General features: G+C 48.8%; 3 protein-coding genes across 7 annotated transcripts in view; 1 reads left to right on the top strand and 2 right to left on the bottom strand.

Annotated features, from left to right (window-relative positions):
- Positions 1-6802, bottom strand: part of GUCD1 (guanylyl cyclase domain containing 1) — an 8630-nt gene extending 1828 nt beyond the window's left edge. Inside the window, exons 1-4 of one of the 3 annotated variants that reach the window (XM_044990336.1) lie at positions 6596-6802; positions 3782-3866; positions 2107-2272; positions 1242-1333 (exon numbers count right to left, since the gene is read on the bottom strand). In XM_044990336.1, coding sequence (XP_044846271.1) covers positions 1242-1333; positions 2107-2272; positions 3782-3866; positions 6596-6638 — 386 coding nt within the window. In that variant the 5' untranslated portion in view covers positions 6639-6802. Of the gene's footprint in view, positions 1-1241; positions 1334-2106; positions 2273-3047; positions 3169-3781; positions 3867-5870; positions 5992-6595 lie in introns of those variants that run through there. The other 2 variants (XM_044990338.1, XM_044990337.1) reach the window with 2 other exon arrangements.
- SNRPD3 (small nuclear ribonucleoprotein D3 polypeptide) lies at positions 5902-13040 on the top strand. Of its 3 annotated transcripts, none has more exons than XM_044990340.1 (4): positions 5902-6027; positions 10085-10234; positions 11568-11760; positions 12860-13040. In XM_044990340.1, exons 2-4 carry the CDS (start codon positions 10109-10111, stop codon positions 12919-12921), a joined length of 381 nt encoding a protein of 126 aa, XP_044846275.1. In that variant the 5' UTR covers positions 5902-6027; positions 10085-10108; the 3' UTR covers positions 12922-13040. The 3 variants fall into 3 exon arrangements, with proteins under 3 accessions (XP_044846275.1, XP_044846274.1, XP_044846276.1); XM_044990339.1 differs by lacking the exon at positions 5902-6027 and adding an exon at positions 7111-7404 and having other exon boundaries at positions 12860-13038; XM_044990341.1 differs by lacking the exon at positions 5902-6027 and adding an exon at positions 7608-7779.
- An 18337-nt stretch (positions 13041-31377) lies between these two features.
- On the bottom strand, positions 31378-64685 carry LRRC75B (leucine rich repeat containing 75B). Its single transcript, XM_044989464.1, has 4 exons — positions 64126-64685; positions 57144-57272; positions 48418-48530; positions 31378-32962 (listed from the first exon to the last, which is right to left on the bottom strand). The coding sequence occupies exons 1-4, from the start codon at positions 64411-64413 to the stop codon at positions 32431-32433; spliced, it is 1062 nt and encodes a 353-aa protein (XP_044845399.1). The 5' UTR covers positions 64414-64685; the 3' UTR covers positions 31378-32430.
- Positions 64686-65024: the final 339 nt, after the last annotated feature.

Genomic DNA, 65024 nt, shown 5'->3' with positions numbered 1-65024 from the left:
AGCATGAAAATCACCCATGCCCACCTGGTAATCCCATTTATTTGAGCTGAAGTTCTTCATTCAGAGACACAGACAGATGGTGTGTTCCATACCAGTCTGCACTCATCCCCTGGATCAGATCCAAACATTCAGGCTGTGTGCATGCCTCACTGAACTGATGTCCTTTTTAATCTCTTCCAGCACTGCTCTTCCCCTTTGCCTTCTCAATCCTAGTATTGCACAGGCGCATATACAACCGCCTCCCCCTCCCTGATGTGAGCCAAATCTAAAGCTTTGTTACTGTACTAGATATGGCCTAGATTTTTGCTGCCGCCTCCTCCTCCTCCCAGGTCACAGCACTAGGTGGATAGATGCTGCCATGCAAACTCTGAGTACATTAACAGGACACTAAAGATTCTGGCAAATGCAGGTTTAAAAAAGCATGTAAAAGCACAATAAGGCCATTGTTTCCAGGCACAAATAGTACCTTCTCTTTCTTCTCTTGCTACTACTCATCCACCCCAGTAAACAATATACAGAATCAAATGCAGCCCTGGTGGAAGTGGATGCAATTCTTGACTTCAGTTTATACCCATTTATAGTCAGATTGAATATGACCCAGAGTCTTTTCTCCTCTTCTGAATTTTGCTGTCAACAATAAGGTTTTAGCCCGTGTGTGTGATTTTCTCTCTCCCATGTTTGAGTCAGTCTCCAGGGAGGTTCCTTCTCCTATGATGTCATCCTTCATTTGGCAAATTGTAAATTACAGGGTTTCCAAGGGAGCAAAAGCATGCATGCCTGATTTTGGTTTATTTCTCTAAGTACAGAGCTCAGCAGTGTTAGCACAGCTCTAGGAACAATGGGTTTTGTGCCACTGCAACATTCACTTCAGCACTGATGGCAACTTTATTTAATAAAAGCTATTTAGAAGACAGAAGACATTCCCCACTCATTTATCTTAATGGAAGACCAAATTTTCAGCCTAAATAAATAGCCAGTTTCCCATCAGCAAATCCAAAATGCTGCTTTTCCCCCTTCGGGGCTCCATTTTTCTGTTCTTCTTCCCAGTCACCATTTTGCTTCCTCCCTCTGTCTCAATGGAAGTGAAAAGATATAGGAAATAAAGAGGGGGGTGGAGCCTGAATTCAATCTGACTTACACCAGCACAGTCAGAAGTAACTCAGTGGAATTACACAAGTGTGAAGGGAGACTCGGGCCCCTAAAGTCTCCAAAGGGAAAAGGAGATGAAATGACATGCTCACCACTTCTCCACCAGCACCTTGCTGGCTTTGGCCTGGGCGAACAGCTGGTTCACTCTGTTCTCTTCCGTGTCAAAGTGTTTCCTGTAGAATGACTGAGGGATAAAGAATGATTTATGAACAATTCATCAGAATGAAATTCAGCCTAGTAAAGTGAATCTTCAATTAAAAACTGGTTAGAGAGGGACTGGGTGGTTTAGGGGATTGATAATGGGTTAAGGTGTCATTCTCCCTCAGGTCACTGGAAACAGAATAAGAACCTCTCCTCTAGTTCATCATTTCAAATTCAGTCCAGGTCTGTAGTTATTGCAGTCTCCAGCTGATGGCTATTCAGCTGCCTATGTGAAATTAATCTGGTTTTATCAATTTAGTTCCTAGATTTCAGGACTCCACATAAGAAAAAACATAACCACTACTGGACTGAATTGGCCCTTTCGTTGGCAATATCAACAGAGGCCAAGGATTGAATGGACATGGAGACTGAATTCCCCTCTCACCTCTAGAGGTGGTTCCTCCAGGTCAGGGTTGAGGCACGTTGGCGGGGGAACTGTAGTGGAAGCTAGCACTGCTGCTGCCCCGGCTGTACCTGTTCTGTAGATAAATAGAGGGCTTCAGTGTCCAAGGCTGTTAAATAGGCTGGAACCTTTCATGAACACTGAATTTGTACTGTTTTTTTAAAACGCAAGCTGGAAAATATCTGGGACCACATCTAACCTGGGTCTGGAATTGTTTCATGGACAGTTTGGCAATAGGCAATCCTTGCTTACAGAAATGGTGGTTAACCACATCAATAACAGCTCCACCAGCATGGCTCTGATGGATTGTGATGGAAAGTGCCTGATATTTCCCAGTGAATGAAGATGCTCACCTGATTTTTATAGCCCTTGTCGACTCCAAGTGTTTGTGTGCAGAACCTATGCTTAACACCAAAGTGCCGCATTAGGTAGGCCAAGTCAATGGTCCAGATACTCTTTGTTAACCGGAGTTCCTGGATGGCTTTCTGAAATTCCTCATCATTCAAATGATTCAGGTACCTAGGGTATTAGAGGAAGTGGGGAAGCAAAGACATTAGCAGAAAGTGTGTCTAACAGTCCAAAACCTCTTAGTATCACAAAAGGGAAAACCTGAAACATTAGGGTTTGGTTGAGAAACAACCAAAATACAACCCACAAATGAACCACAAATTCCAAAGCAAGGGAAATGGGGTAGGGAGCTTTTCACTGGATTTATCACAGGTGACGGTTTCCCTTTTGGAAATTTAGTGCTGTCTTAATTATTTTACAGTTCTAAAGATATACAGGATGCTGTATAAGAGGTGAGCTGTGCTAAACAAATAATGGGACTCTATCCTGAAGAGTTTACAATCTAAAAGACGAATTCAACAGAGCAAATGCAGGAAGGGGTATGGCAATTATAGCTGGATTGATTCATGGAATAGGTACGTTTCAGAAGGAGTTTTTTGAAGGAGGAAAGGAACTTGGTAAATATTCAAAGGAAGGTTGCCTCAGGCACCAAGGGTGGTGTGAATGAAGAACAGTTGAGGAAAGGCATGGGTGAGGGGGAAGGTGATGTGGGAGGACAGAGATTTATTCAGAGACAAAGTTATGGAGAGCTTTGGAAGTGAGAAAAAAACAATGCAGAAAAAAAGGACGCCATTGGAATTCAAGAGGCAAAGACACAAGGTCAGATTGGCAGGGTAAGAAGATCAATCTTGGCAACTGAGGTTTTGAATGAAGTGGAAAGGAAAAGAGGTGAGGGGGGACGGAGAGGCTAGAGGCAGAGGTTACAGTAGTCAAGATGGGAAATTACCAGCGCATGGACTAACGTCTTGGCAGAAGGGATGGAGAGAAATGAAAATCTTCTGCTTCATATCTACTAAGTGGACATCTAAATAGGTATTTCACTCTCCTGCACCTAAGCTCGTGTTCCTCTGTGGAAGGAAAGACTAGTTCAGCAGGACTGCTAGTAGGTTAAAGAAAATGGGCAACACAGAGAATAGCTTTGAAACGCTCATATTCCTGGAATGGAAAACATTAACCCCACAGAACAGATGCCCAACAGGACAGTGGCAAGATACTAACTCTTATAAATACAGAAGAAACCTGCTGGTCATTTGAAGACACACAGAAAGGAATTCAAGTGAATTGCTGTGATAAGTAACAGTTCCAATAAGAAGCAGAGAGAACATTCTATCAGACAAAACATGCTAATCTGCAGGGATAACATTCTATTGGGTTAAACATGCTAATCTACAAAGTTCTTAAAGTTAATCAGATATTTTGTATATATCAAGAAACTTGGTTAATTATCCTTCATCTGTGTTTTCTTCTCCTTCTGCTGGAATACTGGTGCTATGCCCAGCGAGGCAACAGTAATCCTTAGCGGGGCACTGGGGAAAATATGGGCTGATGAAGTTGTGAGGTTAGTCACAGATGCCCCACCCAACTTTTTAGAAAGTTTTAGAAAGGGTCCCACAGTGGGGATAACATTCCCAACTCCCTATGCTCAAAACCCACCCCTCTGAACCAAAATCAGTTACTTACTGCAGTGCCATCCTGGAGCAGGCTAGCCCACAGTCCCAATGGTACAACTGCTGAATAACTGGCACTTGCAACTGGACATAGTCAGCTGTAGTAAAGACAACGCATCATTAGAAGAGCATGATAGGTGAGTTAGCTCAGATATGTGTATCCTTCCACACATTAGTATTAGCAGTCCTCTTGCTATCACAGTTAGTGCTGTCCTGGGGCACCTGAGAAACACGTCTTATTTTGTCTCATTAGCAGGTTATGCTTCTCAGCATAAATTAATTTTTTATTTTTAAAAAAGGTCTTTTTCCAAATTGTAAAAGTAAGTGAACCATCAAGCGTCTGTTTTAACCTGACACTCCCACTTTGCTATAGGTCTGGCCAATTCTGCAGCAAATTCATCCTCTTCCTCCCCAACTTCTTTCCAGTCAGATCTACCTATACCTGGTCATGGTCCCTGTATGATCATGAAGCGGTAATCACACCCTCAGAGATACCAGAACAACAGACTTTCATCTTTTATTGTGGTGTGTCCAAAACTGAGTCTCTGGGCTTAAACAGATTTTGTGATTGTTGCAACCTTCTGTGCAGTCTGACCATCAAATATGTGCCAAGCGTTCATTCAGCAAAAAAAACATACCATGCCATAAGAAAGTGCTAACTGAGCCTGTGATCAACAGGAACAATAGGAGGACTTGTTTCCTCAAGAACACTACACTGAGCTACAGCAAGACTGTGAGAAGTTGTGTTAACGCAATGTCAACTGTGTCTTTGCAGTCAGTGTAAAGACAGGGACAAGGTGTGTTCAACATTATGTGGGCTAGTCATGGTCAACATTAGCTCCTCAAGGTTGTGCTCTAACTTGATGTAATTTTCTAGGGAAGATATGCCCAAAATGCTTTTAGCAGAGACAGGCCATCATGGATTTTGTGGCCTCCTTCCAAAATTTCTCACATTCCTATGTATTACATTCTTTCTAGCCTTTCCCATCTGGCTTTGAAAACTAGTGTACCTGCTGAGGTCATCAAGTCTTTAGTTGGTCTATGTCTGGCCAGTATAGATCAATGTACTAACTCAAACTAAAGGAAATGCTAATCTCCAAAGCCTTCTCACATTAGGAATTATAAATCATTTGTCATAAATTCCTGTTGGTGGATTATACTAACCTAATTTTCTTGGGACCCCATTAGGTCCCAAGAAAAGAACACATTTTCTACATTATAATCTCAAACAGTAATAACTGAAGCCTAACATGTCAACTAATTTCCTTTGATTTATTGAGTTGTCAGCCATCCTGCCTTGCCTTATACACCCTTTGCTGCAACAACTTCATATTATTTTTCAAGCTCCCTAGATGAGGACGATTGCCAGCAGTCCTGGAATAAATTAAGTGGAAAAAGTATGTTCCAGCAATAAACTGAACTGCATGATCATCGCCAGTTTGGTAAATACAGTACTCAGTGTGACAGGTTTACAAAAAGCAGCCACTAATTCAAAAACCCTAGGGGACAACACTACCCTCCTCCTCAACATGGATCTTAGGCAGGTTGGCACAATCAGTATCCCTGATCTGATAGACTTGGAAGTGCAGGGAAGACAGATCCTTGAAGGACCTGCTGGTAGCTTGCGCAGACACCGTATCTTCCTGGAACAGTGGTATCTTCCGAAACTGAGTGCTCTAGTTCTATCCTATGTCCAGAGTGATAAAAATTCAGTCCCAGGGCTCTTTTCTTTTCACTATACACTCAAAAGCCCAGAATGTTCTGTTGGAAAATAACAATCTGGTATTTAAATTATACCCAAATCCTCACACTGAGCCCAGTTCAACATGAAAAGCTTCAGCACAAGGTATTGGTTACAGAAGCCACTGCAGAACGGTGCTGAGGGAAGCAGGCATAGACCCCATTTTAGCTGTTTAATTCTAGCCCCCAATGCCAATCATGCAGTTATATTCATTGGCAGCATCTGATTTCAAAATCCTATCCATGCGTCTCTGCAGAATCAGAGTCTTAATATCCCTGGGGTGATATCTCTTATAGGGACTGGTAATTTTTTCTGGATTTCCTCAGGCCTTTAAAATACTGCTTTAGCTCTAAATCTTCACCTGTGGTATTAGTGATCAGTGTGTGCACAACAGCACGTGTGCAGAGGACTACTGCTGATAAGGGCTGCAGACCAGCCAGGGCCTGTGAATGCCTCAAACTTCTCATGAGAGAGTCAACGTCGGCATCTTTTATTGGACCAACCTCTGTTGGTGGAAGGTACAAGCTTTCAAGCTAGGCAGAGATCTTTCCTCTGGTCTGGGGAAGGACACAGAGATGCTGAGCCAAATACAATTTGGGACAGATTGTCAAGCAGAAGGGGTAACGCATGTTGGAGGCAGTCGCTTGAAATGAAGTGGCCAATTGGGGGTTAGTGTGTTATGCAGAAAGGGTCTGAAGTGGGCAATACGGAGTAGCGGCAGGCAGCGTGTTCTCATGACACCCAGGCAATAGAGGGTGCCCAAAGCAGCGTGACAAACACAACCTGGCAATGGCAACCAGCGTTCTGCTGTGGAACGGAAGGGGGTTCAGATTAGAGGCAGCTCAGATCCCTGGGGCGGGGGGCGAGGCGGCTCGGATCCCCCCTGGCAGGGCGCCGTGAAGGTGGGGGGGAGGTCCGAGGCGACTCCGATTTCTCCCCCGCCCCCTCCAGGCAGGGATCCGAGGTATCGGGGTGGACTGGCTGCCCGGGCAGGGGCTGGCGAGGGTGCCCTGGGGGCGTCACTCGGAAGCGGCTCGTTTGCTGGGCCCCAAAACCCGTCCCGGCCGCGCCCGGGGACACACTGACCTGAGGGCGGCTCCGAGTCCGCGGCCTCCTTGGGGCTTTTCATGGCGGCGAAGAGGGGACCAGGCCGCTCAGTGGGCGACCGCCGGGCCCGGGCCGGGGTGCAGGGTTTGGCGGGGCCGGGCCCCCCTCATGTCTCGGAGCGGCGCCGCTCCTGCCGGCCCCGGCGCTGCGCCTGGCAGGGGCGGGGCGGGGCCCGGCGGCGGGAGCTGATGATGCGGCGGGCGGGGGGAGCTGCGGCTCCGGGCCCAGCCCCGCACAGAGGGGACCGGGGGAAGGTGGAGAGAGGGGACCCGGCCGCGCTCAGGACGGCATCGGCTGCCCGCCCCAGGGCAAGGCTCCCTGGGGACTGTTCCCGTCTCCCCCTTCCCCGGGGCGGGGGGTGTCAGCGGGGCAGTCCCCACAGGGCTGGCGGTATGGGGGGTATCTGCACCCCCGGTCAGAGGCCCCAGGGATACACGGCGGGCGGGGCTGGCTTTTCACTCCTGCCTCGGGCCCGTGTGTGTCAAAACTCGCAGCGCAGAGCCGGGCCGCATTGTCGTTTCGCTCCCCGGCTCGTGGGCCGGGGAAGCAGGCGGAACCCTTGTTCCGGGCTGGTGTTTCTCCGCGGGACGCCCTCTCCAGAGGCCTGTGGGGCTCACGAACCATAGAGTTGGAAGGAGAGAGGCGCTCGGGCTGCTCGGAAAGAGCGTTCTCTCTCTGGGCAGCGAGGCCTTTCCAGATCCGGTGCGCGGTGCATGGTGGGATACCGGTGGCGGCCATTCGAGCGCTAAAGCTGAGCCCACGCTGAGCAGAGACGTGCCTCGCGGAGCGTAAGTGGCGGGCGGGAGCGCGGCCCCTCACCGGCGGGTGGGTGAGCTCGGGCCGCCCTGTGTGCGGGGAGCTGGGCTGGAGGCTCCCGGACGGTCTCGTCTCCTCAGCGCGCTCCCCTCCCCCACAGAGACCTGCGGGCCCGGGCCCCCGCCGGCGCCCCCCGCCCGTCCCCAGGGGCGCGGACATTGTCGGGGCCTGTGTGTTGCGGTGGTCAAGTAACGTGGGTGCCGTGAGCCTTGTGGAGCGTCCGGGGTTAGCGGCTCCGGACGCCGGTTTGTCTTTATTCCGCTCCGTGGAGCGCTGGTTCGCTTGGATGCTTTGCCTTTTCCGGCCCAGGGGATTGGCAGGGTGTCGCTGAGCACAGCGCTCGAAGGGTTTGTATGTCTGACTAGCCTGCTCCTTTTCAGGTGTCGTCTTTGACCCTTTTTGTTTTATTAAAAAAAATCAAAGTTTAGAGCTGCCTTCAACTGAGTATTGAAACATCCCACTTCCCCCTCCCCCACATTTCCCACCATCTTTCTTATCCTTTATCGCAGCAGCCCTAGTTACAATGGGGGAAGGGATAGGGTGAGACGAGACCAAAACAGTGAGGTGTAGGTGCCAGGTGAGTCCTTCGTCTATTCAATTAGACAGGAGTGGGTTTTTTACATAATTCAAAACATACCCTCTAGCTCAGGGGTTCTCAAACTAGGGGTCAGGACCTGTCAGGGGGTTGGGACAAGTATCAGGGGGTAGCCATGTCAGTCTGTATCCACAAAAACAACAAGGAGTCCGGTGGCACCTTAAAGACTAACAGATTAATTTGAGCATAAGTTTTTGTGGGTGATAAACCTCACTTCTTCAGATGCATGGAGTGAAAGTTACAGATGTAAGCATTATATAATGGGGGTCATGAGGTCAACCTCCACCCCAAACCCCGCTTTGCCTCCAGCATTTATAATGGTGTTAAATATATAAAAAAGTGTTTTTAATTTATATGGGGGGGGGGTCACACTTAGAGACTTCCTGTGTGAAAGGGGTCACCAGTTAAAAAAAAAAAAAGTTTGAGAGCCACTGCTCTAGATGTTTAGTAAGAATTACTTAATGATTTTTATTTTTTTTTAACTCACATAAATAGTTTTTTTGAAGTCTGTGAATGCATAAGTAAGGATTTGCAGTATCAGGCCATAATGCACATCAATGGCCTTGACATTTCCTTTTAATAGGCTGCTTAGCCATTTCTTTCCAATTCAAAAGAAGTAATATCTCTTGTTGTACCAAATTCTGTTAGTGAAGGAGACAAGGGTTTGAGCTACACAGAGCTCTTCTTCCGTTAATAAAGAGATTACTTCACCCACTTTTTCTCTCTAATGTCCTGGGACCAATGTGGCTATAACAACTCTTTCCCGTATGGTAAGGTAATTCTTCTAGTGGAGGCCAAGTATATTCTCAACCTCAAGCATTTCTCAAAGGAAATAACTCTTGTATCAGAATGTCACTTTAAGTCACATTGCTTCTGTGTCACTTTAACAGAAAATGTATGTACTATACAGTGCTCCCAAAGCTTGAGGAAATCCCCTACATGGTACAGATGCCTCCATCATAAGCTTGTAAAACTTTACACTAACGTCTATATCTTGGGGAGTATCCAGCATGTTGTATGTTTTTAATATGATGCTCAAAAATACAGCAATGTAATATGGAATACTCTTTTTGTAGTTCCTAGCTCTTTGTAAATATCACTTCCATTGAGAAATGAGATTGTGAATACACTGTGTGAGAGTCAGCATCTCTAACTGAAAGGAAAGTAGTACTTTCTTTCGCTAGTAGCAAGCTAGTGTTTTGGCACTGCTGATTCTTCTGCTTTGATATTCTTACTCTGGTTTCATTTTGCTAGTATGGTCCATCACAAAGTTAGTTATGTCTACTTAACTCTTCTAAAATTATTATAAAAGAGCCTCTCACTCCTCTTTCTTGACTAACCCATCAAATTCCTCAGTAATTCTTCTGAAAATGTAGAAAATTTGAAGCTTTTTTTCCCCCATCCTCCATGACTCTGAGTTCCCCATTTCTTTCCCTGCTACCAAGATTTTGAGACCAACATGATCTTTAAAATAAAACTCTTTGGCATTTACATAGTAGTTCAATGTGCACAGAAGACTTAATCCTGATTACTCTGATTACCTGTTCTGGGAATAGCCATGGTGACAGAAGTCCTGTTTATCAAGTTGACAGTTTTTAAGGGCACTGCATTTGTGTGTGGGGGGGGGGGGGAAACAGGAGTAAGTAGTTCTGTATTCTCTTGACTAGAAAAGTTTGTTAAAGGCTTCTAAGGCCTGGTCTACACTAGGAGGGGTTCGAACTAAGGTACGCAAGTTCAGCTACGCGAATAGCGTAGCTGAACTCAAACTACCTTAGTTCGAACTACTTACCCGTCGTGACGGTGCGGGATCGAAGTCCGCAGCTCCCCCGTCGACTCTGCCATCGCCGTTCGCGGTGGTGGAGTTCCGGAGTCGACGGGAGCGCATTCGGAGTTCGATATATCGAACTCCGAGAAGTCGATCGCTACCTGCCGACCCGGGCGGGTAGTATGGATGTACCCTAAAAGAAAATCTGTATTATGTAGGCAGAGCTTGTGGGCAAAGAAACTTACCACACTATTCTTCTTTTTCTTTTCTTTTCTTTTTTTTTGGATCCTAGGTTTAGAGCTGTACTGCTGCAAAGATGTCCATCGGAGTGCCAATTAAAGTGCTGCATGAGGCAGAGGGCCACATTGTGACATGTGAGACCAATACAGGGGAAGTCTACCGTGGCAAACTCATTGAGGCAGAGGACAACATGAACTGCCAGGTATGTCTGGGGAAAGGGGGTGTGAATGGTGTATTTTTGGAAAGTTCCATCTTAAACATTGACATTTCTACTCAGAGATAAAGAAAGATGAGTTATCCTGCTTCATAGCTTTGGCAAAATGACATAGTCTCACTTGTGATATTGTAGAGAGGGGACAGCTTAAACTTTTTGGTTTATAGGCAGGAGCGCCTGTTCCTATCAGATATTCTTATGCATTTTTCAGAGCTCTGTTCTGAGACAAGTTTGAGATAATGGCATTTCTGCTAAAACCATTTGTTATATCAACAGCTAGCTTCGACTCTTGACTCATTAGCTCAGGATATGTTTTCTCCACTTCAGTGTTTTGAAAAGCTTTTTCTTAAATACTTTTTTTAAAAGCACAGACAAAGCCAGGTACTTGAATACGGTGTAATTCTAATTGATTTTTAAGACTAGGGTTTAATGTTTAAATTGCATATCATTCTCGTCTCATGAGAAATTACTTTTGTTAGAATAAACTAATATAAAATATATGTGATACTACGAAGGGAAGATATTTCCCCTTGTCAGTGAGTTCTCAAAGCTTATTTTGGGTTAATGTGAACAACTTTAGGAATTTGTTACTAGAAATACAACTCTGGGAGTGATCAAAATAGCCTACGAAATCACCAGGATTAGTAAAAATTCAAATAGGGTAAACTGCTGTTGTCTCTCATAAGCAACTGCAATTGACAAAGGGTGTCAGAGTTAACAGACCTTCTGAGTACTGATTAAATAGTCCTTGGTGGTATTGTTTTTTTGTGTACCAGGCTCCATGGCTTATTCTCTTTTCTTGCCCTCTTCCCCTCCCCGCCCCGCCCCCTCCAATCATGTTCCACACCCACCCACCAGTCTAATTTAATCTGCTGTGTACTTGTATGCTGATCTGATCTTGAATATTGAATCTGATTTTTGCTGGCTAGATTACTCTAACAAACACTATGCACACAAGTAAAAGACACAACTTATGTAAGGCTATGATGTCTTTGAAAGATTCTTGGTGATCTTGCTGTGCTGTTTCAGTGTATTCTCTTAATTGGGATTCTATTTACATCAGTCATCTTGCTGCAGCTTCTGAAAAATACCAGTCCATGTTAGCACAAAACAGATGAAAACTTCTCTCAGAAATCAGTTTCAAACCAGTTCTGGAAAGCTATTCTGTTGAACACACGCATTCATGCTATTATTTGGTCAGACAGCTTTCTGTGTTAGAAAGAAGACTCCTTTGAATCGGGATTCAGTAGCCAAAACAAACTGGAACACTTCACTATTTAAGAGGCCGTTATAAGGCACTGATCAGTTTTATGACTTCCAGATGTCCAACATCACAGTGACATACAGAGATGGGCGAGTGGCACAGCTGGAGCAGGTGTACATCAGGGGTAGCAAGATACGGTTCCTCATTTTACCAGATATGTTGAAAAATGCTCCTATGTTAAAGAGCATGAAGAATAAAAACCAGGGTTCTGGGGCCGGACGAGGCAAAGCAGCTATTCTCAAAGCCCAAGGTGGGTACCTCTGTGTTTGGTCATTACGTTCCCTGTCAATTTTGTTAGGAAACTGAAGCAGGTGTCGTCATCAAGAGTTCTGTAGTACAAAGAGTTTGGTTTATTACATCACTTAAATGTGAACATTACAAGGAGAAAGAGGAGTTTATTTGGTAGACAGAGGGAAGAGTTAAATAATTGCAAAGTTTGCACTTTATTTTCCTTTTTTTTTCTTACCTTGATTTTATTGTCAAACTCAAATTTCTAGTGCTTTAGAAAATTTAAAAATAGTAATATTTATTCAGAAATAACTAGACACTTAGCCTGGTAAAATCTCAACTCAGCCTTCCCACATAAATATCAAGATCTTAGTGCTTCCCATGTATATGTGTGCAGATTCTGGAGCAGCTATTTGCATCACTTGGATCTTATATGCAGTGATCTTTTTCTGAGCATTGGGTTAGTCAAATCTACTTCAGTTATCACTAAAGAGTTAATTTAAATATAAAAATGGCACTTAAATATACAAAGATTTGAACTTAAAAGCCAGAAAAGTCAGACTTCCTTTATCTTTGTCTAGGCCTAAATTATGCGGCTTGGTGCATAATGATTAAGAACAAATATTTTGAGTCTGTTTATGCTTATATAAATTACTTTGAAAGGTTTTTGCTCATAGGGATTAAGATGTTTGTAGAGCACTTTGAAATCTGTTCAAGCATGGTATGTAATAATGGTGATGGTAAAATGTTATTAAATGTCTCTGGCATGGCACTGACTTCTTAATACAGATCCCCTGGGCTGCAGGTTTGTGCCGCCAAATGGAATGAATACAAATGTTTCATTTTGTTTTACTTTCAATCCAATATTAGTTGCATCTGTTTCATGACCAGAAGCATGTAAACATTAGCTTCTGCTCCCCATCACAGAGCACTCTGGGAATTAGAGCAATACATCACCTTCTGAACTATACAGGGTAACCTTGTTTCCACACTGCTAACCCAGCTCAAGAGGCTAGATACTATAGTGATTGGCACCACAAAAATACCTTTGATACATTGTATGTAGATTCTTACAAACATGCACTTATGTCAGATCCACATGATCTATTTTTTTTCTTCAGTGGCTGCAAGAGGAAGAGGTCGTGGAATGGGCCGTGGCAACATTTTCCAGAAGCGAAGATAATTTTGGACTTAACTTACTCTCTTTTTTTTTTTTTCTTGAAGGGTTTAATTTACTACTGGTGCAGCAGTTAGGGTTCTGTTTAAATAAAATCTGTTTCTGACAAAATAGAGAGTTTGTGTGCTGTTGTGTGTTGACAGGTCTTGCCTGGGACACAGCTGATGAGGTGATGGCTTTTTGTAGTTGGAAGAGTATTGCATATTGATAATAGAGCAGATTATTTCTAAATCCATCTTGAAATAGAGAGACTGGTACCTGGATTTGTGTTCTCAGTATTTTTTGTTAAATCTTGAATTTCAAGAATGTCTTTGTGTCCCTCACTTTTCTCACTAAATCCTGTTGCCATCCACTCTGCAAAAACGAGTTAAGTCACTATCCAAATCAGGAGTGGGCAAGCATTTTGGCCCGAGGGCCTCATCTTGGTGGGGAAATTTTATGCAGGGTCATGAATGTAGGGCTGGGGCAGGGGGTTGGGGTGCAGGAGGGGTGTGGGAAGCGACTCAGGGCAGAGGGTGTGGGGTGCAGGAGGGGGGTCAGGGCAGGGAGTTGGGGTGCAGCAGGGGGCTCAGGGCAGGAGGCTGGGGTGTGGGCTCCGGCCCGGTGCCACTTACCTCAAGTGGCTCCAGGGTGTCAGTGGCGTGCAGCGGGGCTAAGGCGGGCTCCCTGCCTGCTCTGGCCCTGCACCACTCCCGGAAGTGGCCAGCGTGTTCAGCAGTGGCTCCTGGGGCGGGGGGCAGGCGGCAGGCAGCTCTGCTGCGTGCTGCCCTTGCCTGTGGGTACCACCTCCGAAGCTCCCATTGGTCATGGTTCCCTGTTCCCGGCTAATGGGAGCTGTGGGATGTGGTGTCTGCAGGTGAGGGCAGTGCACGGAGCCCTCTGCCCCCCCCATCCCCGGGGCCACAGGGACGTGATGCCGGCTACTTCCAGGAGTGGTGGGGGAGGCAGGGCAGGCAGGGAGCCTGCCTTAGCCCCACTGCTCCACTGGGCTGGCAATCCTGTGGGCCGCATCCGGCCCATGGGCCGTAGTTTGCCCTCCCCTGATCTAAATGCATATTTTTAGGTAAGAGAGGATTCATTCTCAACTGGCAGAGCGCTTGGTCCTATGTGGAGTCTTTCAGGGGGTTGCTGTGGCCTTAAGTCTCGCTGTGACCCAATACAGGATCTTGGTGAGGATGACGGATTCGTTGCAGACAGTTCTGTAAGCACCATCTCTTGACTTTTGCTGTAAATCACCAAGTGAGCTGTTGAAGAAGCTGCTGTCTCATTTTGCAGTGCTATTAGCAGTAGGGAGGGAGTGAAGGAAAGGCATGCAACAGATCCTGGGGAGGACAAGAGAATTTGGGGACTGGCTACCTTATTGGGTCATAATAATATGATTGAATAAACAGCTGGATGGCTGAGGATTTGCTGCCAAAACTATTACGCTACATTCAGAGAAAGGGCCAAACTAAAAATAGATCCTTGCATCTTACATATTGCAATGAGAATGCATCTCGAATCTGAGTTGAGATTTTCTCTCTTGAAAGATGCAGATAGCATAAGCATAGTCTCTGACTTTGCAAATATGAAAGGTTTGTCAGTCTGCATAGTTTTATAGTTCCCTCCAATCAATATTTCAGTAAAGTGAATTGGTGTATCTGGAGAGTTTAAAATGAAAGACGGTCATTGCTTAGTTTCACAGCTGCTACCACCTGACCTGTAATCGTAAGAGGTTAAAAGAATCATTTTGATTTGCTGTCAACATAATTTTTAGCGGTTTACCAGATTGAACTCGCATTCAGTTCTGAACCCATAAGTATAGGTGAAGAATCTCCTTAATTTGCAGTCGTATTTTGCATCTTGCTGACTTATTTCCATTAATCTTGTGATAACATTCGCAATTTTGTGTGTGCCCTTCCCATTAGCAGGAGACTATGACTTTAGTTTACAGTTGCGTTTTTGTAACTGGACGCGTGTCATTCCGGCTGTCTGTGGGAAGCCTGCGGGGAAAGCAGCATCTTTTAGGGACAGGCTTGCCAGCAGGGGAGACTGGGACACAGAGTAGTAGGAACAGGAGGTTATCTGTAATCCTGGAAAGGGCAGCACCCAAGCACAGGCTCCGGCCCCAGGGACTCAAAGCACTCTCCAGAAAGACCTCCAAGCCCTGCTGAATCTCACTGAGACTGTCTCCCCAGAGAGACCCAACCCTTCAATCTCACTGAACCTCATTGGACCCCCTACCCCAGCTGTGGCTCCAGGATGCGGTAGACAGACTTCCACTAGCTCGTCTTGAGCTAGCACACTACAAATAGAGGATGTCATGGCTCTGGCCAAGACTCAGACTAGCCAACCTAGCTCAGAGCCAGGGGTCGGGTGCACTTGAGAACCTGAGCTGACGCCCAAGCTGCACTATCCACACTACTGTTTTTAGCATGCTAGCTCGAGCTGATAGACCCAGGGTCATAGGTTCACTTCCACGTGCGGTGTAGACGTACCCAGAGAGAGCCCCAACCCCACTGACTCTCATTGCACCCCAGTGATGACAAGGCCAATGAACAATTCATTTGCAAACTTAACACCATTAATTTGGGCTTGAATATGGACTGGGATTGGCTGGCTCACTACAAAAGCCATTTTCCCTCTCTTGGTATTGACACTTCCTCATCAAGTATTGGGAGTGTACCACATCCACCCTGACTGAATTGGCCTTGTCATCACTGGTTCTCCACTTGTAAGGTAACTCCCTTCTCTTCATGTGCCAGTATATTTGTGCTTGTATCTGTAATTTTCACGTCATGCATCTGAAGAAGTGAGGTTTTTACCCACAAAAACTTATACCCAAATAAATCAGTTAGTCTTTAAGGTGCCACTGGACTCCTTGTTTTTGTGGATACCGATGAATATGGCTACCCCTCTGATAATAAAATATAATTTACTCTCTGAAAGCAGTATTTTTTTAAAAGGGCATTTAAAGGAATTTGCCAACTGCCTCAATCAGTTTCACGTCACAGACTGGAGTGGTGTAAATATAGCCCCCACAGTCAAAGTAAAGAATCTTAATTTGCATACAATCTTATTGCCCTCAAAATTCACCACCAATTGGTTGGAACACACTCCCTTTTGATTTTTGAAAGTTCTGCTTAAAGCTCTGTAGGGTAAAACTGCACCAGTGTGCTCACTGGGGGGTGGCCTTCCTGATCAGAGGTGGATGATGCAGCTATTTTGCCTTTTTTTAAAAGCTGTTTAGTAATCAGCCTCAGCGATAACGGTTTTATTGTGGAGGACAGGCCATCTGCTGTCTTCATGGCTTCCCTTAGCAACAAAGACCTGAGTTTCACAGAGACAATCCTCACAGGAAGATTGTAAATTTTAAAAAATGCAATTTAATTCAGGTTCATGTTTTTTCTGAGAGGGCAGCCATGCTGCATATTTAACAGCATGTTCACTTTGGGGCTTTAATAAAGGGAAGAATCCTATGCCTTGGATAGTGAAGTTTATTCACAGGTAAAAGCTAGGTGGTGTTTGAGCCATCACACCTCGCTAATACACACCTTGGATGGATTCAGCCAGGCTGGCGTTACATGTGGCTGTTGAATGGCTACAGCCGAGAATGAAGCTGATTTGTAAGTATGTATTTGTATTACTGTAGCACCTAAAGGCTGTAGTCATAGACCAGGACCCCATTGTGCCAGGTACTGTACAAACAGAATGAAAAGATGGCGCCTGCCCCAACGGGCTTATGATGGACATGGGACAGACATTGTCACAGAGCAGGCTCATTTTCTCCTTTCGTTTTAGTCTCTTAGCTGACTCTGGATCCTGTGAACCCTTCAGACCTGTGTCTGGGAGGCTGGACCAGTCAGAGCCCTTGCACCGTGGAGCTGGAAAACCATGGTGTGACATATGCTATTGTCAATGGATGAAACAAGACATCAGGAGCCTCAGTAGCCTGTCCCACCTAACCCGCGTGACAGGTACTCCTCTTGACTTCTGGAACTGCCTTTCTCTGTTCTAAGGTAAACAGCTCCTGAAAGCCTTAGTGCTGAATCAGCAGGGTGCCTTATAACGAAATAATTTCATACAGGCTGCAGTGCCGAGCTAAGGCCTGAATTGAGTCAGTAGGAATTCATCTTTTCTTTTAACTGAAAGAATGGCAGCTTCCCTGGTGCAGCTAAGGAAGGGTGTGCCGTCGAGGAGGTGACAACTGGCTGTATCACAGAGGGGTGTCCGTTGCTTCATTTGGTCTCAGATGAGACAAGATGGCTGGTATCAAGTAGTTTCAAGGTAAATGTTCCTCTTCACATATAAAGCCCTTTTAAGTAATCTTGGTCCAGCCTCTTTATAGTTTCCCTCTGATCTCCAGGAGAAGTGAAGGCTACTGTCAACTTACTAGCAGTCAGGCTAACCAAGACATAATTTTACAAAGAATCTCAAAGGCCTGTACGTTTTCTCTGCCAATCAAAATTTTGCTCCCCTTCCTTTCTGATGAATTTAGCACTTTTAAATGGTGCCAGAGTGACAGCCTTAGAAAAGGGAAGTCAGTTGGAGGGTGGGCACTGACTGACTGGTTTTTTTGAAAGCAGGCTCAGCATGTTGGGTGCTGAGTGACCCTTGGAATGAAAGATGGAGTTAGAGGTGAAAGGGCCTCTCGCTTTACATTTTGTTTTTAAATAGTTCAGCTGAGGTTGAAGCATCTTAAGGAAAGGAGAGGGGAATATCAAGGACAGCTTTGTGACAACAGCTAAGTTTCCATTGGGGCTCCCAGCCTTTATGACTTGCAGCAGCTCCTTTAGGCAAAAATATTTGGGACTCTGGTAGATATCCCCAACGGTCTGGCCTGACATGCTCAAAATGCAACTTCTCAGGATTGCCTTGTAACAAGTTTCTTGGTTTTAAGTTGTCTGAAGAAAGTTTTGTGCTGTGATTCTAGGAAGAGCTCAAGTTGGGGGGCAGATCATGGGTGGCGAAGTTGATGATTTGCAGGAGGTTGTTGGGGAACAGCAACAACATAAAAGGCCAAAAGGAAAATCCAATAAAGGTATTAAAGAGTAGGGACAGATTGGGACCTTCCTGAGCCCTCATCCAAGCCTAGAGTATGTTTCATTGATCAGCAGAGATGTTAAAGTCACTGATAGGAAATCAGAGGGTTAATTAGGCACTGAAGTCTTTCGTAGATAAAGGTGTGATGATGTACGTGCTACTGCGTATCTTGTTAATGGCAATGTAGTTCATCATTGGCCATCCACTAGGTGGCTCTGTGGTCAAAAAAGCCAAACAAGCGAGGAATCCAGCGCAGTGTGTGTATCTATCTCTCCTAATCTAATCTACATTTAAAAAAAAAAAAAAAAGAAAAGCAAGGAATGGATTTTTCTGAGCTCAAATCTATAAACACGATAGAGTCTCCATCCAGAAAACAAGGTTGAATTTCAGAAATTCCATCTCAGCATCAGGTGAACCGAAGAACCCCTGTATGTGAGTCAGGAGCCTCAGACCTCTGCAGGGCTAGTGAGTGGGTGCAGGTATCTTCTCTTGAGACTTCACCCAGTAATTCAGTTTCACCTGTTCTTTTCCCTCTGGTCTTGCATCTAGACCTCATCTTCACTGGCCACAGAGCTGTTTAAATGCATATAATTACAGCAGAACCTGTTTATAAAAACAGCTTGGCTGGCCTGTGTGGAAAGAGTTTAAACTAGAGCTGGTTGGAAAATGGTGAAACTTTTTTTGTGGGACAAATGTTGACCGGCTCTACAACTTTAATTGAAAACTTGAAAACATCTACCAGATCTAGTTTGCATGCTAACCTAGTGCTTTTGAAAAGCATGCTTGGACGGGAGGTTAACATACATGTCTAACAAAGATGTCTTCTTATAAGTGTGTGACGTTGTAGGTAAAGTAGTGGAGTGGAGCAGCTTTAACCACATCCAATAAGTATGGTTTGGTGTATTAAACTTTTCTAGAGTAATAAAAAAAAATATTTTGGTTTCTGCTTGAACAAATTGCGAAGTATTCTAGGACACTAACCCAGGATAAGCTCTCTGGATTGCCAGAATAAATGTGTTCTCAGGTCAAACCATTTTTTAAGTAATAATTTAAAAAATACAGGTTGGTACTTTTTCCCCCAACTGTGAATGTGGCAGCTTGTACTATTTACTAAAAGCCATCCTAAAAAGTAAGGTCATCAATAATGGATTATAGCAGGATTGAGATCTCTGTTAAACTTCGTAGCCCTCTCCCCTTAAAGAAATACAAGTACACTCCCATTCTTACTTTCTGTGTTCTCCTTCCACCTCACCGTATGCACAGAAAGAGAAAATATTTTCCCATAAAAACTTAGCAAACCTTATCCTAAATAAGGATTAAGCTTGCTCCTCCAAAGCCCGTGAAGTCCATTAGAAACTCGAGCATGCTAACCACTTGGCTTTCCAGAAGAGCGCTAGAGGGAGTGAGCCCTGGACATCCCTAAGCACAGCTTGTCTCTGAAGCTGCTGTTTGTTTGACCTCCAGATGCTGTGTTACCTGACTCATGGGCAGGCTCTCTTCCCCAGGCATGTGTGCTCTGGCATTTAGTGCATGTTTTTCTGGTTCAGTAACTTGACAGAATTAAATGATGAGATTCACATGAGGGTTTTATGCTATAGGTAGGATTGCTGAGCAGTATTTTAGTCTCCCTTGCTTTCATCTCAGGCTTTTGTATTTCTTTTCATTCTTACAGTTGTCAGTGGCTTTTCATCAGTGCTGGCTGATGGAAGTTTTCCTGTTCCATAGGCTCCGAGTAAATTCCCCACATAATTGCTGATGACAGGAATAGGCCATATTATTGGTATGAAGTTTCAACATGGCTGGTACTAAAAGGATGAGCCCATATGGATTATACTGACGTATCAATCTGTGGGCCATAGAGGCTGCAACATTGGCAGCTGCAGCTGGATATGAGGTGGTGTGGGGAGGAAGCTTGAGCAGAAACTCATCCAGGCTTCTAGAATCAAATAGGGGGCTCTGCCCTGGGGCAGAAATGATGCAGGTTTTGAACAACAAAGAGCATGGTGGGGGATTTTCAATGCAACTTTTGCAAAGAACTTGATGTTTCTTCCTCATTGACCCAGATGTGGGCCAGCTGCAAGTCAACCTCAAAGCAGCACTGCTGAGGCTGATTGCTCTGAAGGGAATTTTCACTCTCTTCTGGCCATTTTACAGCCTAGTGCTCTCAAAACTGTGCATGTCTCATTCCTTTCCCACTCCCTTCCATACACACAGCCCTCCTCTCAACGTGCACACCCCCGCCTGAAAGTCATAGTCTCTGTATGATCCTGAATCTTACAACACCCTGCCGCACTTGTACTCAGTCCTGCTCCACAAATGTACTTCTCTCCACTGTGTGTGTTCTTCACTGGGCACAATGAGAAGCATTTTGCTATGTCTGGGAGGAGGCAGCAGGGAATGGGTGGCAAGCTACCACATCTGTTTTGTTAGTCTAATGATACACCCCAGTGTAAAAACTACTTCCCGGTTGGTGGTAGCCTCTGGCTTACATACAGACTTGGATGGCTGTGGGACAATGCACAGCGTCTTTAAACCTCTCCCCGCTCCTGTAATATCCTTGATAGCACAGGGATGTGGCTCCAAAACCTCCGGTGCTTTCTTTAGGAATCCATCCTGGTCCCTACCCCTGCTATGCATAGCTACTGTATCATGGGATCGGTCACAACATGCTAGTAGATGGCACCGCCAAAATATCAGTGGGTCTTGCCTACTCAGCCAGACCAAACTGTATTTTAACTGTCTCAGTTATCTTGTCATCTGGTCCTGCAACACAAGAGCGTTTGGTAGCGTAGATGGCCTCAATCAGCTGCATTTAACTCGACTTGGTTTTCTTTATTAAAAGGAAAATCCAATCCCAGCCTTTTACTGATGGCTAGAATTAGCAGAGAAGACTAGAGCGTCTCTGACATGGAAGCTGAGGAGGGTATGTTGTGCGTGACGTTCAGGGTTTTTTGTCTACCTGCTTTTTACATTCTAATGAGAGAAGTCTTTATTTTTGTGTATTAATTGGCTGTTCCTGCTGCAGACCGATTATTAGCCCTGGCTCATGGCCAAATCCTTGCACAAGCTGGTATTGTGCAGCCTTCTGCTCAGCAGAAGTGTTCTCAAATAGGACTCCATGAAGAGTGGAGGTTTCCAGCATCAGTAATCAGATGGCGAATTTTGCAGCCCTGGCTGATAAAGGGGTTTTGTAAGTTGTATGTGTGTGTTGAGGGAAGCGAAGAGAATCACAGGAGAGCACTTTGCTGCTGCTGCTCCTGCTGCTGTTATTGGATTGCTTGCCCTGAGCATTTAATTACCGTTTTTTTCACTTTACCTTGCCTTGGGGCTCAAAACATTGTCTGCAGTGATGATTTCGCCTGGTTTCAGCTCAGTAGCCAGACTCTGGTGTAGCTGCACCAATGCAAACCTCCAGTGTCAACAGATAAACCACTATAAGCTGTGATTTGCACGGGTCCTGATGGTTTTGTCTGTCTATACCAATGCCTGCTACAGCAATGAGTTAAGTTGGCGCAGATCAAGCCTTTATTTATTATTTGTATTTTAGTAGCACCCGCAATGTGCTACATGCTGTCTACAAATGGAAAAAGACAGTCCCTGCTCAGAAGTTTTGCAATCTTCAGTAAAGATTTATTTGATTCCACCTAACCCCAGTGAAAGTGAGGGTCAGAGAGGCTGTATGGTGGCATGGCAAAGGGCACGTTATAGGAAAGTCAGTGTTTCCTGAGGAGATACAAGCACGCATTTTTAATATCGGTCTGTGTCCAGACTGGTTGTGTAGGCCAATTTGATGGTGGTGTTATAACGTCTAACAGATTATTTTGTGTCATACTCTTATGGCCCCATTATGCCATCTCACCACCTTTTACAGATTCTCTCTCAAAGCCCCTGTGAGGCAGAGAAATACTATGATCCTCTTCTTAGACATGGAGAACTGAGGCACAGAGAGATGAGATGACTTGCCCGAGGTGTCACAGGAAGACAGTGGCAGAGCAGGGAATTGAACTCCAGTCTCATGAGTCCCAGGCTAGTGCCCTAACCACTGGATCAACACTATAACACTACTTAGCACCAAGACCCTGACTTCGCAGCCGTGGTCATTTACAGCATTGAGCATTCGTTGCTAGCATCGTGGTTGGAATGAAGGCCCCCATTCTAGAGTAGGCTGCCTGTCAGAGGCCTGTTAGGGCTGACACCTTGCTGGATGTCTATGATTAGTCTCTCTAAAGCTCAGTTTTTTAAAGGGGTCTGTTGCTTCTCTTGTAGCTTTACTTACCTCTTCTTGCCACTTGGTCTGATTAGTCAAGTTCCCTGGGAACAGACATTAATCTTCCTTGTTGGTCAGTTTTGTTAATATACATCAGATCTGCTCTTCCTTTGATTTATTGCCTTACCTCTTTTGGCCTTTATCTCCCTTAGTTTTGAAAATTGTTAGTAAGTGAAAAAAGGAAAGAGTAAATGTTGTGAAAGAGATTCCAGGGGTAGCTGGATATGAACTAGGTGCTGGCTACTGTTTGATCCAGTCCTGTTCTGCTAGTGAAGGATTTCTGTCTCTTACCTGGGAGAGGCTGGAAAGGGGGTAAATAGAAGGATAGTCTTGTGGGAAAGATGCAAGACTAGAAATCAGGAGATCGGCGTTCTAGCCCTGCCTCTGTCATAGACTTCTTGTGTGACCTTAGGTGAGTCACGTGTCACTGTACTTCATTCCCCATCTGTGAAATGGGGATGACAGCACTGCCCTCCCTCCTGAGGCTGTTGAGGATAAATACACCAAAGATTGCAAGCTGCTCAGATACCATGGTGATGAGCACTATGAACATTACTCTAACCAGATGAAATTGAAGACTGATCAGAGGATTAGTTGATTTATAGCCTTTCATTCAAGAGGTCTGCTGGTTCCTAGGCATAAACTACTCACACGACCGGCCAGCATTGTAGCAGAAGCAGGCAGTCTTCCAGAAAGGGAACTTAGGCCACTTCTTGCACCAATACTTTTCTGATTTGAAGTGTGTTGAATGCTTTAAAGCATTCAAAAGAGAAGAGGTGTCCTGGCAGAGAGTGAGCACTGGCCGCTTCCTAGAGATTTAGGTGCCTGCTGCATTTCCTGGCACCTTGTCCTTTGCTGCTAGGGACGTAGATGGGGGTTGAGTGCCCTTCCAGGGGTCGTGGTGGCCAGTAGATGTTAGAATATCTGAGTTCAATCCAGCTTCGATCAAGGCCACCTTACTAGCAATTTACACCTAGTGGCCCCCAAAACGTTTGAGCCCCTTAGATGATGATGCAGAGATACTCGGAGGCTTCTCCAGACCTTTTGAGGTTTGCTCATTGTGAAATTAACTTAGCATTTCAGAATCCAATATAACCTGCAGGCCAACCAGCTGTTGTTTCTTTTCCTTACACATCAGTCCAAGGGAGGGGTGTGGGAACTGTGTTTTGGTTTCTTTTGTTTGTTTGCCATAACTTGCTTTTCAGCTGCATCACAGGTACACAGGCCCCTTCTTCGGGGGGTCTCGTGCTCTTAGAAGAGCTGTGCAGTTAACCAAGTTCTCTCTGCCAGGTCCAGCCATCAGCTCACAGTCAGCTAATGTCTGAAGGATACCATATAAAAGAAACTGAACAACAGTTAACTATCTAACTAATCCTCCTACGATGCCCCTGTGACATAACCAGGTACAATTATCCCCCTTTTACAGAGAAGGCAACTGAGGCAGAAGGGGCCTCGGAGGGAGTCGGGGATAGGACTGATTTGTCCCTTCTGGGTTGTCTGGAACAGAGCTCCCTTCTAGTTCACGTACTGCAGCTGTAGCTCACTTAGTGTTGTTACAGCCAAAGGCCCCTGAGCTCTGGTTCAAGCCCCAGTTGCAGAAATGTGTAGGGGGGGGATATGGCAAACACAACAGCCTCCTCAGTGCTGGGATCTTCCCCACGCATCTGGTTTTCTGCCCTGACACATCCTGCTTATGCCTCCTTCGAGGAGCTGTACTGACTAGCCATGAAAATGTGAAGTTGCTTTAGAGGGTAGGTGCTGCTAGTGCCAATATTGTAACTAGCCAGGAGCCCCGGTGCTGCAAAGTAGCACCCTGTCCATGCATGCTTTGGCATCTGCTATATACCTGTAGGGCTGAGTAAAGCACAATAGCAATGGGCAGGTGCAACACGGCCTGAAATGATTTGCGCAGTTGCATATGCCAAGTCTAAAGTCCCTTTAGTCTTTAGAAAGCTTGGTTTCAATCACTGACGTTCAGGCTCCAAACTTTCGCAGCACCCTCCTTTTTGAGGTAAAACACTTGGAGCCAGGCCTTCCCCTGGTGTTCTGGCTTCCACTGAGCAGAGACATGGGGGCTTCCCCAAAAGAAGCAGCTGCTCTGCAGTTGATACCCTGGCTAGCAGTTCTCTGAACGTACAGGTGTGTTTCCATTGGAAGGCCAGGTGGCTGGGAGGGAATGTGGTGGTCTCAGAGTGTGTGTGTGTTTAATGTAACACAGTGAGGGCTACAATTGAGTCTCTGAACAGATGGAATTAAATGACTCCTTCAGTGTTGTTTGGCTCATGCAAAAAGGAGCTTGTTTAGGCTGTTTCCCGTCATGCTTTTTAATAGTTGATTCACAAAGCATGAGAGTGAGAGATGAAAATGCCAGCAGTTCCAGTGGGTAAAGAAGAACGGTTGGAGAGAGATGAGTAGGTTCTTCGTAGAGATGGGTGCAAACCAATTACCTTCCTTCCCCTTCCCGCCTAGCTGAGCACTCCTGAAACTTTGGCTAACTTAGTTAGGTCTTTGGTTTGGAGGTGAGGGCAGAGGAAATAGCACCTGTAAGACTAGCAATGGTCCTGATTATAACTGAATCCAGCAGCTCACTAGAATGAGGAAGGACTAGCCAGTGGTTAGGGCACTAACCTGGGACTTGGGAGACCTGCATTCAAGACTCTCCTTGGCCCCAGGCTTCCTGTGGGACCTTAGGCAAGTCACTGTGGATGCACTGAAAAACGGGGCTAATAGCACCGCCCCGTCCCACAAGGGTGTTGTGAGGCTAAATACATTAACAACCACATGTCTTCCAGTGCTACCATAGCAAGGGTCAGAGAAGTATCTCAGGCTACGTTTATACTACAGTTTATGCCAGCATAATTTATGTCGCTCAGGGTGTGTGTGAATAAACCACCCCTCTGAACGACTTAAGTTACGCCAACATAAGAGCTCATGTGCACGGTGCTGTCGGTGGGAGAGCTTCTGCCGCTCGCAGAGGTGGTTTTGCTGTGCCAACGGGAGAGCTCTCTCTTGTCTGCATAGAGCATCTCCACCACACGCTGCAGCGCGGTACATGTAGACATGGCCTAAGGTAGATAGGACTCAGTCCAGTCCAGTTTAGGATGTAGCGGTGTCACTCAGAGCTGAGTTTTGTTTATTTGCATCTTGCTAGTGAATGGATTTGGGCGTGCTGGAAGGACGTAGGCGTTTGGAAAGAAAGGCAATAGATGTGTGGGGAGGTGGGGCCTTTTCTAGGTATCTGTTGGAATGTGTTGCTTTATTTTTCTTATGCATATAATTAGTTAATGGACTAAATTTGCCATGGTTCTACTCCAATGCACTCAGGAGATTCACAAAGTCTGAATATGCAATACAATGGAAAAGCGGAAGCATAGCAGCGGTGAAGAGCAGGAAATTGAAGCATATAGAAATATTGGGATGGTGTAAACATGAATCATTGAGAGAGTTATGCCTGCATGTTCCACCCTAAATAATCTAAGGGTGAAAGGGAAACGTAGGGTAAATAGCAGGAAAAAAGCCTAGATTGTGCAATGTATTTAGGCTGTGGCTTAGGCTTCCAGGGGAATCGGTGAAAGCCTATTTGCATGGCTTGCAAGTGCTGGAGGCCTTCATTGCTCTCTGGACTAGACACAGCACTGGCAAATGTCATGGCAGGGGAAGAGTTCTGCCCTGGCAGAAGGATGGACTGGATGTTTTTTCTGTCTCTTCCATCCTTAACTTATTATGAGTGACTCTCTGCCTCCCTCCTCAGTTACTATATATAATGGCAGGCTGCCCTGTCACATTTCTTCTCCCCTCTGTATGTTTCCCAATAGACAGAGGAGTCAGTTGGTAGCATGGATCTGACCCCTACATGTTAAATGTCTTTGTTCTGTTGGAGACAGGATAATAGATCCCTTCATCCCATATTGCTATTGCACTGGTACACAGACAAATGGGGGAAAATACCAATGAAGCCTGGATATCTGATTACTTAAGAGATTGAAATGTTGCCGACTAGATTTTGTTCCAGTTACCAACGGTTAAATTAAGAAGCTCAGTTTTCAAATTCTCTGTCTAGTTTAGGACTCAAGCTCCCAAATTCCTATTTTCGGCATCCACTGCAAGTGCTAGTTTGAGGCTTCCAGTGTCACACTGTGATGCTGTGAAGGAGAAGCTTGTGCCTGAGCTGGGGCTTGGAAAGATTCCCCCTTCCAAACCCTGAACCATTCTTTGGCAATTATCCTTTAAACGGTGATGTATCTTTGGAATATATTCTGCCTCAGGCAAACAGATCATTCACAGCATTAATTAGAGGACTGAAATACCAGGGGAAAATCAGATCTGATCGTCTTGGAGTATGTGTCACTGTGGATTCCACACTAGATGTGCAAGACCGGAGACTTTTGAATAGCAATGCCCAGTTGGGGCCACACATTTGCCCTTTGCCTCTTGAGGCTCCTAGACAAGGGCGTAAAGGATGGAGCAGTTACACCCCTCCCTGAGGCCTAGTCTACACCTAAAAATTAGACCAACCTAGCTACCTCACTCATGGTTGTGAGAAATTCTGCACTCTGTGCAGGATAGTTAGGTCAGCCTAATCCCCACTGTCAACCTAATCCTAATCTTCTGTCAACCTAGCTACTGCCTTTTGGAGAGGTGGATTAACTACAATGTCATAACCCCTTCCATGGACGCAGGACACATCTTTGCTGCTGTAGCGTAGACATATCCTCAATTCCTTTGCAATTTGATGTCTGTGGTAGCTAAGGGCTCTGAGAAGTGGGAATGGAGGGTACGTGCTGGCATCTGCCTGGACTGCATCATCTTGAAGAACCACAGGGTAGGTAACCATGCTTTACTTCAGCCCAATTGCTGGCACTCTGGGACTTTATAAAACCTGTGGAAAACCATATACTAATTCTAGACTGTGCTCACAGCCCTACTTTACAGTCAGTGGAATCTATTTAAATCATGTCATTGTTTCACAATTGGCTACATTTTGTCCCTTGGTAATATTTTTTTGTATTGTGGCTATAAATATCTATTACACAGAAAGTGTGCCACAGTCTATGAACTGTGCATTACTAGTGATGAGAGCCATGGACCGATTATTTTATTTGTATTACAGTAGAGCCAAGAGGGCTTCCTGAGATCAGAATCCTGTTGTGTTAAGCACTGAACAGACATATAGCATGAGACAGGTCCTGCCCCAAAGCGAGTATAGTCTACACAGGCAGGATAATGGTGGAAGGGGAACGGAGACACAGAGAGGGAAAGTGACTTGCCCCAGATGACATAGCAGGTCAAAGGCAGAGCTTGGAACGGAAGCCACCCAGACAAAGTCCATGTTTTGGTGGGTGTGAAGGGGTCATCTGTCTTCAAGGAGCAGCAGCCATCCAGATTCCAGCTGAACTCCACCAAGTACTCAGATGTGCTCTCCTCCACTCCTATTATCCCCTCCCCTCTCAAGGCCTGGTACGTGCTGTGATGTCCTCTGTGAATTCTTGACAGCCCTTGGGCTGAATCTCCAGCCGCTGCAATGCACAAAAAAGGAGGCAACTGGTGTAGGACAAAGGGCATCACTGCCCTTCCCAAAATGGAAGGGATGGTGAAGTGTAGAACTAGAATTGCTTCAGAAATGGCAGCAAACTGGCACTGGCCTCTGTGAAAACAGGTGGGGTTTCAGAGAGAACAGTCATGCATGGCAAGGAAGTAGGGTTAGCATGGCTCCCATATTCCTGCCAGGAAGCCGATCTGTTGGGCCAGAAAAGGGAGATGAAGCTGGTTTGTCTCTTCCCTGCCTCTCCCATCTGTGTGTGACTCCATGGACTTTAGTGGAGTTACGCCAGGCATGAATTTGGCCCATGTGGTTTCAATCAATCTAGGGTCTCATATGCCTCCCATCACTGCAGTATCCACCCCCCTGTTTAGTTGGCAGCAGGACACTGAAACTAGGCATGGGCAAAGCAATAGAAAGGGATTGGAAGGAACAATGCTGTCTAAACGGAGAAGTGACTGGGTGGATTACTGGCTGCAACAGGCCTCTTCCCTCTCTGTGGGCCACAAGGCACTTTTTCTCCACTAGCCCCATGACACATACAAGAGCTGGGTGTCATGTGAACATACAATGCCATAGTGAGGATTTACACAAGCATAACTGAGATCAGAATCTGATCCAGTTTCATAGACTCATGGAAATGTAGGGCTAGAAGGGTCTGTGAGAGATCATCTAGTCCAGACTGTGTGCTGAGGACCAAGCATACCTGGAGGGGTTTGTCTAGCCTCTTCTTAAAAACGTCCAAATGCTGGGGAATCCACGACCTCCCTAGGTAACCTGGTCAAGCCCTTAGCTATCCTTTATAATTAGGTTAGATATTAGGAGACACGTTCTAAGTCTCTCTTGTTGCAAGTTTCCCTTTCTGAGTTTCCTGAAGGAGAACAAAATAGTTCACTAAAATATCCCTCAGTGACTCACACTTCAGTCAGGATGTTTGATGCATTTCTGATTTTCCAAAGGGCTGGCCTGGCTAATAAAGCACAGAGTGTATTTTTAATAGCTACCTAGCTCCATGCAGCATCAGCCTGGCCTATCAGTTCTCTCCCAAGGAGCAAATATTTGGTTTTATCACAGAGAAAAACAAATTCCATTTGTCTGTTAAGAATCATCCCTTACTCCCTAGACAGAGCTCAGATTGCTGGGGTCCCAAGCAGCTGCCGTCAATGGCTGTGCTGCCACCAGTATAGTACAATGACAAGAGGATACAGTCAAGATTGTGAGAGTCAGACTAGACTTTCCTTCTTATATCTGTTAAATGTGTGTGATTGGCTGGAGCAGGAAGGGAGGTGGCATCCAAAACCAATTAGTTTCTTTCTCCCTTGTTCATTATACAAAGAAACAAATGGAAGTAGAATTGGCGCCTTTAGAAGCAACCCTACAATAAAAAAGCAGCACACCTGCCCGGGGAGAAAAACAGATACCTCACAACTACTTGCTATGAAGAATGAGTATAAATAAATAACCTTTTCAATGTAGGAAAAATACCTGGACAGGTTCCATTCTGAAGTACAGTGTATAAAAATAAATCGTACAAGCAGGTGCTTCCAGCTGCTCACTGCGTTCTTACCTCTTGGAAATAGTTACTCATTATTTCTACAGAGCCACAGGTGTATGGTGCTTTACAGCATGGGCCTATGCCAAGGATCTGACAGCCTAGACAATGTGAGACCACCTACAGCTTTCTAAACTGAAAATTGCATCGCCTGGGGCTAGGGGGGAAGGTGCAAAAGGGAGGGCATCCTCGAGACGGGATTCGCCAGTTTGGCTCAGCAGACATGGGCCAGCTGCTCTGGATCCAAGAAGAGCCGGCTTTCACCTGGCCCGAACCCAAACACAATTTGGTAGGTTGCTAAAATCTTATTTGCAACTTTGTTACTTCTTTGGTATCCTGCTCTCGTAAGCTCCTCTCTCCCCTCCAGCTCTGAGCACGACTTTACCTGGCTTTGCACTGCTACCCGTTCCTAGGGCTCCTGGGGGTGTTCTTGAGGGGCATGCTCTCTCCTGTCCTCCTGACCTGGTCGGTGCTTTTGCTCTCAGCCACAGCACTGTAAATCCAGAGGGACTCTGCTGGCATCAGTGGATGAGGCTACACTGGTGTAACAGAGCTCAGGAATTTGCCCAGTGTGCTCAATCCCACAGGGGTGCCGCTGGGTTACACAGACCCCACCCAGGTTATTCCTTGGCTATCTGCTTCCCTTCCAGAAGACACCAGCCTCTGCTGAGAGTCACCCTCCCCCCGACCAGTGTGACAGAGGGCAGAGATCTGACAGCTGGGCCAGCACTCAGATCACTATTGCCTCAATTAGTTCCCTGAGTAGTGGCTGATTGACTAATTAGCTAATCAGGAGAGGCTGGGGAGGTAAGGAGCTAATTAGCCCCCGACTGACCAGCCTGCCTGGAAGGAGGTGTTACAGAGGAAGAGGACAGGGCTAGGTGAGCTGGAATGAAGAGTGAGCAGGAGCTGTGCCTGCCCAAGTGCCTTTCCTCTGAGGGCCCTAGCAAAGAGGGGCTGAAAGAAGTAGAGGTTAGAGCTGTGATGTGGCACTGGATGGATGTTGGTGGATGGGTTTGGAATAAAATGGAGCCTGCCCACAAGAAGGAAGTGGGTCTGAGCAGTTTGTGAGGCCCTGTTGCAGTGGGCCCCAGAGCCCCCTAAAGATATGGCCCTGTATCTTTACTGAGCCATTAGCCTCCCTCTCTATTTTGCTATCACCGGTATGCAGGCTGGCCAACCAGATCACCAGAGGCAGACACCAGATTTCTCTGACTGAGCAACCAAGTGCATGTCTATGAGCGAACATCGCTCTGACCCAGCTCAGACTGAGGTGTGAGTATCTCTAACTATTGGGCCTGCTAGCTGCCGCCATGGATTTCCTGGGTCATAGTATAAGACCCAACTAGAATCAGGAGGAAATTTCTCCTCTGGCACAGCATTGCACGGTTAGAGGACTTTACGCACCTTCTCCTGGAACTTTAAGTAGCTACTTCTGGGAGAGAGGAATTAGCGTAAGTGGATAATTGCTGTGTTCCAGAATGCTGATTCTGTGCAGGCAGCCGAACGAGCTGGTATCAACAGCCCTGATAGACTCCCGTTAGCCTGCTTTAAGGACATAGATACAAAATCTAAGAGATCATTAGATTCTGGTTACACTTCTGGGTGATGAGCATTAAGTCTCTACACTTGGATGCCTATGACTACTTTTGAGGTTTGAGAAAATTGGTTGACGCACAAATGATGCTGAGTTACAATAAACTGGCATACACAAGCTGAAAGGCCATTCAAGGTCTATGAAAGATGAGCTTGTAGATTAGTTCCATGATGTTAACAGAGGTGGTGGTGTCTAGTGGTTCAGAAAAGAGACTAGGATCTTGCACAATGGGGCCCTAGGCCTGATCAGGGCATCTGGGTTCTCCCGTAGTATGAACCAAAGTGCTGCAGTGTGCTGAGAGAATTGCACTGGTGCTATTCATGTAAGCAGTGCCCACCAGGGCCTCTCCTGGGCACTGCGCCAGGACCACTGGGCTATATTTTGCAGCCAGTGCACTGCTAGCTAGAGGCACAAATAACCCAGTCGCTCACACACGGCGTTCGTGCTTTACTCTCATGTCCAAGAGAACCGTTTATTGTGTTCACATACAGCATGACAATGTGGAAAACACTGGGAATCTTGCATCGCTGGTTGGGTTTCCTGGATGGTGTTAGTAATGGTGACTCGACCGTTCCCATCATATCTATAATATTAAGAAACCCTGGGTACAGATGGTCAGATGCACGGCATGTCTAACAAGGAGCAACCCAAAGTTCTGCTGCAGTTTGGGCTGGGCCCAGCGGCTTTGCCACATCTCGCCCCTTAGCTCCCACCATAATGGACTTTTCTGTGAGCTTTTCCCCCCTCCTGTCTTTTGGTTTTGATTTGTTGGTTTTGTACAAAAGCACAGTTTGTAAAACCGATCATGTTAATCCACACGGAATGCCTATTCCCTCCCTTTGTCCCCTGCCCCCCCCAATCAACGCCCCCACCAATGCACACACGTACCCTGCCCCTAAATATCCTGACACTGCAATTCCATGTCACGTGTCCTCCCCGGCCTGCACACTGTTGGGCCTCTGATTCCAATTCCCTTTGTTTGGACATTAATACAAATCACACAATGAAAAAAACATATTGAGCCAGGCTCAAGGGGAAGACACGCTCTGCTGGGCTCTGACTCCAGTCTCTGATGCATTCAGCAAAGCCCGACAGACCCTCGACCCTTGGGGCAGCTCCCACCTCACAACTCCAGGTCTCAGGCCCCAGCAATGACAGGACAAGGAGGAAAAGGAAGACAGGAAATAACCTAGGAGGAGACGTTGCTTTTTGTTTAGGTTTTTCCTCCCCCACTGCTCTCCTCAATAGCCTCTGGGGAATATGCCGAATCCTACAGCTCAGTTCCCATCTTCCAATGAGCTCCTGCTCCGAGGCCAGGTTCACTGTGAGTATCAGCTTCCTGTTTGGAATGGGGGTGATCGGTTTGGCTGTGGGGGGGGGGGAGGCAGGCTTTCACTGAGAACACGGCAAGTCTGGGATGTCATTGAAGGCAAGAGAAGCGCCAGAGGAAGCCGGTGAAGCTGGCCTTCTGCATTGTGTTTGTACTCCGAGCTCGCCTTGCCACGGCGTCTGTCCGACAGCTAAGGCCTGCTGCCGAATCACCTCTCGCAGCACTGCTGGGGGAAGTCACATGGGGTGTCCTTGTCTTCAGCCACACGCCCCTCCCCCTCCTGGCGGCTGGCCTCGTGGCCGCCGGGCAGCTCGGCATCGCAGTCGAGGGACTCGTAGATGGTGGGCAGCGTGGTCTGCTGGCTGAGGCGCTTGCGTAGGCCCACCAGCAAAGGCTGGGGCATGGAGGAGACGTCCACGTTGTTGCCGAGGTCTATCCAGGCCAAGCACGGGAACTTGTTCATGTCCTTCATGGTGTCCGTCAGCTCCTTCATGGTGGCTCGGGTCAGCCGGTTGCCGCTGAGGGAAAGGTGAGTGAGTTTGGGCAGCGCCCAGAAAAAGGGCAGGAGCAGGCGCACCATGTCGTCGGTCATCTCGGTGAAGCTCAGGTCCACCGCAGTGAGATTGTCCCCGTTATTCTGTAGGTAATAGGCCATGCGGTGGACATCCCGCATGGTCAGGGGAATCCCTGATAAATCCATGGAGTCCTGGCTCAGCTTCTTCTGCAGGCTGGTCTTCAGGCTAAGGAGAGGGAGCTCGTTAGAAAGATGGACACAGGGAGGGGAGGGGGCTTGGAAACTGAACCCAAGTAACATTTCCTTGGACGGAACTTCCCTTACTAGATATCTTGCCCTCCTGGCCAGCCCTAGCCACAGGCTTGCTGGGTCACTGCACAGAACTCCGTGGGGATGATGGGTTTTGGCTGGGGGGAGGATGTCCAATAATCAGGTTCTAAAGTGACTTTAATTAACTTCAAATCCTTGCATCTCAGATTCTGCTTTACAAAAGCACATTAGACATAACTGTGGTGACAACCCTTAACAAATGGACAGGTCTGCACAGCTCTGTATCTGTGGGTTTGCTGGGTCCCTAATCAAGTGCAGAGGGCTCCCAAGCCTCAGGGCTGTCCTTGGAGTCACCAGCTGTGGAGCAATTTCCCCACCACCGGGCCCCGATGGATCTAACTTGGAGCACACGAGTAGCCCCGCTGGAGTCAATGGGACTATTCGTATGCTTCATAGGCGCCTTGCTGACTTGGGACCTAAGAATAAACAAACCATTTCTAGCACCGCCCCTCTGCAAACCTGTTCTCAGGGCCTGTGCACCCCTCGTTGCAAAGCTGTTCAGAGGACACAATGGGGATGCAGAGAAATGCAACCCGCAGGAGGCAGGACCGCCACAGTGTTCTTAGAGCTAGCAGTAATCCACCTCTATAGCCCTGCTCCATATTCCAGAGCTGATGCTGTTCTCCCATGTGCTTCAGTCTATAACAATCCCCCATGAGCAGATGTATATAAATGTGCATTAATGGCTACATAACACTCAAAGGGCACACGGGACTCTGGGATACTCTCTGATGCGTCACAGAAATATGAGCTGGAAAAGGCCTGCCAGAATTAGTCCCTACTCGACACTTACTCTTGTTTGTCAAAGGGAGGAAAATGTTCTTCGCATGCAGAGGATTTGCTCTGGCCTGGGGATGCTGTGTAAAATCTCATCTAGGGCTGGACTCAAACACAGAGGAGGAGGAGGCATTTATTGACATTCTTTGAGTCTTTCAGCAATGCTGGGCATTTGGCTGGGCCGCAGATTTAAATGTTTGCCCGAACTGATCATCAGACGCAGGCTAGGGCCAGGCACACTGAGCTGTCTGGGAGGGATGCACCCGGGCCAAACCGGAGGGAAGTATCTCTTGGATGAGCTGGATTATCGGGTCGCATGGGAAGAGCACAGTCCGAGGCTCAATGGGTTGGATGGGGAGAGGCACCAAGTACACTGGGCTGGACAGAAGTGATAACATGACTGATGGGGCTTGATTCTCTGGTGTAAATGAGGAGTGGCTCTGACGGTGTAAAATGGGGGTCAGTGAGGGCAGAAGAAGAGGGTATAATGTAAGAACTAGATATTCTGGGAGGAGCTCGGACGAGCCAGGCTTCCCCTTCCCCTCTTGCACAGAGCTGTGCATCTGACATCCATTACAACCCCAGTGACGCCCCCAGTGCAAACGGCAGCAATAAGTCACGGATCCCACTCCGCCTGGAGCAGGTACCTTCTGTCTCGCCCCAGCAACAAGCCAAGACCCAGAGGAGGCCTTAGCAAGCAGACAAATTATCTTCCCAGAACTGATTCGCCAGCCAGGGCTGCTGCTGGCTGAATCCACCCTCAGTCCCAGCCTATGGCTCTTCCCCATCTGTGTGAGTCTCCTTCTCTCGCCCGCAGTGCCTGCCTGCGTCTTTCACGGTGGCGCTGAGTTTCCTTGCTTCATCCCTCTGGATTTCAGAGGCTTCAAAGGTGCATCTGCTCCCTCCCCTCACCCCTTTTTCTATGTTGGATTCTCCTCTTGTTTGCTTTAAACGGTGCTGTGGAAGCTGCAGCTAGAGGCATGTGCTTGAGCTGCAGCTGACACAGCTCTCACCGTAACCAGCTGTTTTAACAGGTGCTTGGCTACGTGCCAGGCATGGAGCTCTCTCTCCCAGGGCCAGACCTGGAACTCCTTGACCTGGAGGAGCACAGAGTGACCTGCTCACAGGTGTCTCTTCCCCACCTGCTTGAAGGAATCCTGACCCGTCCTGAGAGGCAATGGAAAAAAGCTGGTTTACACCAGTCGGTTCTGGGCTTGGCTCCAGGTTTGCTCATGCACCCTCCCTTGCTGTGATTTCTGGAGAGTAAAATCCTGACGCCCCTGCTGTAACGCAGAGGGCGCTTCAGCGCCCAGCCACAGCACTGCATTCACCTCGGGCTTTGCATCGTAATGCCCAGACCGAGCCCAGAATGCTCCTATCCTTGCACAGCAGACGAGAAAAATACCAGGTTATTCCCAGAGAAATGGGTCCTCTATTATCTCCTAACTTCTTAGTAACAATGGCCTGAAAATTGCAACCCCTGAAAGCTTTTTGAGAGACAGAATAGGTGCATAATCACCATGCTTTCCATTCCCACAGCACAGCGCTTTGGCAATGGTAGGCCAGGTCCTCCGCTGGCATCGATTGACCGAGCTGTAGTGAAGTCAATATGCCCCTTCGCACCAGCGGAGGATCTGCTCCATTAATACAGAGACGGAGCATGCGCTTGTGAGCTCTGCAGCAGCTGCGTGTGAAAGACTGCGCCCTCTCCCAGCTGTGGAGTGGCTCCCTGGGGGGCAAAGACTGCTGGAACTGTGCACCTATTAGCCAGCAATCCCCCCCCTTGTGCCTAGGCCTGGGTTACACAACACTGGCACGGCCTCCCAAAACCTGGCAGAGAAAAGTCACGCTCTCCTGAGCAAGGAACACAGGCAAGAATGATCAGCCCCCTGGGCAGGAGAAATCAAAATGCCTTCTGCCCCTCAGTGGCGGAGAGCAGGCCTGGGTAGGTGATGGCGACACGGCTGCCAGTCTGACAAGCACCATCCAAGCCACTGTGCCATTATATGTCTCTTCTCCATTGTGAGTGGCCTGGCTCTCCCCGGTACCCCTTTCAGAACCCTGGCAAAGCCCAGCCCACAATCCCTGGGGTCTCTCTCCCTGACTCCTTCCTCCCACTCCCTGGGAAGGCCCAAACCTGCTCCCACTGAAATCAGGGGCGGTTCTGCCATGGCTTCAAGGGGAACAGGCCCTTCATGTTGTTCCATTAATGGGGGCTGCTGTCCACAGCCACCTCCCACCCCACAACCTCTGTATTGGGCCCTGGTGCGACCCGACCGCTGCTGGAATACTGTGCCCAGGCGTGATGCCCGTGGTTCAAGAAGGATGCTGATAAACTGGAGAGGGCTCAGAGAAGAATCAGGAGAATGATTATCACTACAAGGCAGGTTTTCTAATCATGTAGAGTCAAGGAGCTCAATCAATTTAGCTTAACGAACAGAAGGTTGAGGGGTGACTTGACTACAGTCTGTAAGTACCCACAAGGGGAACAAATATTTAATAATGGGCTCTTCAGTCTAGCAGAGAAAGGTCGAACGCCATCCAGTCGTTGGCCGTTGAAGCTAGACAAATTCAGCCTGGCACTAAGGTGTACATTTTTAATGGTGAGCGTAATTCACCAGTGGAACAATTTACCAAGGGTCGTGGTGAACTCTCCATCACTGAGCATTTTAAAATCAAGATTGGATGTTTTTCAAAGAGATCTGCTCTCGGAGTTACTGTGGGGCAGTTCTCTGGCCTGTGTTCTACAGGGGGTCAGACCAGATGATCACAATGGTCCCTTCTGGCCTTAGACTCTATGAATCTAAAACTATCCCACCCCAAGATGACTGGTGCTGAGCTCGCTCTTCAGCTTGCGTTTCGCAGATGTCTCCCTGGGCCCTGTCCCCCGCAGCACTGCAAACCTGGCCGTTTGAAACTCACATCGCCCCAGGCACCGACCTGTCTTGATTCCTTAGGAACCCAGGAAACCCCAGGACCCAGTGTAAACATCCTCCCTGCAATGTATGTTGCCTTCCCCTCGGACAGGAAAACAGGGCACACTGGCCAATAGGGGACGAAGCAGCACGCTGGGCGTGCCGGCTCCAAGGCATCGACCTGCTCTGGGGGAGGCAGCCAGTCGCAGTGGAAAGAGTGCAATAAGAGACAGGCTTCAGCCCGTCTGCATTCCCCCTGCTTTTCTCCTGGATAAAAAACAGCCTCTCTGCACACTGCCTCAGTCAGCGCTCCGGCTTCCTGGAAACCAGTGCTCAACTAATGCAGGAAGCTTCGCAGCTGTTGATGAAAGAATCAGCCAACAAGTAATTAAGTCTTGTCTCTGGGACCCGGCCCGCTTCCCCTCACCCTCTCGACGCTTTGGGTCTATGAGGATGGCTGGGCTCCTTTCTATCAGCACTGATTCCCACCACTGGCCCCTGCTCAACTCTCCTCTCTCGTCAGCTGTACGCTTTGGCAGGCATCGTGCGATGCCGCAGCGGCTCAGCTGCACGGTCACAATGCGAGGATTACAGAGAAGCCCTTTCCCACAGCGGCGAGGGCTCAGAAGGGCTTGTTTTGTTGGCACAGACTTTGCCTGGCTGAGGGCTGCCCTGGCAGCTTGCCAGAAGCTTGGGGCTCACCCCGGTTCCGTATAAACTGGAGCACGCTACAACCGGAGAGGTGGCCAGTGGAGAAGGCAGGCCCCAGCATGCGGTTCCAACCCACCTGACACCAGCATTTCTGCTAAGGGGGGTCTGCACAGGAGTTCGTGTGGCTCCCTAACTGACGCGCAGGCTGCATTGCTGAGTGACATAGGCCAGGTCTAACCATACTCCCCGCCTCCAAATCCATAAGCTGCTTGGGCTTCTCAACCCCTTTGTCCTGCTGAGCCAGGCCCAGCTCCTGGCGCCGCCCCTGCCAGCTGTGAGTTCAGCTGCCAGAGGCACCCGCTGCCTGTCTCCCTGGCTAATTACAGCCTGCTCCCTTTTCGCCTTGTATGTTTTTGTCCCCTGCATCCACAGCGTAAACATCTCACAATATTTCCCTGTGCTGCTGCCTCCCGTCAGCACACAGCCCGCCCTTGGTGACGGGAGCCGCTGCCACAGGCTAATTAGCTGAGAAGCGCGTGGTTTTGGCAGCTCCTCTCCATGCAGACCCAAACCAAAGCCCTGGATGCCTTAGTCCTCTGATTCCAGGCATGGTTCAGGGGAAGGACTGGACCCTTTTCAGTCGCCTCGTTGGCATAATCTGCCTCCCTGGGTTCCCAGGCGCTGCCCCATGGGCAGTTCTGTAACTGCATAGGCCAGGCACCAAAAGGATTTGAAAATGAGCAGAACTAACCCAAATGCAGCCCCACGGGCTGGGATAAACACCTCTTCCGTGGCTGGGCCCTGGTTTCCCCAACTCGCTATCGGCGCACGAGAAGAGGCAGCATTTAGCCCTCACCATCCACCTGGGCCCAGTTTCCAGCCCAACACCCAGCCTGATTCCATCAAACAATTACCTTCCACTGCTTGACCTGGCCCTGGGGGGAGCCGTGCGATCCTGGCCGCAGGATGAGGGTGGGGAGCACAAAGGTGGACTTCTGCCCTACCTTCCCTCCCTGCGTCGCTCCTTGGGTACTGCCTGGGGTTTGGCCGCAGCCAATGACCCAGCCCTGAACCTTTTCCCCCTTGGCCCTCCCTGGCTTTTCTCTGCCCTCGCTGATCTGTGAGCCAGGACCATTCCTCCTCCTGGCTCTGCCACCAACTCTCTGTGGCCTAGACCATGTCACTTCCCCTCATTGTCCGAGTCTCCCCTGGGGGATAATGACACCGACCGCACAAGGACGCTGCACGGATCCTTGGTCACGTAAGAGCTTTGAAGATGCAATTCCCTGACTGATTCCCATTCCCTCTTCCACTTGGCACCCTACTCCCCACCCTTTAACAACTGACCCTCCGGCTAGTCCCCCGCTTTCTTTGCCCTCATGGCAATTTTTGAGACTTGTCTTTGTCTGTTGATCCCTGCCAGGGTATTTTGTCAGGAGCACAATGAATGTAACCTGCCACTAGCCACAGCCCCTCTCAACCCGCCTGGTAAATGCTTTTCCTGGTGCATGTTGTGTGAAACCGTAGTGATCCTGGGTGTCAGTGTTCACAGGTGAGGTGAGATTTCCCCAAGCCTTGTGTCCTAGTCACAGGGGGCACCTGGAATTTGGGACTCTTCTGTGCTTTAAGGTGGAGGGTCAACACCTGTCCTCACCCTGCCCTGCAGCAGCAAATGCTACCTCTTCCCATCAGCCCCTCTGCACCTTGCTTTGGGCTGGCTGACATCCTGGCCCATGGGAGACAGAGTATCTGGAGGAATAAGCTCAGGGCTGGGCGTTAGGAAGGCCTGTATTCCCATCCTGACTCTGCCACCGAGTGGCTTTGGAAAACTAACTTCAATTCTCTGCCTCGGTTTCCCCATCTATAAAAGAGGGATACTGATCATTCTTTTCCCTGCTGCAGAGGGATGTAGTAAGGATGCTTTAGTTAATATTCACATAGTACTGTGTAAGTGTTACGAATTATTCTGATCTGCCAGACCTGTTATCCAGGGCACTGAGTGATGCTCTTGGAAAAACACAAAGATCTGAAGCCCCTATGAGCTGTTTTCTTGCCTCCCCCTTCCAGAATCGCTCTCTCTGTTTCTCTTTCTAAAGCGTCTCTAATACTGCAGCATCTGGGCACTGCAGAATGATTACAGAGAAAGAGTGAAACGTATCCAGAAGGGACAGTCAATTCTCCATCCGACGCTGGTTTAGCAGAAGTGGTTCAGCATGAAGATTCCTCTAGCGGGTGCTCAAGGTACAATAACCAAGAGGAAGGAGCCAGGCTGCATTTTCAAATACTGATGCACTGTGCAGTTGCGCACATGCAAAAGCAAATAGCCACATCTGCAAAAATACATCTGCACTCGCAGAACCAGAAAGTGCATGTGCAAATACCCATGTGTCCACAATTACCCATTGTGCAAGTGCAAATTCTTACTGGCATGCACCACTGGCTGCCTTGTCACTTGCTTATTTTATGGATTAATTTAGTCCTTCACATTCATGAAAGCAAGACACAGCCAGAACCGTCCAGAGCTGGGAATCAAGCAGGTGCTTCCCTTGCACAGCTCTGCCAAGGCAGCTCAACCTTAACTTTCAGCTTCTCTCTTACATTCCTGGGCTCCCATTCAGCTCTGCCCATGCACATCAGGCTGCGGTTCCTGCAAAGTGCTGCCAGTGCAGTTCACTCCTGAGCTGGAGCACCTCGGCTATTGGAGTTGCACTGGGGGAAGAGCACTGGAATATCAGTGCAGGTGGCTGTTTCAGCCTCACACCCCTCCTAACCCAGACTGCATGGTGCTTCTAAATTAACGAAGCCTTGAAACCTCTGAAAACAGTAATGAATAACGTGAGAAAATTCCACATCTGTCAAACTGCTCTCTCAGTGGTGCTCTTATCACCCAACATCTTCCCGTACAAACCTCCGGGAGAAAAATAATTTCTTAATCTATTGCTCTTCTTACCATAACTTTCAGTTTAATTACCTACTGAAGCTAGAGTTACACAATACCCTCAAATATATTACTCTCACTCAGTGCTAGTGATAACATAGGCTGTACAAACACGTTGCTATGAAGGGATCTGTACTGGGTTATAGCATCTCCCATTCTTCGGCGGTTGATCTGAGCTGTTTCGTTGTGGTTTGGTAAGGCTGGGCTTTTCCCTGGTGGTGGAATCTAGTGCTGCAGAATCTAAGCTTTTCCGTTAAAAACAACAGCAACCTTCCCAAGGCTCTAACACTCATGGTGGCAAAGAGAAACCTTCAAAATGTGACTCCGATGTAAACTGATGCATTGCTGTCTGGAGGTTGGGGAGAAGCATGAACCAGACAATAGGTCTGGGAGACGTATGAACAATCCCACTACATTGCTAGGATTTTGCCACTCTGAAGCCTAATGATGCCAACGATTTCACTGCGGATTAAGGCATGGAAGAAAGCAGAGGGACACTCATGTTACAAAGATCTACACCAGCTGTTGTGAGTTGGAACTCAAACTGATGTCATGGGTAGGGGGTGGACCCTGGAGGAGTACCCTTAGTGTGACCCCTGACATTCTTCATGTACTAAAAGCGTAATAATAATAATTGGAACACTTATTGGGCCTGGTTCTGACCTCCCATATACCAGCTTTACACCACTGATGGCAGTGGAATTACTCCTGATTTACACCTGCATGAGTGACAGCAGCATTAAGGCCGTTACCTTGCAGTGAAGCACACCTGGCTAAACATGAGATGGGCAGGATCACGTCATGGCTACTTTCTCAGCTGGGTGAAACTGCACAGGCCCATGTACTGCTAACCAGTCCCTGAGTCAGGCAGGCTGCCACTCGCTGCAGCAAGTGTCTCTGTCCCACTGGAGCGGGAGGTGGGGGCCTTCGCCCAGCAGTTTCCATAACTGCGTCACCAAGCACATAACCAAGATGTAACACATGACATGAAGAATGGGCTGGGCATTCCCCATGGTGTCATACAGATACCAGCTGCTGCTGAGGGGCCTTTGGACTGAAATGAGTACTCTGCTTCTGTGTTTCTCTATTTACTATGCCGCTGGCTTGGGGAACACGACAGGTAAAGCCCTGGGCCCTGCTCCTGAGTGATGCTCCGTATGCTGACCACTCCCACCGGCTCAGCGCATTACAAGCACCGTCTGTTAGCTGACCTCTAGATGACAGACCATTGCCATTGCGCTTAATTATCTACTTTAGCGCCTATGGCTGTGCAGGATTCACAGCAATGCCTTAGAAGAGAAAATTTACCCCACAGAGCAGAGCACTGTGTCCATCCATTGTATGGCCCCTAGCACGTTGGCTCATGGCTAGGGCCCTGCCAAATTCACGGTCCATTCTGGTCAATTTCACAGTCATGGGGTTTTTAAAATTGTAAATTTCATGATTTCAGCGATTTAACTCTGAATTTCACGGTGCTGTATTTGTAGGGGTGCTGCCCCAAAAGGAGTTGTGGGGGGTCACTAGGTTGTTATAGGGCATGGGTTGTGGTACTGCTCAGGGCCGCCCAGAGGGGGGGGCAAGAGGGGCAATTTGCCCCAGGCCCAGCAGGGGCCCCCACGAGAGATTTTTGGGGCCCCTGGAGCTGGGTCCTTCACTTGCTCCGGGGGCCCCGGAAAACTCTCGCGGGGCCCGGCCCGGGCCCCCGAAGCTTCTTCACTGGCAGGGGGGGGGTCCTTCAGTTCCGGGACCTGCCGCCGAAGTGCCCTGAAGACCCGCGGTGGGGCCTGCACTTCGGCAGCGGGTCCCGCTTCGGTGGTAATTCGGCAGCGGGGGGTCCCCGCCGTGGGTCTTTGGGGCACTTTGGCGGCGGGTCCTGGAACGGAAGCAACTCCCGCCGCCGACTTACCGCCGAAGCGGGGCCCCCCGCCGTCCAAGACCCCGGGCCCTCGGAATCCTCTGGGCGGCCCTGGTACTGCTACCCTTAGTTCTGTGCTGCTGCTCGCGACAGCGCTGCCTTCAGAGCTGGGCAGCTGGAGAGCGGCAGCTGCTGGCCGGGAACCCAGCTCTGAAGGCAGAGCCGCCGCCAGCAGCAGCACAGAAAGAAGGATGGCCTGGTATGGTATTGCCACCCTTACTTCTGCGCTGCTGCCTGCAGAGCTGGGCCCTTGGGCAGCAGCCGCCGCCGCTCTCCAGCCGCCCAGCTCAGCAGGCAGCAGTGCAGAAGTAAAGGCTGCATGGTATGGTACTGCCACCCTTGTGTGCTGCTGCTGGCAGGGTGTAGCCTTCAGAGCTGGGCGCTTGGCCAACAGCCATCACTCTTCAGCCGCCCCGACCCCCTCTAAAATAACTGTGACCCCCCCCTGAAATCTGTGTAGTACAGGGTAAAAGCACACAAAAGACCAGATTTCACAGTCTGTGACATATTTTTCATGGCCGTGAATTTGGTAGGACCCTACTCATGGCTACAGCTCATGTTTGACCTGGTTCCATTCTGACCCAGTCAAAAGTCATTAAAAGCCTTCTTTGAGGAGTTTGTTTCTCTTATACGGACCCTGCTCAACCTCATTACATCTGTGTTGGGTGGTGGGAAGTAGCGATCACCCAGGGCACCACTGGGGCCCTGATGTGTGTCTCCTTCTTCCTTGGCCTTGCGGAGATAAAACATAATTAATACCTGGCAGATGCTCCCAGTTCTCTCCATGGCAGGGCTTGTTAATTATCTTCCGGGCCCATCTGACTTGCTGCCAGAAAGCGGAAATCGCATTTCAGAAGAGAACAGGGGCGTTCTGCGTCTGCGCCATGACAACCAGCAGCCAAAGAGGGCAGGGGATGGGGAAGGCAAGAGGAGAGAGCTCATCCCTGAATGTGATTTCCCTGCCCTGATCTTTCCCAGCTGCCCTGGGATCTGCCTTTGAACTTGACTCAATAGAAGCTGACACTTCCCCCATTTTGTTCAGTCCAGCCATATGGTGGGAAGGGCTTATGGCACCAGGAATACACTGCAGAGGGGCAGATTCTGCACTGCCTTGCATGCTGGGCAGAGGGGGTGAAAACGCTCCCAGCAGCATGAGGGAGGGAGTGGAGCATTAGGTAGGGTTTTACATGCACTCTGCGCAGCTGGAAATGACCAGGCAGTGGGGAACCAGGCCCAAGGTCTGAAAGGGAAGTGGGTATTTCTAAGTCTCCTGCTCCTGGTAGTGTCTGTTTTGCTGCAGTGACCTCGGACCCCAGCTCCAGGGGAGCCTGCTGGCAAGTCTGCAAACCGGTTTCTATCCAGCTTCGATGCCAGTTTAAACACCTGAAGTAAAAGATCCCTGTTTGGGAGTCAGTCAGTTATTTCCTGTGACCTGGCTTGGCCCAGAGGCTGACGAGCCTGGAGCTAAGTCAGCCCTGATTACAGGATGAGCCCCGCCAGAGAGGAATCAGGTGAGCGTAGTATGCAGGGCCCCTCCCATTAAGGAGAGAAACTGAACGTGTGGGACAAGTTGAATGGCAGAAGTCATTCGTTGGCAGACCGGCAGCAATGGATGCAGGCAGTTCCTCAGCAGGAGCAGGAGGCACCGTGAGCCATGCAGCAGAAGGTACAGGTGGTGGGGTTTGAGGCCCAGATACCTGGGAGGGCAGGGACCTGGAGTAAGGATCCACCCAAATGTTTTAGAGGTGGAAAGACAGGGCACATGAAGCGGCCCTGCCCCTGGAATAGTGAGGTCTGTGGGGAGGGAGAAGCCCTGCAAAGTGAGGGGGCGAGTCAAAGAGGAACAGTCTGTGTGTTCGCAGAAGTGTGCTGGCCCTGGCTGCTGGAGGTGAGGGACACAAGTGAGGCGGTGCTGGCCACAGCAATCCCCGCTGTGACCGAGCGGAGGAAGGAAACAAAGCCCCAGTTGGCTGCTGGGGAAACATGACCCGAACGTGGGGGTGGTCACCGAATGGCAGAGTTGTATTAGTGTTCGGAAGAGGGGGCCAACGCTGAGGCTGTCGGGAAAGTGGACACTGCAGCCAGGGCTCTTACAATGAAACTGCAGGTCCAACAGCAAGGATTTTTAAGAAGTCTGTAAACTTGGGTCATAGCCTGTGGCTGGAGACTTGTACATACAGTGCCTGTATTTAAGAAGGGGGAGAGAGGGAAGTGCTATCACCATTATACAAGGCACTGGTGAGACCTCATCTGGAATACGGTGTGTAATTCTGATCTTCCAGTTTGAATTCATCCTTCCTAGACATGGAACAGGTGCAGAGAAGGGCTACTAGAATGATCAGAGGAATGGAGAACCTACCTTACTAGGGGGGACTCAAAGGGCTTGGCTTGTTTATCCTAACCAAATGAAGGCTAAGGGGAGATACAATTGCGCTCTATAAACACGTCGGAGGGATAAACACCAGGGAGGGAGAGGAGTTATTTAAGTTAAGGGCCAATGTTGGCACATGAACAAATGGATATAAACTGGCCATCGATATGTTGTTAAGCTTGAAATTAGATGAAGGTTTTTTAACCATCACAGGAGTGAAGTTCTGGTACAGCCTTCCAAGGGGAGATGTGGGGCCAAAAAAAAGTTAACTTATTTCAAGACTGAGCTTCATAAATTCATGGAGTGGGTGGTATGATGAGATTGGCTATAATGGCATATGGCCCATCCGCGACTACTATTAGCAAATATCTCCATTGGCTAGGGCTGGCACACTAGATGCGGAGGGCTCTGAGTTGCTACAGAGAATTCTTTCCCAGGTGTCTGGCTGGCAGGGGTCTCCCACAAGCTCAGGGTCTAATTGATCACCATATATTGGGTCATGAAGGAATTTTCCCCTAGGTCAGAGTGGCAGAGACCTGGGGGGTGAGTGTTGCCCTCCTCTACAGCATGGAGCCTGGGGCTCTTGCTGGTGTGAATTGGAGTAAATGGTAGATTCTCTGAAACTTGAAATCTTTTAAATCAAGATATGAGGACTTCAGTAACTCGGCTGGAGATTATGGGTCTATGACAGGAGTGGGTGGGTGAGGTTCCGTGCTGTGCAGGTCGTCAGACTGGATGATTGTGATGGTCCCTTCTGGCCTTAAAGTCTGAGTCTGTGCAATGCAGCGCTGGCAGGGGGGCTAGAGAAAGTCTGACTCTCTCCGGCAGAGAAGCCAGCAGAAATTGGCTGCATTGGAAGGAGCTAGGGAGCTGGCCCTGAAGGGAAAAGAGCGAACCTGAAGGAGAGCTAGATGGAAAACAGTCCGGCAAGCTGCGAAGGCCTCAGGAATTAGGGAAGAAAAGAAGAAAAATCCCCTCAAGTAGAAGTTGCCCTGGGGTGGGCAAGGTTTTCAGTGCAGGGTGGGGCATGTAACAGGGTGGCTTACTCCAGGGCTGGCTTAGCTCCATGCTCTCTAGCCGATGATTACAGGATGAGCCTCACCTGAGGGGAACGGGGTGATTCCAGTGTCAAACGAGCAAGAAGTTGTGGGGTGGGGGAACAGGGTTGCACTGAGGCTCAGGAAGCTGTGGCAGAGTCTCCAGGCAGGGTGGTGTGGGAGGATGAAGAGAAATCTTGGGTTGTGTGCACTTCTGAATGGACTTTGTTTTGGGGTCTGGAGTAATTTTCAGTGTATTTTGTATTAATAAGCCCAGTCTCCCAGGAGAGGTGTAAAAACCTAAAGGGGAAAAAAATGAAGTGCAATGTATTTGAGTAATCTGGAGGGGAAACTGAGGAAGGCTGCCTCTAGTATGACCCTAACACCTCCTAGCTATACCTGATTGCAAGGTAGCGCTGCCCATTTCGGACCTACATACATGTCCCTCCATCATACACTATCTAGTCTCATTGCTTATTCCTGTGTGTTACTGACCACAGAAGTGCTGCAGCTGGAAATGGAGGCTGTGGAATACGTCAAGGCCTGCAGCTGAGTTTGGACTTGGATCCTCCAGGGGACCATGCCTCTTGGGAGATTTTAAAGCCCTGTTTACAGCTGTTGTTGTTCTGATCTCAAACCAGGGTTGTCTGTAACTGCAGACTTGTACATGATTCACTGCCCCTACTCTGTTCTTCCTGTGCTGTGATGCTGTATCAGATGGGCTGGTGCGTTTTCCCTGTTATAATCCTTGTAGAAGTCCAACAGCGCCGAATCAAGCACTGATGTTGGAGTCTAACATGGAAACAGCTTCATTGTGTCCCGAAACTGGGGCTCAGGGCAGGTTTCACACTGATACGTAGAACCAGGCCAGACACACCAGGTTTCAGATCCCTCTCCAAAATTCTTTTATTGCACTGGAATCAGGGCAGTCTGCTCCTCCATAGGCCCCTCCAACTCCACCTGACCCATAACAGCCCCGCTTGGCACCTTCACTGACCTTTAGGTCTCTTCGGGGTAATGGCAGTGGCCTGCTACTCAGAAGTGGTTTGGGGAGGCAGCTAGCCTCCTCCCTCCCCCTCTACCTCTTCAGGGGGTTCCCCAATTCCCAGACCGTGCATATATCTTCCGTAGCCTTTCGGCGTAGACACTCACTACAGTGCCACGGGGGGTTCTTCCATTTGTGTAGGTGATCCACCTCCCCGGGCGGCTGTACCTAGGCTGACGGAAGAATTCTTCCGTCAAACCTAGCCCTGTCTACACTGGGGGTTAGGTTGGCAGAGCTACATCTCAGGGGTGTGGATTTTTCATACCCCTGAGAAAGACAGCTATGCTGATCGTCAACTTTCAGTGTATACCAGCCCCGTTTGCTGTGAACTAAATGTTACAGTTAGGCTAAAAACCACAACCGCATCAAAAAGTGGGGTTTCCATGGTTAACTCTGGTTCTCCACGTGAAACTACAACAGGTAACTGAAAGCTGCCATTTAATGCTCCATAGTGGGATATATTTTTAATTCACCATTATTTGTGTCACTGTTTCTGAGTTTGGACAATCAAACATCTTTCCTAAATTGAAGTCAACTTAGCCCTGTCTTTTGACTAATGCTGAGGTCACTTCCTGCCATGTGAATGTGGCTGAGGCCAGCCCAGTCTCTTTTTATTTATTTCTGTCTTTTCCTCAGCATCCCAAATGATTGTTGTCAGGGCATCAGGCACGGCTCTGGCAATAGGGTGAGCAGTTAAGTGGTGGGTTCTCTTAACGTCTGGAGACAAACCTTATCGGGTTAGGAAAGCTCCCAGGAGCCTCGAGATGTGTTAGTAGGATAGGAAGCCTTTTACTGTGAAGCTCTTGGTTTAAATCCTGCCTGGGACAGCTGTAGCTAGAAGTTATTGCTGTCTGATGGCTTTTTGGTGGCCCATGTGAAATGAGTTTGGTGGTATTAGTCCCCTTCCCCAAGTGTAAGTGTCCACAGCATGTCTCAGACACCTATTCCCTGGCATCAGTGCTTAGATACCAATGGGAGCAGACACCTTTTAGAAATACTGAGAGAGATCACAAAAGTCCACTACCAAAAATGGCATTACCTGGCTACCCTGTCTCAGCAGAGCACTAGAAGATGGTCTTGGAAGATCATGTGCCCTCCCTCCCTTGAGGCAGTCCTGACAGGGTGCCGTGGTTACTCCGTGGCAGACTGTGTAAATTGGGAGTAACTTCACTGAAATGGATGGAGTTGCAGAGGGGTAAAGCTGCTGTAACCAAGATCAGAATCAGATGCAGCAGGTGGAAGCTTGCGGCCAGCTATTCCTGAGCTGCAGGGCAGCGGAGGATGTCAGTCCCCAGGGCTGCCTGTCTCGCACCTTCCACCACCACCAAATTCATGCAAAGTTACAGTCCTGGAACTTTCACATCCCCCCATTCTCCAGGAAGCATTGTCTGTATTGCAGGAACTCAAGAATTATTGGTTGGAATTACTTTAAGGCCTAGGGAGCCATAAAGAAATAACAACAAATGAAGCCTGCGAGGTCATCATAAATTGGCCATGAACAATTTGGCTGAGGTACCTTTAAGAGATCAAAATCAAATGAAGCATTCAGTTGCCACCCAAGTGTTTTCAATGTGGTTTTTCTCTTGGCTCCTGAGGGTGCAGACAGGGCTGGGCTAGCACACACCATGGCAGTGAACCGCTGGCTGTGACCGAGCAGATCCCCTCCTAACCTCCCCTTCCCTTTCCCAGCCGAGTTGCTCACCATGCTTGGGACTTCCTGCGGGGCATGCCGTGCCTATGCCACGTGGAGTGAGGGCTCAAGTGGTAAATCAGCTGCCTGCAGATCCTGTCCGCGGACTTCCAGGGGTCGTATTCCTGGAAACAAAGGGACAGCTCAGCCTCCTGCTCCGCGACTCTGGCGCATCCTGGAAACACTCCTGGGCCACCGGGAGAAGGTGGAACCTCTAGAGAGCCTCAGAGAGGACAGATGGGATGGGGAGGGGGAATGAGACACACAGGGAGGTGAGCCAGAGCCAGGAACAAGAGGGAGGGGTAAAAGCAAAGATGGGGCAGTGGACTGGGGCAACAGGAGGTGAGGTAACGAGCAGGGGAAAGGGAGTGGGAAACAGAAGAGTGAAAGGAGGAATGTAAAAGGGGGAAGCAAAGGGAAGGGGAAAGAGCACTAGTGACAGGAACTCCAGAGCTGGGATTCGGGCTTAGGAATGGGAACGCCTCCGCCCCACCCTCAAATCTGGAGGGAAGGCTTGTGGCTCCTCCCCTCAGGTCAGGCTTGAGACCACTGGGGGGGGGGGGAACTGTGTAAACTCTCTCTGCAGTGCCTCAGGGGTGCCTAGGGTTCCCTGCAGCACGTGGCCCCGGGGCAGCAGGGCTGGGAGTCGCCCTCTTGTCAAGAGGCTTCCTGCCCAGAAGGGGTGATCTGTTGTTAATGCTCTGATAGTTCCTGCTCTGGCTGTGGAGCAGGGGTGAGTATTTATATTTTATCCCCTGGGCATGCTCTGGGATGGGGGGGATTGTTGGATTCTGCTCTCTTCAGACTGGGAGGGAAACGTAGCAACGTAACTACAGCTCTGTACATGAAGCCTGTTTGTCCCTTGCCATCCATGGAAAAGATCTGCGCCTTCAAACCCTGCACAGGATAGAAGATCTGGAACTGAATAGCTCTGGAATCCAGCCAGTTCCCTGCTCCCAGGTCATCCTGCATCACTGGCTTGTCCCACCCCCACTTTACCATTGCACCTGAAAACGTGCAAAAACCTACACAAAGTTCAGGCTAAAGACTTACTAGGAGACGATAAAATCCCATTCCCCAGTCACATAGTTCACTGTAGCCCTCCAAGGGTCTCCATCTCGAACATGCCACAGCATACGACGTTACTCACACCAGAAAAACAGCATATGCTACAGGCTACACAATGTAGTTAAAACTATACATGGGCAAGCTCCGTCTCCATTTATAGAACCCCGTGACAGCTTATGATCAACATGTTTCAGGGCAACAAACAGAACTCTCTATATAAACATATTCTTCAACTCCACCACCCGCGGAGACAGCGTACAGAGCTGCGACGTCACTGAACGGGCCATGGGAATGGAATTCTTTGCAATCAACACAATACATCCAACAGCACGTTTCCATGGTGGAACAGAGCAATGGGGAGATGGTCAGGCTGGAGGGATGGAAAATGGTTTTTCAACTACATGGAAACTTTCACCAGAGAGATTCCCTTTTCATTGAAAACTTGGAGGCTTTATAGAAGAGCCAAAATTTCCATTTTTGACAACCAAAAAATGAAAAACGGTTTTCCTGTTGCCGAAATTGGGAAAACTTTTTTCAGGTTTTGGTTGCCCAAAACCCCCCACACTTTTGGTGTTTTGGATTCTCTGTGGAAACATGAAAAATTTCAAAGAAAACTGTTTTCCTGACCTGTTCTAGGGAGTATACTTGGGGCCGGGCCGGGGTGGGGAAAGGTATTAGCCAAGCTCCCCTGTGGACACACTTTCAAAATGTAACTCTTTTTGAACGTGTTTTATTCTTTCTTTTTGTATAAGAAGCCATCCTAGAGCACAGAGTCTCACACTAAGCCCTTCGTGATGGGATGAACCATTCTGAGACTTGAGCAACGTGTGAAGAGGGATTCTTAGCAAGGGCTTTTCAGAATGAAATCTGTGAAGGACCCCTGCCCAAGCCGGTCCATCCCAACAGGCTGAGTGCTCCAGGGGAAGGGATTGCTTATGACCTCTGTGAGTGCTGGATACCCATGGTGGAACGCCATGGTGATTAGATTGTAAGGCCCAAATTTGTAAAGGCGTGTGGATGTTTCTCTGCTCAGTGTCTGCAAGGCCCAAATGACGTAGATGGCGAACTCCCCTTTTGAGAAGTGATTCAGGGGCTTGAAAGTCAATGGGACTTAGGCTTCTCTGAGACTGAGGCTTGGTCTACACTATCAGCTTATGGTGGGATAACTATGTTCCTCAGGGGTGTGGATTTTCCACACCCCTGACCAACCTAGTTATATTTCCCTAGCCCCCCATGTATACAGCACTGTCGACGGGAGGGCTTCTCCTGTCAACAGAGCTACTGCCTCTCAGGCAGGCGGAGAACCTCCGCTGATGGGAGAAGCTCTCCCCTTGGTAGAGACAGCATCTTCCCTAAATGCTACAGCTGCGCCACTGCAGCACTGTATGTGTAGACAAGCCCTCAGGCCTTGCCATGCTGAGCAGAGCAACACCTACATACATTAAAAATCTGGGCCCAAGCTCCTCAGAGCAAGGATATTGCCTTATTTTCCTGTCTCTAGAGCAGTGGTTCCCAAACTTGTTCCGCTGCTTGCGCAGGGAAAGCCCCTGGCGGGCCGGGCTGGTTTGTTTACCTGCCGCGTCCGCAGGTCCGGCCAATCGCGGCTCCCACTGGCCACGGTTTGCTGCTCCAGGCCAATGGGAGCTGCTGGAAGTGGCGCGGGCCGAGGGACATACTGGCCGCCGCTTCCAGCAGCTCCCATTGGCCTGGAGCAGCAAACTGCAGCCACTGGGAGCCGCGATTGGCCGGACCTGCAGACGCGGCAGATAAACAAACCGGCCCGGCCCGCCAGGGGCTTTCCCCGCACAAGCGGCGGAACAATACTGCTCTAGAGAATCAGGCACATCTTGTAGTAACTAAATAATAAATGTCACCCATCAGGCTGGCTGTGCTAGGAGTGACTCAGAACAGGGAGGCCATTTGCAAAGCACCAGGGTATGAAGACCATAAAGAATTAAACTGGGCCATGCCCGTGGAAGCTGGAGACAGACTCTGTGGGCCTGATTCTCCATTGCCGGGTAGGTGGTCGAGTCACTGACATCAGGGAAAGTGGTTGTAAGATGCTCCCACTGATTAAATAGTGTGTTATCCCCCACTTTGTACAGGGGTGAATGGTGACCAAGGTGCACAGCAGTGGAGAATCGATCCTTGTGAGTGTTCCCAGCACACCGGGACTGTGCCATATCCATGTCCTTGCACAGCCACTCTAGCCCTGTCAAACTCCACCCTCCCAGCTGCGCTCGGCAGGTTTTATGTTTGTTTTAAACGGGAGGATCACGGAGCTTCAGTTTCTGCAGCATCACTGAGGACCAGATTCTGCCCAGCTCTGGGGCAAGGAGCTACCCCCATCCCTGAACACCTGTGCAGAGGCTGGCCAGCATCCCACCTAGTGCCCATGTCAAGCAGTAGCTATCTGAAAAGAGCTATGGGGGTGGAGGGGCGCATGGCCCTGTTTCTCTTCCCACCCCCTACTTTGGCATTGGCTTGTAGAGGTGGTGTGGTGTGGAAAGCATACTGCACCCCTCTCCAAGGGAAGCAGGGCTACTGCCCTGGTCTATGAACCGTGGGAACCTCCAGGAGGAATTCTGGGTCCAGCAATGCAACCCCTTTGCAGCCTTCTCTAGTGCCCTGAGTGTGACTGTCTGCATGGGGAATACAAGGCAGAGGTTTGCAGGATATTTGGAGTAGCTGCTCACACCAGAGCTGGGTGAGAGAAGAGGAGGAAAGTGGTAGAAGATTTCCACCTCTGCCCACCTGTCTGTCTCTGCACAGAGGCATCTGTCTGACAGGGCAATTTCCTGCAATATCTTAGGAAGCCCTTACTGTATTACATACAATCCCGACCCACAATGATACATACAAGTAACCTCGGGGGGTGCAGATGTGACAGATGAGAGACGTGGGAATTCAAAAGAATGTACTACAAATGTGCCAGACAATTCTGGGCTTTTTGGACAATTAGTGGAAAGAGGATTTCCTGGGGAATTCCTAGGGTGAGGTGAATGCAACTTTCCCATTCCAATTATGTAAAAACTCAGCCTTCCAAAGCTGTGCCCTGAGGAGAGGGTCCCTGTCTGATGATTACCTGTTACACAAGGCCAAGATCAGCTCGGGCCTTTGTATAAAGAAATGGCTGATCTGTGCAGTGTCTGGTCTGGTGCTGGATCTAGGACAGATGAACTTGTAACCAGTCGTGTGGTTTGAAGGACTAAAACCTACCAGAGTCACAGGTTGCTTTGAAGTGGTTTCTGCTAAGCTTTCTAGCACGCGTGTATGTTTTTATTGTTGCAATGCTTTCACCATAAGAATGAAGGTGCTGTATGGTAACTTATAACTGTGGGCAATACATGGGTCATAGCCCTCCGAGAAAAGCAAAGTGCAGGCATTGGCCTATTTGGACAGTCTGGCTTGCTGGGGATACGGAGTTCTGCAGCCTTAAAACCCTGACGGGGATGGAGTGAGACGTGGCTCTTCACCCCAGATAGCTGACAGCTACGAGCTGGAAGTCTAAAGCGCGTACCCTGGAAGGACCACAGAGAGGGAATATAGGTGCAGTCGCCCTGAATTGTGACAGTGTCATGGGAACATTGTGGGATTATCAGGGCCCAGTGCTCAGCAGCAGGTATGGCGGGGAAGAACGTGAACTACTGGCTGGTGGAGGCTGCACATTGCATAACAAATGGAATTGAATAAATTAACTGATTTTTACCCAGGGAACGACAGGGGAGTGTGTGTGTACATGGGGCATTCGGAGCTGCCTTCTTCCCTTTGCTACCCTCTTCATTAGTAATCATTGTAACGATCTAGGTTCAGGCCAATGTAGGACATTCCACTTGAGTACAGACAGAGAAATTCCAGGATGAGTGCCATAGTTTTACGCAGCCAGGCTAAAATTACCTGGACAGAGTATTTCCCAATCCCTAAATCAGATTATTATTGTGATTTATCGTCGGTCCTTCAAGTACTGCAAGCTCAACAGCCAGTACTCCTGTCCCATTCCCTCCCATGCCTCCTGCTGGGAGAGGCTGGAACTGGAGTATCTATGAGCGCCCCACGTTCCTGCAGTGACTTCTGCTCTGGGCCATTGGAAAGCGTCATGGTGAGTTCCCCACGGTCAGTGGTCTGATGTCATTCCCTACAGTGATTCCCGTTGATACAAGATGGCACCGAAATAATGCTCGAGTTCTTCTTTGCACATGCTGCAGGATGAATGCTGACGGGCAGAGCTGAAAGCGATGTGAGTCCTTAGAGAGGGCCAAGCTGAGACAGTGTCATCAGGTGAGGATTCCCAAATGTCTCTGTCTTGTTTGAAAAACCTTCATGGTTGCCTGGCTTCCCAACCCTTAGCTGTGCGACTGCAACACAGCGTGTGTAATTCGGAACTGTATGGGTAAAGCTGTCAATAATTACGCTAATTTCATGCTTTATGGCAAGTGCTTGGAGCACCACGCTTCTGGGCACCATGACTTTGCTAGGAAGCAGCTGAAGCATCCCAGCTCCCTCGGGACATGGGGCACGTGTAATGCTAGCATGTGGCTTTACAGCTATTGCCTATAGTGCCATTTACAGCAAACAGCCGGTAGGGATGCACTGTGCACACCTGCTCTGCTGCAGCCCTCCCCATAGAATCCCACTCTGACTGGCAGGAGCCCTGTGGTTTAGGATGCACCTGCTTGCGTCTCTGCAACCCACTGCTGCGCTGGCTGGGATTGGGACCTCTGCCGTCACATAGCACGTTGCGTGTTTTCCAAGTTCCTTAGGCCTTTGTGTTTGCCTGCTTTCATTTTATAGCCTAGCGCTGTCTGCTGCAGCCGTTCCTACAGCTTAGACCCTGCCTCCTGATCCTTAGGTGTCCTTGTAACCTGATCTGATTTTAATTGAGACTGGAAATTGTGCGCAGCCTTCCTATTACTTGCCTAACGTCTATAATCCAGAGTTTTGTGCTGCCGGGTACCCACATGGGAAACAGAAAGAAACAAGGCGGGTGGCTGAGCTCTTCTATGTATCCCTTTATGTGCCTGGGGGTCTGATCCTGTGGGCTGCTGAGCCCCATCTACTCCTCAACTTAGCTCCCTTTGACTTCAAGGGCCACTGAGGTGCTCAGCATCTTCAGGGTGTGTATGAGAGAGATTGCACTCTGTGTATATATCTGCTAAGCAATAGGCCAGCAGAAGAAGGCAGCACCATCTGTCCCCACCTCCCCTGGAAGGCACTGTGCTTCGTGAGGTTGGCGAGGCAGTCAGAGGGAAGTAACTTAGAACTATAAACCCAGAGGTCACTGGAATTATGGTTGTGAAGCACTTTCATTGCAAACCCCCATTTTTAGATGCTCATAACCTTTTGGAAAGAAATTACTCCCTGGGTGGACATTTTTCATGCGGCTTCTCAGCCCGTGGGGGTGTTGACAGGTTTCCCAACTGTCATTTCCCAACAATCAGGAAGGTTGTTTCTGTGAGCTAACGGCCTACCACAGCTAACTGTTCCTGACCTGAGGAGCCCTCCGTGTCCCACTGACACCAGTGGGACGTCTGGCGAGGGAGGGTTTGCTGGGTCAGGCGTTCAGGAAATGGTGCAGGTACCTTCTGGGGCTTGGATAACTGAACTGTGCCATGTGGGCTGGTAGGAAGAACACTGCCTTTGCCCATCCTGCATGCAGCAGGGTCTGAGACACGGCACCGATCACTGAGCTGAAGCAGCACCTTGCGCGCACGCTGGACGGGGTTTCCCTTAACAATGTAAGGCCCAACCTTGGGGAAGTACTGCCTGCCCTCCGCTCCCACTGGGGCAGCCTGGCGCACTGCAGGAACAGGCCCTACTGGCCCGATTTTCAAAGGAGCTCAGCCCCCTTACTTGGGGACAGATTTTCAAAGAGCTCTAAATGGCAGGGGCTGGGCTCTTCTGAAGATCTGTCTCCGAGGGCCCTAATGGGAGAGGCCGGGGGCGAAGCACTCCTTGAAAAATCTGGCTCTTTTTCAAATGAGGTTAGCTCCCATTTAAACATCTAGTCCAATATGTGGGTGCTGAGCCCTTGGAAATCTGGCCCTGAGCTCTTTCAATAACCTGGGGTCCCAAGAGCCCACTCCTGCAAAGGAAAGCTGGCTGGCTTACCCGGGAGTCGTGCACACAGAGGGCTCGCAGGGTATCTGTCTAGAGGTACCTACGTTTATCTGCACGTCTGACTGATTGCATGTACGCACAGGAACACTGAATCTGCAGAGCCCCAGAGATATTGGGGAGATTGCGGGACTATAGCCGGAGCCCCACACATCTGCCTCTCACCACCCCCCGTACAATACATTGTTCAGTCTGATGTGCACTCATTTGAGTTTTCCTCCCCCTTAAATAAGGAACTCTAGAGTATCCTGCTGGCACTAATGCAGTGGTAAGATAGGCGCACAAATCAGGGGGCTTGATCCTCCACTCCATGATACCAGTTTTACATTGGTGTAGCTTATTTGTGTGGCCAGACCATGTTAGTGAATGCATGCCAAGGGCCTGCATGATGAAGACTGGCTTGTAATCATGGGTGGATTTCCTAGATGCACTTGTGTCATAAACAGATAGTTAAGGGTTAAAGTCTCTTTACCTGTAAAGGGTTAACAAGCTCAGTAACCTGAGGAACACCTGACCAGAGGACCAATCAAGGGACAGGATAATTTCAAATCTCTGTGGAGGGAAGGCTTTGTCTGTGTTCCTTGTTTGCTCTGTGTGCTCTCTTTGGATCTAAGAGAGGCCAGACATGTCTCCAAGTTCTCCTGGAGTATTTCCTACTATCCAGTATAGTGAGTATTAGTTAAAAAGGCGGATTAGTCTTTTGAGTTGCTTTCTATATTTGCAATTGTGTGGTTTGCTGAAGGAATTCTTTATTTCTGTTTGCTGTTACTTTGATTATGCTGAGGAGGAGGGAGGGGAAGTCTCTCCAGTTTTTATAAGTTAGACCCTGTATTTTTGCATGCTGGTAATACAGAGAGAGTGTACTTTTTTTCTTTCTTTAATAAAATCTTTTCTTTTTAGAACTTGATTGATTTCTTCCCTTGTTTGGATTTTCAGGGGAAGGGGAGGGGGAAAAGTGAATCCCTCTTTGGTTGATTCAAGGACTTTGAATCAGGTATCTCTCCTAAGCACTAGGAGAGGGGAGGGGGGAAATGGTTTGTTTCCCTTTGTGTTGAGATTCAGGTTTGAATCTGGGTTCCCCAGGGGACGTTTGGGGGAACAGGCAGTGTGTTACCCACTTTAAACTTAACTGGTGGCAGCGAGAACCAGATCTAAACTAGGATTTTAGTTTAGAGGAGTCCATGCAGGTCCCCATCTTGTAAACGCTAAAGTTCAAAGTGGGGAATAAACCTATGACAACTTGCATTTTTCCACCCATTTGTACACAAACATCCACGCACATTGGGGCTGAGTTTACTATTGCTGTGGGAGGGAATTTCCTGAATTCTCTGCACTTAACACACACACTCTAATGATGCGGGGTTTTTTTTATGACTTCTATATAAATCTATGGGATTATTTATATGTCACTCCAAGGGAGTAGGTTAGCTGGTTCTAGAGAACTACAGATCCTAAGCCGAACCCAACGGAGATTGGAGTGGCATTGGTCAGTTCAATAAACTCATTCCTGGGTCAACTTTTTCTCCCAAAGGGATCGTTGCATTAGCAGGCTTCACCTTTTTGGGGCACTGCAGATCTCTAGCGAGGTTCATCAGCAGGTCGTGGGAAATGGGGTCCACCAAGTTGAGGAAAGTAGCATTCTTGTAGAGCACTTCACTGAGGCACGTACCTTCCAATCCCAGGTCCTAGAAGAGAACACGAGCAGTTAGACTCCATTCTTCAGGGTCCCCTTACAGTTGCTATATTTAAAAAAACATCATGTGAAAGCCATAACACAACCATGCTAGGGCCCAAGAAAAACAGACTGAGTAACGGAGGAGGCTGCCTAACAATGGTGGAGCAGAAATATGTGGATACAGGAACTATGGAATGGGGGCCCTTTAAGTATCTGGATGAACGGCTGGATAAAACAGATTGAATGGACAGAGCTGGGTTGGTCTAGATCAGGGGTTCTCAAACTGGGGCTTGGGACCCCTCAGGGGTCATGAGGTTATTCCACGGGGGATCGCGAGCTGTCAGCCTCCACCTGAAACCCTGCTTTGCCTCCAGCATTTATAATGGTGTCTGACCCCCCCTTATAAATTAAAAACAAACTCAGAGGCTTGCTATGTGAAAGGGGTCACCACGACAAAGGTTTGAGAGCCACTGGTCTAGATTGGAGATTGTCTGTCTACCATATGAGGAGTAGAAAAGGTTTCACTCTATTAGCCAAGGAAAGGTGAGTCACTCCATTCCCTGCGGGAGCCCACAGAAAGAGAGGCTATAGGCAAGCTCCCAGCTACTCCAGCTCTGCCCTGTCCCAGCAAGGGTCCCGTAGGAATGGTGCAGGAGCACCGGCGCTGAGAGAGCTGACAGCTAGTTCAGCTGCAGCCTCTTCTGGGGCAGTGAGTGCCCATGAGTCAGAGGCTGGACAGGGCTACCTAAGCAGCAGCAGTGAGATCCTTAAACCTGTAGTGCGGAGTCTATTTGTAGTTTGTCCCCTAGAGCTCTCGCAGTATCAACGGGGAAGCAGCAGCCTGCTTCTCTCGCCTCAGCATCCCTGGCACAAGCCCTGGTCGGGACGATGGTCTCGACGCTCACCTGCGGGCTCAGCGTTTCCTGTGACTTACCCTAACCGGGAACATCAGGAGAGCCTGGGAGACTGTTTGGGTGGTGGTGGGGGTGACAGGATGAATCATGTGACGATCCACAGGACTAAGCTTTGGGAGGCTTTTCTATGCTAGGAGGGAAGGCGGAAGTCCCCGTGGGAACCAAGGGAAACTCGGGTATGGCAAAGGTGAATAGAGATGCCATGAGGCACCAGGAAGGATCAGAAAATGAGGAGAAGAGAGGAAACCTGGCCAGGAAACAGAGGCTCTGAGCAGAACGTGCTCTGAGGAGGATAAAGGCAGGAATGGCAGGGAGCTGACAGGGAAGAGGGAGGAATGAGAGAAGTCCCATGGGGGAGGGACGATGCTGGGGCTTGGTTCAGTCGACATGGAGGATTCAGATGAGGGAATAAACAAGACATCTGCTCAATCTGTGCATTGCTGCCAGGAGACATGAGCGAGCAAATGGGTGTCCCATGTGCTCTCGTTACTCTGCTGAGTCTGTGCTTAATACAGCGCAGGGTGAAAGCAGCAGCCCTGAAGGAAGGAGCTGTGTGTGTGCACGTCCCCAGGGGGACAGAGCCATGGGAGAACTGGTGTATCTTGACCCTAGACAGCAGCAAGAAAAAAAGCAACACCCCTCCCCCACCCCCCTCTCACCGAGCAGGATACAGAAGAGTCACTGGCTCCCAATCCAATGAAGAGAGGAAGACGAGATCACGAGCACTAGAGACGCAGTTGAGTGCACGTTAGCTCATCTTCTGTGCATCAGTGATTCGTACAGGAGTAGGATATCCCCAAGCAAACTGAGCAACATAATTTATGGGTCAACAACATGAGAATAAGCTGCCACAGAGGGCTATTGATATGGACACCTAGGCATAGGCTAGGAACGCATCCGAGCATCATGCCAGCACCTGGCTTGACCATAACACTTAGGGCAAGTTGGCACAGGCTCTGTAGACCTTTCCTCACCCTCCTAAATACAGTGTGAAGTACAAAGGTGAAGGAAGCTGTGGGAAGGGGGGCATGGCTGGAAACTCTGCAGCCCTAATTAAACACTCTGGTTCAGCAGCACCCTTTGGAGCTGGCCAGTTAAAGAGGAATCTGCATTCCTGTTATACGTCCCTTAGGTGAGAGGCTTGTAAATAACGTAGCTGTAAATAGTCCCTTCAGATTGAGACCCGCTGGTGTAGACTATCAAACTGCAAGTTGGGACCCCAGCTTTAATGGGGTCGCCAGGGCTGGCTTAGACCTGCTGGGGCTTGGGGCTCAGGTTACAGGCCCCCTGGCTGGGGCTGAAGCCCGTGGGCTTCGGCTTTGATCCATACCCCGCGCAGGAGGTGGGGCTCGGGCTCTGGCTCCCCCACCCAGGGCAGTGGGAATCAGGCAGACTCGGTCCCCGTCCTGGGGTCGTGTAGTAATTTTTGTTGTCAGAATGGCGCACTGAAGTGTGAGAACCCCTGGTCTATACGTTTTCAGCCCAGAAGCACTTGTTAGTCGATCCTCACCCCTTGCCCCCTGAATATATTGTTTTAAAGAGTTTGGTTTGTGACTAAGAGACAGCACAGACCTATGGTTTTGACCCATTTACATTTTTGTGTTCTGTTAACTTAATTATCGTGGACCTGATCCTTGGCTGGTGTCCATCAGTGTAGCTCACCTGGGCCCGCTCCTCTGTGGTGTAGACTGGTGCAGCTCCCCGTCATCAATGGAGCCATACGCATTGACACCCGCAGAGGATCTGGCTCCTGGTTTTTTAAATGGCAGCTTGCAGTGGCTAATGGAGCTGTCCCAGTGCTGACACTCAAAGCCCTGCTTGGCCTGTGTCTTGGTAATGGAATAGAGCCAGTCAAAGCACTGCCCACCCCCACCCCCCATTTGTACGTACTGGCCCTGAAAGTATAAAATTACAATAGTGCCGGGTAAACATCTAGAGCTAGAGTAAGTCTGTCGGAAGCCTGCACTGGAGGCAGGAAGGGCTGGGCACACTGCAGCAGCAGGAGGAGAAATAATTGCCCATGAGGCTCGGGGGCGGGGAAGGCATCTGCTCCCTCTGCCCTGGCTCATCTCTGCTGCTCAGTGCCCATGAGGGGGCAGTCACAGCCCCCCCCTTGCCCTGTTCCCCTTGAGATGGCCAGCTCCAGCACCCCTGCTAGGCTCCTGGAGCCTCCCCATCTCCTTGCAGCCCAGCACAGGGACAGTTTTTGTAGCTCCAATGTAGAGTCTGAAATGAAGTTGAACCCCTTAACAGCAGACAAGTGAATCTCCCTCCCTCCAAACAGCTGCCAGACCCCCACCTGCGTCCATCGCTCTGTGGCTCTTGCATGCCTGCTATTGTTAATGTAATCCCGTCCGTATAACGTGGGACGTCCCGTGACAGACTGGAGCTGAGGGTTGTAATATACAAGGTAAGGAAGGTGGAAGCCGATGCTTCCATGTTCCACACCAATTCAGGGCAGAAAGAGAGGAACGGCTGGAAGGGCAAAGTACAAGCTAAACGGCCAACAGGCTCATGAGACTCTCTTCAGTTAATTCCTGGCCAGGCAATTGTTTTGCCACCAATGCTATTGACCAAGCTAGGACAGCAATAATGCTATTTCTGTCCCATGGCCCTGTCAACGGTTAGCCACAGAACGGCACAATAACCATTATAGGAAATGAACTTACAAAGCACACCGGGCAGCAGGTAGTTGTTGGTATAAGCGTTGGCTGGATTCTCTCCACCTGACTCAGCCATGATAATTACTATGTCCAATTTCTGTGTCCACACAGCATGCGTGTGTGAGAATGAACCTATATCCTTTACGGTAGCTTATTGCCCTAACACACAAACAGCTGTAAATCCTGAGACAGGGACTAGGGGGGAAAGTGAGTTAAGGGGAAATGTTAATTAGTAACCGGCTCTTCTCAGATGAATTGCAGAAGTGGGAAGGACGGGGGCACGTGGCTTAGCACAAGGATGCCAACATTGTATTTCAAAAATAAGGGCCTGTATTCTTAGCACCCCCGTGCTACCCCTCCTCCCAATATTATTATTTATTTATTAACACTAAGCAGTGCTCACCTACGTTTGCCAGGGTATTTCTTGCTGCTGCTTGCAGCACTCAGCAACTCCTGATCTTCTTGTACAGAGATGAAGAAAAAAGTCGCTTCTAATAAGGGACTGTTGGCAGCCCTATTGCTGGACCCAAAAGGAACTGTCAGGCCATGTGCAAAGGAAGGTTTCAAAATGACCTTCCACTCCAGATGGCCCGATGACTCAACGTGAAAATCCCTGCTGCCATTTAATGACCCTTCTGGAGATTTCAAGATCTGAGAAGGGTTTAAATGTTTGTCTGGGTAAAAGATTCTGAGCACCATAGGAAATGACACTCTGTAATTCCAGCCTCTGGCAAAGCCTACAAAAGTCCCTTCTTGTCACATCACCGCATTTCAGAAGCAAGTTGCAGCCTATTTCTGCTGCACCTCGCCCCCCCCCCCCCCGCAAGCTTCTTGGAATAATGTCTGTCATGTCGTCTTAGACCTCTGTCTGCGTGAACCACCCCTTCCCCCACCCCCCACCCCACAGGATTTCTGTAGAACACATCTTCAAAATGATTCCAAGTAAAGGAACAGAAATACATTCATCTTTGTGTTGGCACAAATTCAGTATTGAGCCTGTATGTTAAGGGGGTAGGAGGCAGTGTAAATTCTACTGCAAGGGGACGCACTGAAATTAAGTAGCTACAATGTTAGGTCCCAATTCTGCAAATTCTTGCTCAAGAAAGCGCTATTTTCTCATGTGAGTAATCCCTCAAGTAAGGTTACTCATGTGAGCAAATGTTGTAGAATCAGGACCTTACACTAATGAAAAGAAATATTCTTTACACAACGAATCTATGGAACTCACTGCTACAGGATAATTATTGTTAGATTGTAGTGCATAGAGGCCCTAGTCTAGGCACTGCACAAATATGACAGCTGGCCCCCGCCCTAAGCGTTTACACTTTAAGTAAGTTTACTAATCAGTCTTATGTTCCAGATGAGGATTAGACCATTATCTGAACAAGGATGACACCTACTAGGATAAGAAATTGTAGGGGCTTTCCGTCCTCAGAAGCTGCCCATCCATTGGGGTCAGGGAGAAGTGTCCCTCTATGGTACAGAATACAAACTTAAGTATGGGGGGCGGCCCTTGTGGCTGCGTTGATCCTGTCTGTGACATGACACAATTCTGGATGGACCTTTTCCAGTACAGTAATAGCTGTGTCCTTATGATCAATTTGGCACAGCACTGTCTGTATATTCCCTTGTATTTCCTGAATGGAGAGAGACAAGAACAAGTTTGCCTGTGATCCACTGACCCGCCTACCTCTCCTTCCCTGACTAGGTTATCCTCAAACAGACATTTAGTAGCCAGGGCAGGGGCAGTCAATAGGCAGACCACGGGCCAAATCCGGACCACCGGATGGTTTTGGATGGACCCTGAAAGCTTTACTTACTAGTATCATTATTTTTGGTTTTGTATTTTCTCTGGAGTCTGGACCTTGACTTTACCGTGATCATTTGGACCTTGATCAAAAAAACTCAAACAGACTGGGGCCAGGGCCTGCACCCAGGCTCCTCGGTAGCCCATTTTGATAGAATCAACAGGCAGGATTAATTTATGGGAGGGGGCTGGACTCTCTCTTGTTAGTCTGGCATAAAATGGCCTTGATTAGAAGGCAGCTTTCCAAAGTCCTTGCCTGGAGGAGTTTGGGTCATGGATTTTTGGCTCTAAAATCCCTAACGGCACAGATTCAGTTGTGTCCCCAGTGGTTACGGTCAGATAACTCCCACTCACCCCCTCTTTCTAAAGGATCTGGTTAAACTCACCTCCTTCCCCACAACAGACTTAGCAAGATGCTAGTGACAAAGATGCATGTCTCAGTGTCTAGCTGTCAGCGCTCCCGTGCACGTCCCTTCGTGCCACTGGTGATGTATGGAACAAAGAGGCTGCCTCCCTCTCCCCACGTCCACACCCAAGGTGGCATTGCTGACCCAGCATCTGCATGCCCTGGTAAAGCATCACAAAGAGCCCAGCCCTTCACACACACCCTTCCACGGAGCAATCACTGGAGGACTGTGCACAAATCACCCCACCAACACCCTAGACAGTGGAGAGCGTTTGGGGTCGAACACAGCAATGGGGAAAGCGGAAAGGATTCTGCTCCAAATCAGGAGCTTCCCTCCGTGAATAAGGGCCGCGACAGGCTCTCTTCACGGAGGCAGCTCTTGAACTCATTGCAAAAGGTACCATGTGAAAAATTCATTTCAAAATGAGGAAAAATCGGAATCCGTCTCCCCTCCTCATCCCAAATTCCTCTCTCACTGACAGGACCAACGGTTATTGTCTTGCCATAGACTCAGTTATGCCCAGTTCATAACAGCCCTTCCCAAGATTAACTCCTTCCCTGCTCTGTCATGTTGGGGTAGAATTGCTTTGTTTTTTTAGCATCCCTTTCTCTGTGTTTTTGCATGCACCTCCTGGCACTGACACATTGCTTTTTCAGCACAATGTTTTTTCTCCTCCAAACACTTCTTAAATGGCCTTGCTTACTTTTAAAATTGGTCTATTAGTTGCATGCATTTTCCACTGCTTTTTAATGCTTCATTTTGCTTGCACGTTGTGTGACTTCTTTGCTAGTTTGCACTGCTTCATTTTTGTGTGCTTTTTTTTTTGCATTGGTGTATAGCTTTTCAGCATTTTCCCATGCATTTTTTTTCGCATTACTTTCTTGCTAGTTAGCATTGTTTTATTTTAGCACACCTTGTCTGCATTGCTCTGTTCAGCATTTTGCATGCACTTCTTTACACTTTAGTCTTTGCGTGCACTTCTCTTGGTATTGCTTGCTGGGTTTTTTTTTAATGACTCTATTTATTTTCCATGCACTTTTTTTCCCCCCCATTGCACTATTAAGTCATTTACCTTTCTGAGCAATCTGAGAATGTGGACCGCGTGCTCTCTCTTGTGTTCCCGAATGGTCGCCTGGATCTCTCGGATCCATCCCACCCTCCTCACGTAGGGCGCCGGGTTGTTTTTCCTCAGCACCCCGGACAGCTTCTCGGAGTTCAGGATCAGGGAAGCGAATTGAAAGTCCCCTCGGTTAGTCTCCACCCTCCTGTGCGGCTGCTTCCTAGCTAACCTGGGGCACGAGTCTTCTCCAGAGGCGCTCTCCTCCTCCAGGCTGCTCTGTCTGCTCAGCCGGGACCCCATGATGGATCCCCTCGCGGGTGCCACTTGCAGCGGGGAGGAGATGGCTCTGCGCTGGGCAGCAAGAGCGTGAAAGTGACCCGCCTGGCAATGTCAGCGCCTCTGGTGGGCTTTGAACCGGGGGGGCTCTCAAGCCACCCACATCATAGCAGCAGAAACAACATCTGAGGCGCGTTCATCCCAGCTTGCAAAAAAACGGGTTGGGGGGGGAGCAGGCACATGATTCCCCCCCCCATCAGCCGTTCCCCTAAATAAATAGATGAACGTTTCCCGAGTAGTGCTGCGCTCTCTCCGACAGGGGTGGGGTGGGGCGAGGGGGCTGGCGCTGCTGGTTGTCGAAGGCGGCGCTTAGCCTTCGCTTTGTGCGTCTCCGGCTTTCTGCAGCCCATAGAGGCTGGGCGTGAGCATTTAGGGTGGGTGGGTGTCCGAGATCCCTCTGGAAAAGCGGTCTCCCCCCCCCTCCGCCCCTTGCCAAGCGTCGCTGTGTCTTGTTAGGTTTCTGCAAGACGCATGTGAATTTCCTATGCGAGACACAACGGCGTCCTGCCTCTGCCCAGTGCGCCCCGGTCGTGCGCCCCGCTGCGGCTTTGGAACGAAGGGAGAGACACGGCTAC

This window comes from Mauremys mutica, chromosome 16 (assembly GCF_020497125.1).
Source record: "Mauremys mutica isolate MM-2020 ecotype Southern chromosome 16, ASM2049712v1, whole genome shotgun sequence".
Classification (NCBI taxonomy): domain Eukaryota; kingdom Metazoa; phylum Chordata; order Testudines; family Geoemydidae; genus Mauremys; species Mauremys mutica.
This window is presented reverse-complemented; position numbering and strand designations above follow the sequence as displayed.

Coding starts and splice junctions, on each gene's coding strand:
- SNRPD3 (XM_044990340.1), top strand. CDS start 10,109: ATGTCCATCGGAGTGCCAATTAAAGTGCTGCATGAGGCAGAGGGCCAC. Junction 10,235..11,567: donor AGGACAACATGAACTGCCAG/GTATGTCTGGGG, acceptor TATGACTTCCAG/ATGTCCAACATCACAGTGAC. Junction 11,761..12,859: donor AGCTATTCTCAAAGCCCAAG/GTGGGTACCTCT, acceptor TTTTTTCTTCAG/TGGCTGCAAGAGGAAGAGGT.
- LRRC75B (XM_044989464.1), bottom strand. CDS start 64,413: ATGGGGTCCCGGCTGAGCAGACAGAGCAGCCTGGAGGAGGAGAGCGCC. Junction 57,273..64,125: donor TTCTCAGATTGCTCAGAAAG/GTAAATGACTTA, acceptor GTTCTCTTCTAG/GACCTGGGATTGGAAGGTAC. Junction 48,531..57,143: donor ATCTGCAGTGCCCCAAAAAG/GTGAAGCCTGCT, acceptor CTTTGTTTCCAG/GAATACGACCCCTGGAAGTC.